At 46.9% G+C, this 71,806-nt stretch overlaps 2 long non-coding RNA genes across 2 annotated transcripts; one reads left to right on the plus strand and one right to left on the minus strand.

The window, feature by feature from the left end:
* Positions 1-28,002: 28,002 nt before the first annotated feature.
* LOC135322312 (uncharacterized) lies at positions 28,003-30,763 on the minus strand. The gene is made up of 2 exons (XR_010382810.1): positions 30,450-30,763; positions 28,003-29,059 (listed from the first exon to the last, which is right to left on the minus strand). It is a non-coding gene; the product is annotated as an uncharacterized LOC135322312 (long non-coding RNA).
* A 5,115-nt stretch (positions 30,764-35,878) lies between these two features.
* On the plus strand, positions 35,879-44,595 carry LOC135322313 (uncharacterized). The gene is made up of 8 exons (XR_010382811.1): positions 35,879-36,072; positions 36,695-36,828; positions 39,370-39,456; positions 39,804-39,865; positions 41,025-41,129; positions 42,850-42,967; positions 43,238-43,452; positions 43,854-44,595. It is a non-coding gene; the product is annotated as an uncharacterized LOC135322313 (long non-coding RNA).
* Positions 44,596-71,806: the final 27,211 nt, after the last annotated feature.

Genomic DNA, 71,806 nt, shown 5'->3' on the forward strand with positions numbered 1-71,806 from the left:
TACCTCCCCATATATATGTATGGAATGGGGTTTGCAACTGAAAAGAATCTTGGTGTTCCCAACAAGCTAGGTGAAGGACGGCTTTCACACACAATTATCTCTCAGAAATGAGCAAGTGGAGAGACGTTCGTTCATCTAGCACCAAGGGAACGGGTTGCAGGAGACACTTTTTCTCTGCTCTCTCAGTATGTTTCCTAGTGCCGGTTTGAATTTCTTGCAGTTTTCACTCTCAAACCGAGTTGGAGCTAGTACCTCCCCATATATATGTATGGAATGGAGTTTGCAACTGAAAAGAAACTTTGTGTTCCCAACAAGCTAGGTGAAAGACGGCATTCACACACACTTATCTCTCAGAACCGAGCAAGTGGAGAGACGTTCGTTCATCTAGCACCAAGGGAACGGGTTGCAGGAGACACTTTTTCTCTGCTTTCTCAGTCTGTTTCCTAGTGCCGGTTTGAAGTTCCTGCAGTTTTCACTGTAAAACCGAGTTGGAGCTAGTAACTCCCCATATAAATGTATGGAATGGAGTTTGCAACTGAAAAGAAACTATGTGTTCCCAACAAGCTAGGTGAAGGACGGCTTTCACACACACTTATCTCTCAGATCTGAGCAAGTGGAGAGACGTTCGTTCATCTAGCACCAAGGGAACGGGTTGCAGGAGACACTTTTTCTCTGCTTTCTCAGTCTGTTTCCTAGTGCCGGTTTGAAGTTCCTGCAGTTTTCACTGTCAAACCGATTTGGAGCTAGTACCTCCCCATATATATGTATGGAATGGAGTTTGCAACTGAAAAGAAACTTTGTGTTCCCAACAAGCTAGGTGAAGGACGGCTTTCACACACACTTATCTCTCAGAACTGAGCAAGTGGAGAGACGTTCGTTCATCTAGCACCAAGGGAACGGGTTGCAGGAGACACAATTTCTCTGCTTTCTCAGTCTGTTTCCTAGTGCCGGTTTGAAGTTCCTGCAGTTTTAATTGTCAAAAAGAGTTGGAAATAGTACCTCCTCATATATATGTATGGAATGGAGTTTGCAACTGAAAAGAAACTTTGTGTTCCCAACAAGCTAGGTGAAGGACGGCTTTCACACACACTTATCTCTCAGAACTGAGCAAGTGGAGAGACGTTCGTTCATCTAGCACCAAGGGAACGGGTTGCAGGAGACACTTTTTCTCTGCTTTCTCAGTCTGTTTCCTAGTGCTGGTTTGAAGTTCCTGCAGTTTTCACTGTCAAACCGAGTTTGAGCTAGTACCTCCCAATATATATGTATGGAATGGAGTTTGCAACTGAAAAGAAACTTTGTGTTCCCAACAAGCTATGTGAAGGACGGCTTTCACACACACTTATCTCTCAGAACTGAGGAAGTGGAGAGACGTTCGTTCATCTAGCACCAAGGGAACGGGTTGCAGGAGACACTTTTTCTCTGCTTTCTCAGTCTGTTTCCTAGTGCCGGTATGAAGTTCCTGCAGTTTTCACTGTCAAACAGATTTGGAAATAGTACCTCCCCATATATATGTATGGAATGGAGTTTGCAACTGAAAAGAAACTTTGTGTTCCCAACAAGATAGGTAAAGGACGGCTTTCACACACACTTATCTCTCAGAACTGAGCAAGTGGAGAGACGTTCATTCATCTAGCACCAAGGGAACGGGTTGCAGGAGACACTTTTTCTCTGCTTTCTCCGTCTGTTTCCTAGTGCCGGTTTGAAGTTCCTGCAGTTTTCAATGTCAAACCGAGTTAGAGCTTGTACCTATCCATATATATGTATGGAATGGAGTTTGCAACTGAAAAGAAACTTTGTGTTCCCAACAAGCTAGGTGAAGGACGGCTTTCACACACACTTATCTCTCAGAACTGAGCAAGTGGAGAGAGGTTCGTTCATCTAGCACCAAGGGAACGGGTTGCAGGAGACACTTTTTCTCTGCTTTCTCAGTCTGTTTCCTAGTGCCGGTTTGAAGTTCCTGCAGTTTTCACTGTCAAACCTAGTTGGAGCTAGTACCTCCCCATATATATGTATGGAATGGAGTTTGCAACTGAAAAGAAACTTGGTGTTCCCAACATGCTAGGTGAAGGACGGTTTTCACACACACTTATCTCTCAGAACTGAGCAAGTGGAGAGACGTTCGTTCATCTAGCACCAAGGGAACGGGTTGCAGGAGACACTTTTTCTCTGCTTTCTCAGTCTGTTTCCTAGTGCCGGTTTGAAGTTCCTGCAGTTTTCACTGTCAAACCGAGTTGGAGCTAGTACCTCCCCATATATATGTATGGAATGGAGTTTGCAACTGAAAAGAAACTTTGTGTTCCCAACAAGCTAGGTGAAGGACGGCTTTCACACACACTTATCTCTCAGAACTGAGCAAGTGGAGAGACGTTCGTTCATCTAGCACCAAGGGAACGGGTTGCAGGAGACACTTTTTCTCTGCTTTCTCAGTCTGTTTCCTAGTGCCGGTTTGAAGTTCCTGCAGTTTTCACTGTAAAACCGAGTTAGAGCTTCTACCTCCCCATATATATGTATGGAATGGAGTTTGCAACTGAAAAGAAACTTTGTGTTCCCAACAAGCTAGGTGAAGGACGGCTTTCACACACACTTATCTCTCAGAACTGAGCAAGTGGAGAGACGTTCGTTCATCTAGCACCAAGGGAACGGGTTGCAGGAGACACATTTTCTCTGCTTTCTCAGTCTGTTTCCTAGTGCTGGTTTGAAGATCCTGCAGTTTTCACTGTCAAACCGAGTTGGAGCTAGTACCTCCTTATATATATGTATGGAATGGAGTTTGCAACTGAAAAGAAACTTTGTGTTCCCAACAAGCTAGGTGAAGGACGGCTTTCACACACACTTATCTCTCAGAACTGAGCAAGTGGAGAGACGTTCGTTCATCTAGCACAAAGGGAACGGGTTGCAGGAGACACTTTTTCTCTGCTTTCTCAGTCTGTTTCCTAGTGCCGGTTTGAAGTTCCTGCAGTTTTCACTGTCAAACCGAGTTGGAGCTAGTACCTCCCCATATATATGTATGGAATGGAGTTTGCAACTGAAAAGAAACTTGGTGTTCCCAACAAGCTAGGTGAAGGACGGCTTTCACACACACTTATCTCTCAGAACTGAGCAAGTGGAGAGACGTTCGTTCATCTAGCACCAAGGGAACGGGTTGCAGGAGACACTTTTTCTCTGCTTCTCAGTCTGTTTCCTAGTGCCGGTTTGAAGTTCCTGCAGTTTTCACTGTCAAACCGAGTTGGAGCTAGTACCTCCCCATATATATGTATGGAATGGAGTTTGCAACTGAAAAGAAACTTTGTGTTCCCAACAAGCTAGGTGAAGGACGGCTTTCACACACACTTATCTCTCAGAACTGAGCAAGTGGAGAGACGTTCGTTCATCTAGCACCAAGGGAACGGGTTGCAGGAGACACTTTTTCTCTGCTTTCTCAGTCTGTTTCCTAGTGCCGGTTTGAAGTTCCTGCAGTTTTCACTGTCAAACCGAGTTGGAGATAGTACCTCCCCATATATATGTATGGAATGGAGTTTGCAACTGAAAAGAAACTTTGTGTTCCCAACAAGCTAGGTGAAGTACGGCTTTCACACACACTTATCTCTCAGAACTGAGCAAGTGGAGAGACTTTCGTTCATCTAGCACCAAGGGAACGGGTTGCAGGAGACACATTTTCTCTGTTTTCTCAGTCTGTTTCCTAGTGCTGGTTTGAAGTTCCTGCAGTTTTCACTGTCAAACCGAGTTGGAGCTAGTACCTCCTTATATATATGTATGGAATGGAGTTTGCAACTGAAAAGAAACTTTGTGTTCCCAACAAGCTAGGTGAAGGACGGCTTTCACACACACTTATCTCTCAGAACTGAGCAAGTGGAGAGACGTTCGTTCATCTAGCACCAAGGGAACGGGTTGCAGGAGACACTTTTTCTCTGCTTTCTCAGTCTGTTTCCTAGTGCCGGTTTGAAGTTCCTGCAGTTTTCACTGTCAAACCGAGTTGGAGCTAGTACCTCCCCATATATATGTATGGAATGGGGTTTGCAACTGAAAAGAATCTTGGTGTTCCCAACAAGCTAGGTGAAGGACGGCTTTCACACACAATTATCTCTCAGAAATGAGCAAGTGGAGAGACGTTCGTTCATCTAGCACCAAGGGAACGGGTTGCAGGAGACACTTTTTCTCTGCTCTCTCAGTATGTTTCCTAGTGCCGGTTTGAATTTCTTGCAGTTTTCACTGTCAAACCGAGTTGGAGCTAGTACCTCCCCATATATATGTATGGAATGGAGTTTGCAACTGAAAAGAAACTTTGTGTTCCCAACAAGCTAGGTGAAAGACGGCATTCACACACACTTATCTCTCAGAACCGAGCAAGTGGAGAGACGTTCGTTCATCTAGCACCAAGGGAACGGTTTGCAGGAGACACTTTTTCTCTGCTTTCTCAGTCTGTTTCCTAGTGCCGGTTTGAAGTTCCTGCAGTTTTCACTGTAAAACCGAGTTGGAGCTAGTAACTCCCCATATAAATGTATGGAATGGAGTTTGCAACTGAAAAGAAACTATGTGTTCCCAACAAGCTAGGTGAAGGACGGCTTTCACACACACTTATCTCTCAGATCTGAGCAAGTGGAGAGACGTTCGTTCATCTAGCACCAAGGGAACGGGTTGCAGGAGACACTTTTTCTCTGCTTTCTCAGTCTGTTTCCTAGTGCCGGTTTGAAGTTCCTGCAGTTTTCACTATCAAACCGAGTTGGAGCTAGTACCTCCCCATATATATGTATGGAATGGAGTTTGCAACTGAAAAGAAACTTGGTGTTCCCAACAAGCTAGGTGAAGGACGGCTTTCACACACACTTATCTCTCAGAACAGAGCAAGTGGAGAGACGTTCGTTCATCTAGCACCAAGGGAATGGGTTGCAGGAGACACATTTTCTCTGCTTTCTGAGTCTGTTTCCTAGTGCTGGTTTGAAGTTCCTGCAGTTTTCACTGTCAAACCGAGTTGGAGCTAGTACCTCCTTATATATATGTATGGAATGGAGTTTGCAACTGAAAAGAAACTTTGTGTTCCCAACAAGCTAGGTGAAGGACGGCTTTCACACACACTTATCTCTCAGAACTGAGCAAGTGGAGAGACGTTCGTTCATCTAGCACCAAGGGAACGGGTTGCAGGAGACAGTTTTTCTCTGCTTTCTCAGTCTGTTTCCTAGTGCCGGTTTGAAGTTCCTGCAGTTTTCACTGTCAAAACGAGTTGGAGCTAGTACCTCCCCATATATATGTATGGAATGGGGTTTGCAACTGAAAAGAATCTTGGTGTTCCCAACAAGCTAGGTGAAGAACGGCTTTCACACACAATTATCTCTCAGAACTGAGCAAGTGTAGAGACGTTCGTTCATCTAGCACCAAGGGAACGGGTTGCAGGAGACACTTTTTCTCTGCTTTCTCAGTCTGTTTCCTAGTGCCGGTTTGAAGTTCCTGCAGTTTTCACTGTCAAACCGAGTTGGAGCTTGTACCTCCCCATATAAATGTATGGAATGGAGTTTGCAACTGAAAAGAAACTTTGTGTTCCCAACAAGCTAGGTGAAGGACGGCTTTCACACACACTTATCTCTCAGAACTGAGCAAGTGGAGAGAGGTTCGTTCATCTAGCACCAAGGGAACGGGTTGCAGGAGACACTTTTTCTCTGCTTTCTCAGTCTGTTTCCTAGTGCCGGTTTGAAGTTCCTGCAGTTTTCACTGTCAAACCGAGTTGGAGCTAGTACCTCCCCATATATATGTATGGAATGGAGTTTGCAACTGAAAAGAAACTTTGTGTTCCCAACAAGCTAGTTGAAGGACGGCTTTCACACACACTTATCTCTCAGAACTGAGCAAGTGCAGAGACGTTCGTTCATCTAGCACCAAGGGAACGGGTTGCAGGAGACACTTTTTCTCTCATTCTCAGTCTGTTTCCTAGTGCCGGTTTGAAGTTCCTGCAGTTTTCACTGTCAAACCGAGTTGGAGCTAGTACCTCCCCATATATATGTATGGAATGGAATTTGCAACTGAAAAGAAACTTGGTGTTCCCAACAAGCTAGGTGAAGGACGGCTTTCACACACACTTATCTCTCAGAACAGAGCAAGTGGAGAGACGTTCGTTCATCTAGCACCAAGGGAACGGGTTGCAGGAGACACTTTTTCTCTGCATTCTCAGTCTGTTTCCTAGTGCCGGTTTGAAGTTCCTGCAGTTTTCACTGTAAAACCGAGTTAGAGCTTCTACCTCCCCATATATATGTATGGAATGGAGTTTGCAACTGAAAAGAAACTTTGTGTTCCCAAAAAGCTAGGTGAAGGACGGCTTTCACACACACTTATCTCTCAGAACTGAGCAAGTGGAGAGACGTTCGTTCATCTAGCACCAAGGGAACGGGTTGCAGGAGACACATTTTCTCTGCTTTCTCAGTCTGTTTCCTAGTGCTGGTTTGAAGTTCCTGCAGTTTTCACTGTCAAACCGAGTTGGAGCTAGTACCTCCTTATATATATGTATGGAATGGAGTTTGCAACTGAAAAGAAACTTTGTGTTCCCAACAAGCTAGGTGAAGGACGGCTTTCACACACACTTATCTCTCAGAACTGAGCAAGTGGAGAGACGTTCGTTCATCTAGCACCAAGGGAACGGGTTGCAGGAGACACTTTTTCTCTGCTCTCTCAGTATATTTCCTAGTGCCGGTTTGAATTTCTTGCAGTTTTCACTGTCAAACCGAGTTGGAGCTAGTACCTCCCCATATATATGTATGGAATGGAGTTTGCAACTGAAAAGAAACTTTGTGTTCCCAACAAGCTAGGTGAAAGACGGCATTCACACACACTTATCTCTCAGAACTGAGCAAGTGGAGAGACGTTCGTTCATCTAGCACCAAGGGAACGGGTTGCAGGAGACACTTTTTCTCTGCTTTCTCAGTCTCTTTCCTAGTGCCGGTTTGATGTTCCTGCAGTTTTCACTGTAAAACCGAGTTGGAGCTAGTAACTCCCCATATAAATGTATGGAATGGAGTTTGCAACTGAAAAGTAACTTTGTGTTCCCAACAAGCTAGGTGAAGGACGGCTTTCACACACACTTATCTCTCAGAACTGAGCAAGTGGAGAGACGTTCGTTCATCTAGCACCAAGGGAACGGGTTGCAGGAGACACTTTTTCTCTGCTTTCTCAGTCTGTTTCCTAGTGCCGGTTTGAAGTTCCTGCAGTTTTCACTGTCAAACCGAGTTGGAGCTAGTACCTCCCCATATATATGAATGGAATGGAGTTTGCAACTGAAAAGAAACTTTGTGTTCCCAACAAGCTAGGTGAAGGACGGCTTTCACACACACTTATCTCTCAGAACTGAGTAAGTGGAGAGACGTTCGTTCATCTAGCACCAAGGGAACGGTTTGCAGGAGACACTTTTTCTCTGCTTTCTCAGTCTGTTTCCTAGTGCCGGTTTGAAGTTCCTGCAGTTTTCACTGTCAAACAGAGTTGGAAATAGTACCTCCTCATATATATGTATGGAATGTAGTTTGCAACAGAAAAGAAACTTTGTGTTCCCAACAAGCTAGGTGAAGGACGGCTTTCACACACACTTATCTCTCAGAACTGAGCAAGTGGAGAGACGTTCGTTCATCTAGCACCAAGGGAACGGGTTGCAGGAGACACTTTTTCTCTGCTTTCTCAGTCTGTTTCCTAGTGCCGGTTTGAAGTTCCTGCAGTTTTCACTGTCAAACCGAGTTGGAGCTAGTACCTCCCCATATATATGTATGGAATGGAGTTTGCAACTGAAAAGAAACTTTGTGTTCCCAACAAGCTAGGTGAAGGGCGGCTTTCACACACACTTATCTCTCAGAACTGAGCAAGTGGAGAGACGTTCGTTCATCTAGCACCAAGGGAACGGGTTGCAGGAGACACATTTTCTCTGCTTTCTCAGTCTGTTTCCTAGTGCCGGTTTGAAGTTCCTGCAGTTTTCACTGTCAAACAGAGTTGGAAATAGTACCTCCCCATATATATGTATGGAATGGAGTTTGCAACTGAAAAGAAACTTTGTGTTCCCAACAAGTAAGGTGAAGGACAGCTTTCACACAAACTTATCTCTCAGAACTGAGCAAGTGGAGAGACGTTCGTTCATCTAGCACCAAGGGAACGGGTTGCAGGAGACACTTTTTCTCTGCTTTCTCAGTCTGTTTCCTAGTGCCGGTTTGAAGTTCCTGCAGTTTTCACTGTCAAACCGAGTTGGAGCTAGTACCTCCCCATATATATGTATGGAATGGAGTTTGCAACTGAAAAGAAACTTTGTGTTCCCAACAAGCTATGTGAAGGACGGCTTTCACACACACTTATCTCTCAGAACAGAGCAAGTGGAGAGACGTTCGTTCATCTAGCACCAAGGGAACGGGTTGCAGGAGACACTTTTTCTCTGCTTCTCAGTCTGTTTCCTAGTGCCGGTTTGAAGTTCCTGCAGTTTTCACTGTCAAACCGAGTTGGAGCTAGTACCTCCCCATATATATGTATGGAATGGAGTTTGCAACTGAATAGAAACTTTGTGTTCCCAACAAGCTAGGTGAAGGACGGCTTTCACACACACTTATCTCTCAGAACTGAGCAAGTGGAGAGACGTTCGTTCATCTAGCACAAAGGGAACGGGTTGCAGGAGACACTTTTTCTCTGTTTCTCAGTCTGTTTCCTAGTGCCGGTTTGAAGTTCCTGCAGTTTTCACTGTAAAACCGAGTTAGAGCTTCTACCTCCCCATATATATGTATGGAATGGAGTTTGCAACTGAAAAGAAACTTTGTGTTCCCAACAAGCTAGGTGAAGGACGGCTTTCACACACACTTATCTCTCAGAACTGAGCAAGTGGAGAGACGTTCGTTCATCTAGCACCAAGGGAACGGGTTGCAGGAGACACATTTTCTCTGCTTTCTCAGTCTGTTTCCTAGTGCTGGTTTGAAGTTCCTGCAGTTTTCACTGTCAAACCGAGTTGGAGCTAGTACCTCCTTATATATATGTATGGAATGGAGTTTGCAACTGAAAAGAAACTTTGTGTTCCCAACAAGCTAGGTGAAGGACGGCTTTCACACACACTTATCTCTCAGAACTGAGCAAGTGGAGAGACGTTCGTTCATCTAGCACCAAGGGAACGGGTTGCAGGAGACACTTTTTCTCTGCTTTCTCAGTCTGTTTCCTAGTGCCGGTTTGAAGTTCCTGCAGTTTTCACTGTCAAAACGAGTTGGAGCTAGTACCTACCCATATATATGTATGGAATGGGGTTTGCAACTGAAAAGAATCTTGGTGTTCCCAACAAGCTAGGTGAAGAACGGCTTTCACACACAATTATCTCTCAGAACTGAGCAAGTGTAGAGACGTTCGTTCATCTAGCACCAAGGGAACGGGTTGCAGGAGACACTTTTTCTCTGCTCTCTCAGTATGTTTCCTAGTGCCGGTTTGAATTTCTTGCAGTTTTCATTGTCAAACCGAGTTGGAGCTAGTACCTCCCCATATATATGTATGGAATGGAGTTTGCAACTGAAAAGAAACTTTGTGTTCCCAACAAGCTAGGTGAAGGACGGCTTTCACACACACTTATCTCTCAGAACCGAGCAAGTGGAGAGACGTTCGTTCATCTAGCACCAAGGGAACGGGTTGCAGGAGACACTTTTTCTCTGCTTTCTCAGTCTGTTTCCTAGTGCCGGTTTGAAGTTCCTGCAGTTTTCACTGTCAAACCGAGTTGGAGCTAGTACCCCCCCATATAAATGTATGGAATGGAGTTTGCAACTGAAAAGAAACTTTGTGTTCCCAACAACCTAGGTGAAGTACGGCATTCACACACAATTATCTCTCAGAATCGAGCAAGTGGAGAGACGTTCGTTCATCTAGCACCAAGGGAACGGGTTGCAGGAGACACTTTTTCTCTGCTTTCTCAGTCTGTTTCCTAGTGCCGGTTTGAAGTTCCTGCAGTTTTCACTGTCAAACCGAGTTGGAGCTAGTACCTCCCCATATATATGTATGGAATGGAGTTTGCAACTGAAAAGAAACTTTGTGTTCCCAACAAGCTAGTTGAAGGACGGCTTTCACACACACTTTTCTCTCAGAACTGAGCAAGTGCAGAGACGTTCGTTCATCTAGCACCAAGGGAACGGGTTGCAGGAGACACTTTTTCTCTGCTTCTCAGTCTGTTTCCTAGTGCCGGTTTGAAGTTCCTGAAGTTTTCACTGTCAAACCGAGTTGGAGCTAGCACCTCCCCATATATATGTATGGAATGGAGTTTGCAACTGAAAAGAAACTTTGTGTTCCCAACAAGCTAGGTGAAGGACGGCTTTCACACACACTTATCTCTCAGAACTGAGCAAGTGGAGAGACGTTCGTTCATCTAGCACAAAGGGAACGGGTTGCAGGAGACACTTTTTCTCTGCATTCTCAGTCTGTTTCCTAGTGCCGGTTTGAAGTTCCTGCAGTTTTCACTGTAAAATCGAGTTAGAGCTTCTACCTCCCCATATATATGTATGGAATGGAGTTTGCAACTGAAAAGAAACTTTGTGTTCCCAACAAGCTAGGTGAAGGACGGCTTTCACACACACTTATCTCTCAGAACTGAGCAAGTGGAGAGACGTTCGTTCATCTAGCACCAAGGGAACGGGTTGCAGGAGACACATTTTCTCTGCTTTCTCAGTCTGTTTCCTAGTGCTGGTTTGAAGTTCCTGCAGTTTTCACTGTCAAACCGAGTTGGAGCTAGTACCTCCTTATATATATGTATGGAATGGAGTTTGCAACTGAAAAGAAACTTTGTGTTCCCAACAAGCTAGGTGAAGGACGGCTTTCACACACACTTATCTCTCAGAACTGAGCAAGTGGAGAGACGTTCGTTCATCTAGCACCAAGGAACGGGTTGCAGGAGACACTTTTTCTCTGCTCTCTCAGTATGTTTCCTAGTGCCGGTTTGAATTTCTTGCAGTTTTCACTGTCAAACCGAGTTGGAGCTAGTACCTCCCCATATATATGTATGGAATGGAGTTTGCAACTGAAAAGAAACTTTGTGTTCCCAACAAGCTAGGTGAAGGACGGCATTCACACACACTTATTTCTCAGAACCGAGCAAGTGGAGAAACGTTCGTTCATCTAGCACCAAGGGAACGGGTTGCAGGATACACTTTTTCTCTGCTTTCTCAGTCTGTTTATTAGTACCGGTTTGAAGTTCCTGCAGTTTTCACTGTCAAACCGAGTTGGAGCTAGTACCTCCCCATATAAATATATGGAATGGAGTTTGCAACTGAAAAGAAACTTTGTGTTCCCAACAAGCTAGGTGAAGGACGGCTTTCACACACACTTATCTCTCAGAACTGAGCAAGTGGAGAGACGTTCGTTCATCTAGCACCAAGGGAACGGGTTGCAGGAGACACTTTTTCTCTGCTTTCTCAGTCTGTTTCCTAGTGCCGGTTTGAAGTTCCTGCAGTTTTCACTGTCAAACCGAGTTGGAGCTAGTACCTCCCCATATATATGTATGGAATGGAGTTTGCAACTGAAAAGAAACTTGGTGTTCCCAACAAGCTAGGTGAAGGGCGGCTTTCACACACACTTATCTCTCAGAACCGAGCAAGTGGAGAGACGTTCGTTCATCTAGCACCAATGGGACGGGTTGCAGGAGACAATTTTTCTCTGCTTCTCAGTCTGTTTCCTAGTTCCGGTTTGAATTTCCTGCAGTTTTCACTGTCAAACCGAGTTGGAGCTAGTACCGCCCCATATATATGTATGGAATGGAGTTTGCAACTGAAAAGAAACTTTGTGTTCACAACAAGCTATGTGAAGGACGGCTGTGCAGTTGGAAAAGTGGGTGTCTGGTCTCAACCCAATGTCAAGGGAGGCCTCAGGGTGGAAGTATTCAGACCCACTGTCTGCACCCAAGGTCCCATCTGCATGACCACATATGTGTGAAATCAGTATAGATGTAAACTTATCTGATTGTGAGTGTGCGAGAGACAGAGATGGAGAAAGACATACTGAGAGACACAGAGACTGAGACATAAGAACCAAATCATTCATGATAGTCACCTCTGTGGGTGGGAATTACAAATCTCTTCTCTTTTAGGCAATATTTCAATTTTTTGTACTGTGTCTATATTACTCTACTAATTCTAAAAGGATTAAAATCCTATCTTAATGTGACCCATTCATTACTCATCCTGTAATTAAAGTACATTAATCCTATTTTTAAAAGAATTTAAAGTCTTCTCAGGACGCAGTTCCATGTCAGCTCCATGGCAGCAGAGGTTCTCCAGGAGGTCGTGTCTCTTCTGAATCAGCATCCAAAGAGGTGAGGAAGAAGTACCAGACTTGGACACTTAAGACTACAATAGATTAGAGATTCTGTTGAGAGAAACTAAGACCTACATTCACAGAGAATAATCCCATATTCATGGAGCAGAAGGCTTCATTCTACTTAGATGACAATAGTCCACGAATAGATCTAAGGATTCAAAGAATGCCTACCCAAATCCCAGGTGGTGTTTTGCAGGAATTGACAATCAATCTAAAAGTCATGTGGTAAATCCAGGGGCTCAGAATACATGAGTGAATGTTGAAAAAGAAAACAAAGTTCGAGGAATGGAAAGTCAGATGGAACCCATGGTTAATACAAAAGCACTTTAAGCTGAAGACACCTGAGATTCAATAGATGTAGAAGAAAACCTGTCATGGAAGCCAATTCTCTCCTCTCCCTTTGCCCTATTAAGTTAGGTTGATAAAAAAGGCTTTAACTTTCACCATTTAACATGGTACTTACTTTTCTGGTTGGCTCCTGCTTGTGTATAAATAAACCGTTTCTCTCGTTCATCTCCTCCTTACTTCTGTGTGCCCTTTGGGAGGGACTCTGGATGATGGGGACCTGCTCTTTTCTCACCTTCTTTAGTGACATCTTTTGTCCATGGTGAAGTGCTTAAAACAAAAAGGCTCATTGGTTTTGGGTCAGATTTGGAACATGTAAACCTTTGGAGAACCCCTGGAGGTACAAGGGGGTTCAATACTGCTGGGAGAATTTACTTGTCCAAATACCTAACAAGATACAATTTGCATAGTTGTTTGTTTTTTTTTTTTTTTAAAGATTCTTACCCTAAAACAAATACCCTATCTAAACCTCTTGGATGATCAAATAGAAAGAAAAAAGAGAATCATGTCTGGCCTAAGAACTCTTCCTTAATAAAATGGAAGGACAGAATCAGATTCAGAGCAAAAAGTAAAATCCATTTATACCATCAACCCTCCCACTCTTTTGTACACTGTCTTCATGTAATCTGCCAGATGGCGCCCTGGAGAAGGCCCTTTGCCCGGAACTCGTGCTCATTTTCAGAGCTCTGCCAAGAATGAGGTTGGTCCCCAGGGCCTGAGAGGGGCTACTTGTGAAATCTTCTCTGCTGAGACCCACCGGACTGAAGGGAACTGTGTGCTCTGAGGGAGAGAGAGCACACCAAGCCTCTGTGGAGGCATCTCTGACATCATTCCAAAGGCACACAGCTCTAACTGTGGGCATGGGAATTTTTGAGTGGCATCTTAGATGGAAATCTCCTCCTGGATAGAAAGAAGCAGATTCAAGATGTTGCAATTGGATGGGCAGGTCGGCCTCTCGAATTTGTCGATGAGAAGGACACGCAATTCACTGCAGAATTAGGAACACCCATCCCTGCTCTGCTGACTTCATCTACAGAGAAACAGAGACGCGGCTCTAGGGGGAATTAAACACCCACCAACCCTTCTTACCGATGTCAACGTCCCCACTTTATTCTCCTTTCAGGTCTCTGCACAAAAACTGTGGCTCAGCCCCAAATATCACATAACCATCACCCTGAACCACTCTGTGTCTGTGTCCAACTCGAGCATTAAGGCCTGTTACCATTACTGTCAAATCGTGTCCCCCTTTCAGCCCGTCTCCCGCCATCATCCCAGCCCAACCTCGGTGTCTCTCTCCAGGTCAGCAGCACTCTTCCCATTGGCTTCCCATCAGCTTACCTTGCCCTGCTTCCATTGCTTATTCCACATATATTACCCACAACGGTCTTATTAAATTATGAATCGGAACAAGCTGTTCCGCTTTGCAAAATAATCTCGTAATTTTCCATTGTATTCAGAAGGATATCCAGAGTCCCTACCAAGGCCCTGTGTGATCCGGTCCCTCACCCGTCTCTGCAGCCTCAGTTCTCACCGTTCTGCTCCAGCCCATCTTCAACGCCCAGATGGTCCCCACCAGGAGAGCTGTGTTTGTAACTCCAAGTCTCGTACCTACACTTCTCCCGGCCTGGGAGGCTTTTCTTGTCTGTTACCTATGTGGCTTATTCTTTTGCTTCATTCAGGACTTTGTTCAAATTATTTTACCCTCAGAGAGGACTTACCTGACCACATTATTTAAAATAGCACGCACATATTTCCTATTCAATCATTTTCTCTCCTAATATGCTTTATGTTTCTTTCTGGCAATTATTAGAACCTGGCAGTACGTCATATATTTATTTGCTTACTGGTTTATTGTCTGTCATTCTTACTAGACCTATATTCATGGAACCACAAAGAACTTTTAACCAGTAACTTTCAAAACGCCTTTAAATGAATTCTTTTATAGGATGAGAATTTCAGATGCTTCCACGGGTTGCTTAGGGGAAAAAAGAGAAAGGATTCAGGTTGAACTAGGTTATTAAGGACCTGGGAGTTGGTTATTTATTTTATACATAGTAGTGTGTATCTGTTAATCCCAAACTCCTAATCTAGCAAAAGACTGAGCTGACTACTATTTTTAAAAGACATTTTTTTCTTTTTAAACTTGGGTTCTTTGAGATCTCTTTTCTTATTTGTTATTTTTCTTTTATTGTAAAGACTTTTTCTTATTATATTTTTACACTGAGGTACTGCGAATTGAACCCAGCATGTACTCTACCCCTTCAACTATACCATCCCCTCCAAAGACAATTATTTTTATACTTTGACAATACCATATTGAATTAAGATTTTTTGTTCCATTTTCCCTTCATAGAGTTTATAACTGAGGGAGAGAGTCAGAGGAAGCCCTGGGCCATCCTTTCCTTCCAGCGGGTCACTACACAGCAGAGGAGCTTGGCTGTTTCCAGGCCCAGCTCACCTTTCTGCTCTGAGGGCCTACTCAGGCCACTTCTCTAAACAGCGGCATGTTAGAAGCAGCAGAAAGCCAACTAGCGAGCAACAATGACAAAACTGACCCACCTGCAGTTGGACATCATCTGATCTGAAATGACCCTCTTAAAGCTCTTCTTCCTATTAGTGGATGGTTTTCAAAAATATTCCCAAGGAAATGAATCTCACTCTATTTTTCTGGATTTCTTGGGACTTCTATTACTTTAACTGCAGGCTTGATTTTCTGCAGAACATCTGTAGGGAAGCCAGGCAGAACATGTGAACAGACCCTGAAGGTCACGGCTGAGGCCTCCGGTCAAAACATCCTTGTTGTGCAGAGCGTACGTTCATGGGACCATTTTCATGACTGCTGTAATTAGTTCTCATCCAAGTGTCCCACCTAAAATGTTTCTAGATAGAAGGTGGTCTGACGCAGGTGAGCAGTGGGGATGTGGGATGCAGATGGCAGACAGACTGGAAGGAGAGAAGTGAAATGTTTCTTCAGGCTTCAGTTTGGAAGATTTCTGATTTTTATATGGACATTAAAGTTGGTCAGGCTGAAGCACCGTTTGTTCTAAGACGGGGTGATGTACACGTATCCCTACAACTTCTAAAAAATATGTTGAAGCTGGACGTGACAGCCTAGGGGACAGACAGCTTAGAGTGACACCTCCGTTCCAGGCTGCCTATGATCTCGGGCTCACAAAGAGGAAAAGTATACACATATTTTTCCTGTGTAGTTCTATGTGAAATTATTTTGACCCTTGCCGGATGGTGTAAGATCAGACATCATGTAGTCTTTCTTACATCGCAAAGACGACAATTCTTGATGAGTCAGCAGACTATTTCCGATGGCCCGGGGTCTGTGCCAGACATTAGCTGTCTAGACAAATACCACACAGCCCCCATCCCTCAAGGAGATCACAGTGTGTCATGGAAGAGACAAATTTAAATAGGTTTTCAAAACAATGTGTTAAGATTCACTTGGCATCATGTTTACTGTATGTTCAGAGGGGCTTTTGCACTGCCTGGGGCAGGGTTCTAGAAGGTAGGGAAGGTGTCAGAGAGGAAATGCTTTCTGCACTGACATCTGAAGGATTCCAGCAAATCTGTAGACCAGGAGAGTGCGTGGTGGGGACGGGATTCTCAGCAGCTTGCGTGTCTCGTGCAGAGGTCTGGTCATGTCTAACAGCACTTTGCAATTAGGGAAGGAAGGTCAGTGAGGCTAGAGGCTGTGAGGAACTAACGGAAGCTGAGGCTGTAAAAAAGCAGCAACTAGGTTATGAGAAGGTGTGACGTTAAATCAGAGAGCGGGGACTTCCTCACATACGCAGCGGGGAATTCTTTGGGGTTTTAAGGAGGAGAGTGACACAAATTTGTCATTAAAAGTGAGCAAAGTGGATTGTTCACTCTAAAGAACAGCACTGGGCAGACTAGCAAGGGGTGGGAATTAATGCAGTGGGGAGCGAGGAGCAGGGACTTAGTTGGGGGACATTAAGGAATAGAATTGTAGTACTGACGGGGGTGAGGGAGTGGAAAAGTAAAGGAAAACTCCCAGATGTTTGGCACGGAAAACAGAAGGGATAGTGATGCCGTTGTTTGAAAATGTAAACCTAGGTCTGAGCGAGTGTAAATCAAAACATACAGAGCTTGAGATTTTTATGGGCTAATAAAATGGGAATGTCTAGTTGTCAATTATACGTATATTTCTGGGACTGAACTGAGATGCCCATGCTGGAAAAGATTTGACAGTTAATCAGTGGACAGAGAGCAGTTGAAGCCACGGGAATAAATGCCACCCACTGACAGTTTAACAAAGGAAGGGGAAGCAGGGCACTTCTGGTTCAGAAAATATGGCAGACCAGAAACTTGAAGACCCACTCACTAAAGACACATAAAAAAGTAGGACAAAATGCCGCCAATCTTTTCTTGTTTTTTTACAGGCACGTTTATTGTCGTATGATTCCTGTACAGTAAAATACACATATTTCACATGTTCAATTTGATGAATTTGATAAATGTCTACACCTAGAAAACCATCACCACTATCAAGATAGCTAACATTTCCATCACTCCCCAAGACGGGCACTTTTTGAATCCCCATATTTATCCCTTCCCATCCCCTTCTCTCCCTGGGAACCGTAAGTTTGTTTCTCTATGTCTGTGGGTCTGTTTCTCTTTTGTAGTTAAATTCATTTGTGTCTTTTTTTAGATTCCACATATAAGTGAAATCATATGGCATTTTTCTCTTTTTCTGGCTTACTTCACTTAGAATGACTATCTCTACGTCCATCTATGTTACTGCAAATGACATTGTTTTGTTTTTTTTTCATGGCTGAGTAGTATTCCATTGTATAAGTATACTACTACTGCTTTATCCAGTCAGCTGCTGATGGACATTTGTGTTGTTGCCATGTCCTGGCTATAATAAATAGTGCTGCTGTGAGCATTGAGGTGCATGTGACTTTTTGAATTAGAGTTTTCTTCTGACATATGTCCAGGAGTGGGAAGGCTGGATCATGAGTTAAGTCCATTTTCAGTTTTTAAAGGAACATCCACACTGTCTTCTCTAGTAACAATGCAGCCCATTTTGTGAAAGCAGAGCCATTCTCAGAAAGTAACGGGTATTTCTAGGGGCCAGATATGAAACACAGTGAGTGTGGCCTGTTCAAAAATCAGAGGGCAGTCTGCCAGGGCTGGAGGAGAGTGACAAGGGAAGTGTGGTACAGGTAGGATTCAGACCACATGGGGACCTGACAGGCTGGGATAAGGAGCCTGGGCCTCCAGTCATTCCTTGGTAACCATGGGGCACTTGTTCCAGGACTCCCCCCAGACGTCAACATCCATGGATGTTGACACCTCTTGTATAAAATGACATAGGACTTGCATGGGACTCATGTACATCCTCCCATCTACTTTTTCAATATATATACAAACTTTTTTTATTGAGATATAGTCATTTTACAACATTGTATCAAATTCCAGCATACAACAGAAGTTTTCAGTTATACATGAATATACACGTATATTTGTTGTCACTTTCTCTTTTGCTGTGTCCTCCTGTGTACTTTAAATTATCTCTAGGTTACTTCTGGTATCTAATAAAACATGAATGCTATGTAAGTAGTTGCCAGTGTATGGCAAATTCAAGTGTTGCTTTTTGAAACTTTGTGTTTTTTCCCGAGTATTTTCAATCCACAGTTAGTTGAATCTGCTGGATAGGGAGCCCCTAGATCCGGAGAACCCCCAAGCTCCTCCTTCCCACCTCCTAAATTTCCACTGCAAGCACTGAAGGGGTCCAAACATAGAAGAGCGCCATCTACCTGCTGGAAACCCTGAGGAATTCCGTCAGCGTATGTAGCACAGGAGAGAAGGCTTAGGGCCAACTAGTGGGAAAGGAGGGCCTGCCTGGAGTGGAAGGAGGAAGGACCGCAGCGGAAGCCATCTCGTACTCTTACTGGAACTAGCTGATAGCAGTGAGGGACGCCGAGGAACTGGGGACACGGTGCATGGGGGGCGATCCTGGCCGCCAGGTGCAGGGTTCACATAGCTGGGACCCAGTTTGCAAGATCAAAATAACAAGGAGGGAGAGGGGCTGCCTCAGCCCCGGGATCCTGACAACGGCCACAGCGCCTTGACCCCAGCTAATGCGGCTCCCCTAGTAAGCCAGAAAAAGGAAACTCTGTGCCAAGATATTGCAGATTCCACCGCAGCCACACGGATAACTAGATCTCTAAGCTGACAAAATGTAACCACCAGAAACAGGAATCTTTCCTTTTCTCTTCCTTTGGACCTTTGGACAGGGAGTCACACATCTTTAACTGGAACCACCTTTAAACCGATAGAGAGCTCACTTTTTCAGGAATAAGCATGGAGAAAAAGAGTGGGGTGATGGTTTAAGGCGGAAGTCAAAGTGGAAGCCCATGTGATAAATGGTAAAAACATGCTTCTCAATGAATTCGAGTTATGGCAAAAAGAAGGAGGAAGGTTAAGGAAATCTCTATTAATATCCATTCAGCATACAAGACTAGCCAGCCATAAAAAGACAGCACCTTAAATTAAGAATTTTTTTTTTTTTTTTTTGGTGATGAAAGACAATGCCTTAATTTAAAATAAGGTTTGGGCTATGAACAACACACTGAGAGTTGTTGATGAGGAGAACATAAATCTGCATATAGATATGAAAGTTTTCCAAGTCAACCGCTTGAAAAAAATTAGTCAATCTTGTGTCCAGTTGATTGGGAAATCCCGATAAGTAAATAACTCAAAAGTGGGAAACACATGGAATTAAATAGTGTTAGTGAGCAATGAAATCCAAGATGTTTATACCTATATTTTCTTTGTTAATGTAACAAACTTAAAGCAACTGTCTAAAAAGTAACTGGAGCACACAAACACACACACGCACACACACACACACACACACACAGTTTGGAAGAGCAGAGAGGTAAAATATGCTAAATTTTTCATTATTGAGGAACAGGATCTAATAGATTATTTCATTTTTGAGACTCTTATAGGAATACTGGTCCAATTGCATATAAAGTTACGAACTTAGAGATGATTTTTAAAAATTTAGAGAGAATTTTCATTAAGAGGTAATATAGCTTCCAAATCACTGAAGAGAAAATTAACAATAAAAAAATTAATTAATCCAGGTAATATGGAGTAACACTGACCATAATTACCACCCTACAATAAACCACAAAATGGATAAAATATATGAAGCAATGATTTTTAAGACACTTGAAAACGATCATCCACTAGGACCTTGTCCTGCCACCTCTATGCCAAGGCTGCTAGGCCTCCTACTGCCATCACCAATAATGTCCACCAAGAGGCGGCATTTCCTTCCTCTGCTCCTACTGCAGAGCCAGTCCTGAGCAGTCCTTTTCCAGGTTTTGGCAGGCAGCTCCCAGAAGTGCTCTCATAGGCCTTGGTCCCTTTTAGCCACCAGCAAAGGGATCAAGGATTATCAGTGAGCATCCTTCCTCATCCAAGACCTAGGAACCTATCTGACTTCTGAGCAGCCCTTCACTCTTGTCTGCTGTCTGGTACTCTCCGCCCAGCTTCCCGAATCCCCGGCTTGGGCAGCCTGCACGCTGGCCACAGCCCATCAGAATCTGTTCCCCCGCCAAGAGGCCACGCATGATCGTGAGCAGGGCTCCAGGCCTCTGGAACAGCGTGGCTTGGACTGCGTCCTGGTCCTGGGCTCGCTAGCTCCATGTCCTTGGTTGAGTCAGTTAACATCTCTAAGCTACAGTTTCCTCATCAGTGAAATGAAGACATAATCAATATGGAAAAAAATCAGAATCTGAGGGGGAATAAATTTCTGGTGATTGAAGATTATTTTAATTTTGAATTATACAGCAAAGGACATCATACAATTTTTATTACTTCATAATTCTAAAGGACAGCTTCTACTATTAAAACTAATACATGCACGTACACACAAACACACGTGCAGACACACTGGCTCTGCTCCACATACATCCCCACGGGCACACACACATGGAGTCATGTAACACACACACACTCATAACATACACACAACCACACACGTTCTCAGGCGCACACACATACATAACATACAGAACCATATACATCCCCAGGCATGCGCATGCAAACACACACACACACAGTCATGTACCACACACGTCCCCAGGTGCGTGCATGCGTACACACACGTCTTACACACTTTGGCGTTATTCTAAATCAATTTACAATTGAGGGTCACAGTGTCCATTGTTTTATCCACTCAGAAGATCCTGACTTTGGAGCGTGAAGCAGGAACCCCTCCTCTCTGGAGATGGTCTTTACCACTTACAGTCTCAGTAGAGCTAACATAACTGCTCTGGACCTTTGGAAGTGCAGGGCCAGAGCATACCTGGGAGCTCACATCCTATATATGTAAACATGTTAAGTGCAGTAGGGTCTAATCTCCTGCCTTTACAAATATACATTCATTATAAGGGGGAAGTCCAGGTTCAAATTTAGAATTCCCAGACACAGGGGAGTCCGGCAAAGAAAGTGAGCGTGTGGGGAGAGCTGATTCCCAGTCTCTGATCACTAGCCTGACCGTTTTCTTCCCAATGCTGGGTCCATCCCTTGCCACAAGGGGCCTTGGATGTGCACAGGGGGACACACAGACCTCATGTCCGGGCTCTGCTCATACCCTCCATGCAAACAGCTATGCTTTGGCCTCTCTGTGAGTCCTAGGAATCTGAACTCCGGGGAGAGCTGATGCAGGCACTAGAAATGGGTCAGGGGCTGCTGAGACAGGGCATTTGGGGTCCTGGGTTTCTAGAGCACAGGGCGGAGCCAATGACCATGTCCCCTTGGCCCTGCTGACTCCACCCCATGGAGGGCATGGCCAGAGGAAGTGTCAGGGCCAGAGGGACCCTCCGTAGTGCAGGACCCAGGTCAGAGGGCCCCCTTGCCGGGGTCTAAGGGCAGAAGCCCCAAGGAAAGGTCTGAGGAGGCTGTAAGGTATTTTCATTCCCATTAATTAAAAAAAATAAAAGCATACCACAATCGTGGGTGGAAAGGTTTTGTTACAAGGGAAGGCACTTGACAATGTCTGGCCATAGAGGGCTGGTAGGTTTGCCAGGTTGAGGAACCAAGATGCCGTTAGTCTCCACTGGGTCTAAACACCTCCTGAATTCCTCCGGGTGACACTGAAATGCAGTGAGACACGGAAACCTCTTAAGTTGTTAAAATCTTCATGGTGAGCCATTCAACTCTCTCCTCATTCTTGGCTATGAAAGCACGATAAACACAGGCCAGAAACACATCAGCCTGTTGGTTGGTTCACTATCCGCCTGGTGCTCCCTCTTGTAGGAGCTTTTATCACATCACCCAGGGCTGACCCGGCTCAGGATTATAGCTGATTTTCAGCACGTGGCATCACTTGCTGGTGACACGAATCAGGCAAGTTAGCCACCTCCAAAACTCTGAGGCTCCTCCTGGGAGGAGCCTGCAGACCCCCAGTCTAGCCTCTGCACCACAATGCTCCTTATTGCCACTCCCATCTTGCTGCCCTGGCCTCTAGCTCTGACCAGAACCTCGCTGGATTGTCGATAAATGTCACCCATATACCACGTCTAAGCTTGGGGTCCAGATGTGACCATGGTTCTTATTTACTTCCCATCGATTGATTGATCTTTGTGTAATCGTGTTGGCAGGAAGGCCATTACCACCCTCTTGAGGCCTCCTCGAGCCGCCTCTGTGTATAAATATCCTAGCACCCCAGGGGATCGGGTCTGAATCCTGGAACTCAGACAAGATGGCACCTGGAGAGACAGGAATCCACTCTTGCCATGGCTTCTGCTGAGGCTCGGTGTGGCCATAAAAACGGATCCCACAAGCCCTGACGTCACTTGACTCGCTGCAGGGATGCTCCCACACTGCCCCGTTCCCCCCAGAGACTGAGGGCTTTCTGCTTGTTCCCGAAGGCCCCAGCCCCGTGGGGGCACCGGGTCCAGTGGAGCATCCAGCCTGGTTCCCCGCCAGCCCTTAGGGCCTTGGTGGGGACTGGAACATCAACTACCCTCCCCTTAGGGACCCGTTTGTCTTTTCCAGCCAACAGACCTAGGTCTTAAGCACTTTAACTCACCTGAGGGTGTTTTCCTCACTTCAGGGGCAGTGAGGACTGGGCTTCTTCACACTCCAAGAGCCCCCGGTCTGGATGCAGACAGTCTGGCTCTCCCCCCAGTCCTGCAGTTCCCGGCCACACCTGCTGCTGGTCACAGTCTGTGCTGTGTTCTCTTCCAGGACAAGAGGTGCATTCTGACCCCAACCCCGCCCCCACCAGCGGTGGCAGAGGCAGCGGACAGGCAGGTGAGCAGGGGCCTGAGACCATCTCCGAAAATCAGTGCCCCAGAGGCCGCTGGTGACTAGAGGGGCCACGGGGCAGAAGGCAGCATGGGATGGGAGGAAGAGGAAGGCTCAGGACAAGGAGATGAAAGGGGGAACAGATAGCACTGTGAGGACCTCGGCCATGAAAGGGAAGAAAAAAGATAGTGACAGCTGAAGCGGTGTTGGCGTTAAAAGCTGCGGGCTTTTTCATTTAATTTTATTAATTACCATTACATATAGTGGCATATTTTTATTTGATTAAAGATTAGGTGCCATGCCATATAACAGGATACAGTATGTTATTATTTATTAAATAATACATAATAGTAGATATACTACCATAATATGTTCTGTTTATTTATTATCAGATAGTATATAATACGTATGTAGGTATTTATAAACATAATATATAATTCATGCATCTATATAATATATAATACATAAAAATGTAGGATTATGATTAATATATTTTATAACAAGATTACATAACAATAATGATGTAATATTACACATTGTATGCCTTGGTTCATGACACAATCTCACCTTAGGTGCCTTTGAGAAGTATTTATGTATTAAAATTAATATTATAAGAAACAGTTGTGAACCTATCACCCAGCATCAGAACAGGACTATTGACAGTGACATACTGTGTCCTAACCTGCACTTGGCCTCTTCTCACAGGAAGTAACCAGCATCCTGAATCCTGGCTTACCCTTGCCTTGTGTTACTTTCACACACACAACACTTAAGATCAGTTAAAACAAATGAACTGCAGGTACATGCAGCGAAGTGGATGAATCACCCACTCTATGTTAAATTGAAACATAAGCCCTAGAAGGTAGGCGATAGTGTGCTATGCTTTTAACTGTGTATATATATGTCAACTAATCTCACTGAATTAAGAACTACAGCTAGAGTCCAGGTGGGAGAGGGACAGATAAAAGATGAGGTGAGAAGATTTGCTGCAGGTGAGCGAGTTCCTTTCCAGTGACATGTCATTCTCTCTGAAGCAGGAGGGAAGACCATCTGATGGGAGTCAGGGAAGAGACAGAGGGAAGCTTAGAGGTGTGCAGAGAGCAGAGAATGTTGACACCACTGAGTGATAAGTGGGGAAATGTGCTCACTAGAGAAATCCTGGAGGATTGCCTGGCAGTGGCAACACGGTGGGCATTGATTTGTAGTCTTAGAAACCTGTGCTGGGAGAGCCTGCTGCCTGCAGGCTCAGAACAAATAGAGCTGGGTGAACCGAGATGGAAGTCGGCCTGGTGAGGAACTGAAAAGGTCAAGGCTCAAGGGGGTTTTGTTTGTCATAAAGAGAGTGCTGACTGTGGATGCAGAGCTGGAAGGTGGGGTAGTGGAAGTAAGAGGAATGTGGACAGGCAGGAAAGCAGAGGAGTCAGTGCATGATGCCTTAGTGAGGGTGAATGAGGGTCAACGAGGCTGGTGGAGAAGCAGCTGGATGGCTAGAGGTGGGCACTTAAAAGAGAGAGGCTAGACCTGGGGTGGAGACACACCCGGGTATGAGCCCGTGGGTAGGGTGAATGGGGGGTGGCTGGCTCAGGCTGACGGTGAAGAAGACCCTAAAATGAACATACTGGGTGGTGGAGGGAGAATGAACTTTGACGTCTTGATGGTAGGAGGCGAGGCAATACAGAGCTGGTGGTCCAGGTGCTCCTGACTGAGGCAGATGAGCAGGGAGGCCAGGGTGGCAGGCACTGCTAGGAAAGGATCTGGGTTTTCCAGGTGCTCCCAGGAGAGTAGGAGCAATCATCTGAAAGGGGAAAGTGAGCACAAGGAGGCAAACCCAGGCTCCTTATCAAACGGGGGGTGTGAGGGGGCAAAGTGTCAACTCCAGAGATGGTGGGCCAGGAAGCAGGGACCACGGGTGAAGTGAGGGGACACTCAGAAAAGAGAGGGAGAAGAGTCTTCTGGGTGTAGGGGAAAGAGAGGCCCCAGGACAAAGTAGCAAAGGGGCACATTGATGAGGATGGACTGGCTCTATGGTGACACTGCAGGGCTGGCTGGATCTTTGTCCTGAGGGCTTAATTTGGGGGGGGCTGCTGGCCTCACGAGGACACCCCTCTCAGCAGCCTGGACAGACGCTCCCGTTCTTGAGAGCTGTGTGGCCAACACTGTTCTCGGAGGGGCTCTGCCTCCATCTTCTATCAGACTTTCCTGCCCAGCCCCCGTCCGCCAGCGAGGGAACCTGGGCCTTGCAGCTGTTTCCCGTGGAGGGAGACAGGCTCCTTGGAGAAGCAGGCTGATCTTACTTTTCTCCGTAACCCAGGTCCTAGCAAAGCTCCAGTGTGGCCCATTCAGAGGATCAGATACTTAATAAATTAACTTAAAGCAGTAGAATAGCAGAGCTGGAGGAATTGACCACTGAGCTCACAGAATTCACTGCCCATACCCCCATTCTACAGATGAGGAAACAGAGACCAAGCGGTGAAACAGCCTTGGCCAAGGTCACGCTGCTCCTTAATGCTGGCCTGTGTCGGGCATGCCAAGTGATGAGCTGCAGTGAAAGGCCTGAGAGGGGGCTCTGGGGCCAGACAGTTTGGGTTCAAGTCCCAGGTCTGCCATTTACTAGCTGTGTGATTAATGACTGTCCTTCCTGTAAAGTGCCACCTCATTGGGTTGTCGTGAACACAGAGTTCCTGGAACAGCAGGACAGAGTTCTGTAAGGGTTTGCTGTTGCTTTGTTTACTATTATTATCACCAAGTGAACCCTGAAATGAAGAACAAAGACAGCAAGAATTTTTATTTTAAAGGATTTTAAAATCCGATGATGAATGTTTGATTTAGTCTATTGAAGTCTGCATTTGACCCTTATTAACAACTACACAATGGATGACTTTTGAGGAAATGTTGCTTCATGTCTTTAATTCTCACTAACGACACAGGCTATTCAACAGGAAGCAGCTTTTTTCCAGGAAGAGGGACAAAAATTTAACAAAATCTCGGTACCTCTCGGTCCCCAGTGAATTGGTTGTGACCTGTCAACCCAACTCTGGGGAACTGCCCGCTCCTCCTGGGCTTGCTGCACTGCCCCGCGGCATCCAGGGGGCGCTGTACGCCCACACGAATCCAGTCTCTTGGTTCATATCTTTGCTTCAGATCCCTCAAGGACTGCCCATGCCCCAGGGCCCCATCTGCCCCGCCAGCCTCGCCTGCTGGACTCCAGGACACCATCCTGGGTCTCAACCATCCTCTCCTCCTATGCCCGCCCCACTACTCTTCACTTTGTCCTTCAAATGTGGGCTCCTGTGGCTCTCCACCCAGCAGGGGTCTCCCTGTCCTCCACCTCGGGTAACTGCATCGTCCTGCACGGTGCGGTGCGTAGCAAATCCTTGTGGAGTCAGGAAGAATACAGAACAACAGGTGCTCAGAGGGGCTGCCTTTCCCACTGCAGGGGCCCTTGAGAGCTTTCTCCCGGCTGGTTATTCACAGGCGCTGAAGCTGTAGAATCTCGATCTCACCAATTTAAAGTGCATCATCACTAATTACAAAAGCAATCATTTTTTCAGTAGCAAAAGGACAAAAGACTTTGTGCCCCGCACCTCCAACTTTCTTCCTCCGCCTTCAGAGGTGATTCTCACTCTCTGGGCAAGGGTAGAAAGCAACACACAGAATATTATTTTTCAATGTTTTCTTTCCCACTATGAAGATTGCTTTCCCAGAACCTATGAAGGCAAGGATGGTTTGGCTTCCCTGCACTGAGGATTCAGAGACGCAGGGGGGGAGGGGAGTGGGGAGATAATTCAGCATTATTGAACCAAACCGAGACATTAAAAGTTTCTATTCTAAACAGAAAGAAAGCAGGATGCTATACAAACGGGAAACCATAGTTGGAAATGCAATAACGAGTTACAAGACAATAAACATGAAGATGGAAAAAAGAAAAATTACATCAAAATACAAAAAGGTGGTAATGGGAGACGGTAGCATGAAAAGATAGATTTTTTTCTCTTTCTTTCTTTTTTTTTTCTCATTATTCTTAGGATGTGTTGGAGCCTACGTGATTATCAGTCTAAAGGAAATAGATATAGTAATGAGTTGATATACTTGAAAAAATAGATAACCACAAATCGAAAGCATACAATAGAGTCGCAAAAAAAAAAAAAAAAAGAAACAAGCTCAAAATTGCTTAAAGACTTAAACATTAGACAAGACGCTATAAATCTCTCAGAAGAAAACATAGGCAAAATATTATTTGATATATATCTCACCAATGTTTTCCTAGGGCAATACACCCAAGCAACAGAAATAAAATACAAAATAAACAAATGGGACCTAATTACACTTATCAGCTTTTTCACAGCAACAGAAACCATAAGCAAAACAAAAAGACAACCTATGGAATGGGAGAAAATTTTTGCAAAAGATGAGACTGAACATGGCTTAAATTCTAGACTATATAAATAGTTCATACAACTTAATAAGAAAAAAAAATAAACAACCCAATCCAAAAATGGGCAGAACAACTAAACAAGCAATTCTCCAATGAAGATATACAAATGGCCAATAGGAATATGAAAAAAAGGTTCAATATTGCTAATTATCAGAGAAATGCAAATCAAAACTACAATAAGTTATCATCTCACACTAGTCAGAATGGCCACCATTCAAACATCCACAAACCACAAATGCTGGAGAGGCTGTGGAGAAAAGGGAACCCTCCTACATTGTTGGTGGGAATGTAGTTTGGTGCAGCCACTGTGGAAAAGAGTATGGTGAGTCCTCAAAAGACTAAAAAAAGACTTATCATTTGATCCAGCAATCCCATTCCTGGGCATATATCCAGAGGGAGCCTTAATTCCAAAATATACCTGCACCCCAATGTTCACAGCAGCATTGCTTACAATGGCCAAGACATAGAAACAAACTAAACACCCACAGACAGATGATTGGATAAAGATGTAGAATTTAGATATAGAAGAATATTACTCAGTCATAACAAAGAAGGAAATAATGCCATTTACATCAACATGGATGGACCTGGAGATTATCACACTAAAGTGAAATAACTCAGACAGAGAAAGACAAGTATCATATGATATCACTTGTATGTGGAATTTTTAAAAATGATACAAATGAACTTATTTACAAAACAAAAACACACTCACAGACTTAGAAAACTAACAGGAGTTTGGGATTAACAATTACAAACTACTATATGTAAAATAGACAAACAACAAAGATTCACTGCAGAACACAGGGGAAAATATTCAGTATCTTGCAACCTTTAATGGAAAAGAACCTGAAAAAGAATAGACTATGTATATGTACAACTGAATCACTATGCTGTATACCTGAAACTAACAAAACAGCTGTATATCTGAAACTAACAAAACATTGTAAATCAACCACATTTCAATTAAAGAAAAAGATAAGTTCTAAATACCTTTATTCAAAGAAAATCTTCAACTCTTACCTCTTACGGAAAGTAAAATGGGAAGCTTGAGCAGGACCAAATTATACTGAATGAGAGGTTACATACCGTCTCCAGCACGTGGCCCATGCTACACACACATCGTGTTTTCCTTCAGGTAAGAATGGCCCTTACTGCCCAGGGAGCGAGTCCTCCTTAGACAAGGCCTGTGTGGCAGTGGCCTTCTTGTCACCGCTCCATCTCACCAGGAGGCCAGGATTTTCAGAGCGGAGGGAACACATATCTCATACACTTCAGATCTATTTCCTGAGAAAAACTATGGAAAGACCAAATTCACCTGCAGTGCGGGAAACATGAGCAGGACCCCTTAGCAGACCGACAAGCCCGAAGCAAGATGGCCTGATGTTCACATCAGAACCAGAACAACAACCGTCTGGCCCCAGTTAAACGATCACCATCTCCCCTGCAATGAACGGTTGGTACTCAGTGTCAGGGATGTTTCTGTTGAGACTTGAGAGATCAAAAAAGTCAGACCAGGGAATCCGGACTTGGTGGATGTCCAGGCTCTGCCAATGGTAGAGGCGGCCCCAAGGGGGTATCACCAGCACCGATTCCTCCATTTTCAGCAGGGTCTTCAGGAGGAAGGCGATGTGGATACAGACGCTCCTATGGAGGCTGAAGCCCTCTGGAGGGTTGACGTCACACAGAAGGTACCTGGCAGGGAGCAAAGGAGAGCGGGTCTTCAGGGCCAAGCCTCTGCACAGGAATCCCGGCTTAGATAGAACAGATACAACGGGAATCCCTGCACAGCCCATGGCCTACAATCCAGACACATTCAGCAGCTTCTGGTTTGTATAGTGGAGGCACTGCCCACCCGTCTCCATGTGGCCAATTACTTCGAGTCCGGGAGCACATGCAGAAGACATCTTGGCATCTGTCTAACAACGCTAAGTACCTGACTAGTACCTGAGCACACGTTCTCCAGGGGCTCTCAAGCTTCTTGGCCTACAGACCCCTGTACACTCTTAATTACTGAGGATTCCAAAAGGCTGCTGTTTATGTGGGTTAAATCTATCAATAGTTCCTGTGTTAGAACTTAAATAAGAACTTTAAAAAATGCTTATGATTTCACTTAAAAATAATAACAACCTACTACATGTTACCATTAATACTCTTAAGCAAAAAATAAGTATATTTTTCTAAACAAAAATCATTAATGAGAAGAAGAGCAGTGATTTTAATTTCTGCAAAACTCTTTTGGACTGGTGAGTTCTGAATTCTATCTGCCTCTAAATTCCCTGTTTTGTGATATCACAGACCAGGTTTTCCCTGGAAATCCCCACAGGAAACTCGGGAGTGCAAGAGTGTGCAAAAGGCAGGTGACATACCGGCGTTTCTATCAAAATAGTCTTGCATCTCAGGGGCCTCAGACACACTTTGATAACTGCTGCCCTACCCTAGGCGAGACTCTCCTACACAAGAGCCAGGCAAGGGTCCTGGCTTCTTTAATGAGTTATCGCAGCCACACTCCTCCCTTCTCTGTGTTAATGTTCCCACAACCTCCATTACTGCAGATGAAGATGTAATCCTCAACTGGGGCCTCTAATCCCAGAAGACTGCCAACTTTGAGAGGGAAGGCCCATCTACCATCCCTACACCCCGCACAGTCTATTTTGAGTCAAGCCCTAGATAACTGCTAATCGGCAATGACCCTTGTCTTATTCCTGAGTTTTACCGAAGGAGCCAACATCTGGATGGAACTGAAATTTCCCTGCAGATAAACAAGGCTGATAAACCACCCCATTCCAACATCTGATTCTGGGGCTCTTCAAAACCCGGATAAGGCCCCGCTTCATAAAAGTCAGGTCCTCCGCCTGCCCTTCCCGGGGGTTCTGGGAGGCCGCGGCCAAGCAGGGCTACCCGGACTCGCGGTCCCAGCCCCAGTGCCCGAGGGGGAGGAAAGCCCGAGGCTGTGCCCCAGCCCTGTCCTCCCCGCCCCAACCCGCTCCCTGGCACCACAGCGCCTCCCCGGCAGCCACACCAACCCGGATCCCACCCCGGTCCATGTCCACTGGCCCCGCCAACGGCGCGGCCGTACGTTTACCGTCTGTGGGATGCCGCCCCAGACAGGATGTCGGCCTCCGACTGACCAGGCAAGAACTAGTCGCCCAGGCGAGCAAGCCGCCAGCCCCAGCAGCAAGCACCGCCATGGTCCCGGGTAGCTGCACACTTCCGGAGCCCGCTGCCCGCCCCAGAAGCTCACACCGGCCCGCGCAGAGCGCGGCGCATGTAGCCATGGCAACGCCGCGGGGCCCTCCTCTAGCGCTTGCGTCTGTGTCCTCCCGAGGCTAGACGTGAGAGGGCAGAAATTGCGGAGCCAATGGGAGCCAGGGCTCGGCCAGGACGGGGGCTGGGGGGAGGCTTATGGGGCAGCTGGGCGGGGCCGGGGCGGGCGGTGCCGAGCAGACGTCCTCACCTGCAGCTGGCGCCGGCCGGATGCTGGGGCGGTGCTGCCACCAGTGGGCGGGGCTGCGGGGCGGTGGGGCAGCGGGGCGGGGGCACCCTCACCTGTCCGTGTGTGTGGCTCAGCCTGGGCTCCGCGGCCTCCCCTTGCACCGGACGTGGACCCAGGCTGCCGTTGGGCAAGATAGAGGACTGATCCAAGGCACAAACGGCTGGCCAGGTAGGGCACCTGAAGTGCAGATCCTCCAGGCCCGCTGCCGGCCTTGAATTCACGCTGCTGGGCAGTTTCCAAGGAGACGGGATCTGTCCTAAGAGGGGAGATAGGGCAGGGGTGCCAGATGCCGGGTTAGGTGCAGTCTTACAGGCTAGCCACGGTGAGAGTGTTCAGAAAAGCCCCTGTGTTGGCGGGGCTAGGAATTTGGGGTATGGGGTGGGGATTGTGTGTGCCATGCTCTGTGGTCTCCCCAAGAACTCTCACCCCCAAGCAAGGGACCCTGCTCCCTCCACCATTCACTGCACCCCCTGCCTTCCCCAGCACCACTACCCCTGCCCCCGGAGTGTCCCATGACCTCTCCCCACACCGGGCACCGTCCCTGTTACAGGTACTGAGGTCCTGGTGGTTCCAGCCCGAGGGTGGGGGCTGTATCTGACCAGTTAGGATGCCTGGAGCTTTGTATGAAACCTCAGAGCATAATGCAGACGTGCACAGAGGCCCCTCAAACAGGATTCCCTGCATGGCCCTCCCACCACGGACCCACAGCGCAGCTGCCACATCAGGCCAAGCCTGCTGGAAGACCGCTGGTCCCTCTCATCCTGTTCCTGATCAAGAGTGCACCGGCCACACTGCTGGGTATTTAGGGGGCCTTAGAAGAGCAGCTGGTATTTTCATGGGCAAATATTTGCTCTTTTGGGAAGATTTCAGTGCAAAGGGATGTAGGATATGCTTTTTCTGTTGCCCTGAAACTGGTGACTAGGATGCAAACTTAAGTCAAAACAGGTTTTAGAGAGAGCTGCAAAATATCTAACCCAAAGATCACTGTTCCCCAGCAAAGGCAACACCACCTGGCCGGTGGGGTCCTGGTCCCTCATTCTGGAGGTTGGGGTTTGCACCCTCCAGCTGGGACAGAGCCCGAAACAGCTCTGAACACGCTCCAACAGGCTTTCCCAGCAAAAACGGCCTTTATTTTGAATCTGGGTGAAGGAACCAGCTGAGACATCTGAGTAAATCTTCCTGGGTGTAACCAGGCCTTTTATGCTGAATGAAAGAACGGCTCTCCACATGCTAACTTCTTAGAACTGAATGTGTGTCAAAACCTTCATGCATGTAGCATGTTGGGAACAGCGTTTCATGGTGAGGGGAACTATAAAACTTACATGTGTATGGGGAAGCCCTCACTCCAACCGGCTTTTCCTGTGCACACTGCCTTTATTTCGAAATTGGCTGTTGCTGAGAAATCTTGGTAAGCTTTCCTAGGTGTAACCATGCCCATTATGCTGGACGAAAGAGCGGCTCTACACTTGTTCACATCTCAGAAATGAATGTGTGTTGAAGCCGTCATTCATGTAGCGTGTTGGGAACAGTTTCGTGGTGAGAAGAACTATGTAAATTACATGTCTATGATGAAGCAATTGCTCGAAATGGGTATTCCAGCGCATACTGCCTTTATTTCAAAACTGGCTTCTCAGAAGACCTGTGGTCTCCACTGCAGGTCTGTCTCCAAGCTCTGGGCCAGCATGGTGACTCTGCTCCCCCTGTCTATTCTGGGAGGTCTAGGGGTCCTCCATGGCCCTTCCACCATTGTTTCTTTTGGAAACACCCCACAGATGAAATGGGCCTGAGAACAGGAGAGCTGGATGCCAGCAGCCACTGCCCAGTTTGTGGCTCCTAGGAGGGGCATCTCCTCTCTGTGGGCTCTGATCTCCCCTACCCTCTCCCCTACCCCCACCCCTCTCCTCCTGCATTTCCCAATTGATCCCTGGATAATGGTCCATACCAGGAATGACCTGGGAGAGGTTTTATGAGTCCTTAAGGGAAAAAAAAAGAAATCTTTAAACAAATTACTGAAAGTAACTTCCAGCTTTCCCGGGAAAGCCCTCTTTCCAATGTTTAAGGCTAGTTGACAGGGTGTCAAATTGCCTAACCACTCACATCTGAGCAACTGCTAACTCTTTCCAGTTCCCCGCAGCATCCACCTCTGGCAGCTTGGCCACAAGAGGGCAAGAAAGCTCTTTCCCCATGCCAGCTCCAGCGTGGCTTTGGAGGCAGTGGAGGCTGAGAGAAAGGGCCCCGCCCTGAAGTTTGGGGGGCCTCCAGCCACAGCCAGAGGAGCAGGAGTTTTCAGAGTGCCCCAGGAGGGAAACCAGGCAAGGCTGCCTGGCCCAAGTCTTCCCTGCCCAGAGAGCCCCATGAACTGCTTTGGGCCCCACTCCCCATTTGGGCCCCCTGCAAAAAGTTACCACGGGATCCACACCTGAGAAGGCAGAAGGATGGCCCTTTGGCCTGGGGTCCCAGCAGGTGTGTCCTGTGATACCTGTGGCCACATATCTTCCTTGTCTCTCCAGGTCAGTGAAGGGTCTGTGCTGGGCACCTTGGTGCTCAGGAACATGGGAACAACTCTAAACTCAGAAGGACAGAGAGACTCTGCCTGGAAGCAAGGATTCCAGGGAGACGCCTTGCCCAGAACTGGGGGACTGTGTGCTGAGTAGACTCCTGGAGGCAATGTGGGGCTGTGGGGTCCTCATCAGAGAAGGGAGCAGGTGTGCTTTCCGGGGGTGGAGCCCTGCTTTGTCCAGTCATGTCCTTGTGTAAGACTCATTTACAAACACCTTCCAGTCCACCTAGGGGTGGCCTCAGAGTTGGGGGTAGAGGAGGAGAGTGAAGGGTGCAGACTTAGGGCCCCCTGACCCACCCAGGGAGCCAAGGGTCAGTGGGAACATCGTGGGAGTCTAGTGCAGGGGTGGAGGACGAGAACTAAGAACATGCCAAGTCATGCAATAAAGTGACCTGTGATCACGAGACACAGGTGGCTGTACACCAAAGGAGGGAGATAGAAATTTAGACCCAAGCTCTGAGAACCTTGAGAGGGGCTGGAGGGTCCCAGGAGCCCTGAGGAACAGCTCTTCTAGGGGCACAGATATCCCAATAAACACATTTCTCATGGATGCTTTTTGGGGTGCAGAGTGAGTTACCAGGATCCTAAAACTAGTATGGAATCCCACCCCCTTGTTCATCACGATTCCTGGCAATAAATTGCTGTCATTTGTTCCTGGACATGCACAGGGGAGGTGACTGCTGTGGTGGTCACTGCAGGACTAGAATCTTCTGGTGTGGGCTCTGTGACCACAGAAACCCAGGGGGATTTCTTAACGGGAGCACCTGGAGTCCATGCCTTCAAGGACCACCCTCATGGGATGGCCAATGATCCCGTGGTACCCAGGTCACCAAGTGACGAATTTGTGAGGTTGCCTGGGGTAACCTGGGGACATGTAGGTTTCTGTGGTCAGCACGTGGGCCCAGCACTGCGGGATGGTCTGCACAAAGAGGGGCCTGCCCTCCTGATGATGGCTTCTAACACCTGCAGGGAAACTGCTCCCTGGGCGCCTGGAGGTCCATATTGAGAGCGTCCTGCCAGCCATGAGAGATCACCTTCCCCTGATGCAGAGGCAGACCTCTCCCCCTTGAGGCCCAGTGGACACCTGGCTCAGGTCCCAACTGTGTGCCCTGGACACACAGAGCCCCAGATCTCTGGCACAGACTGGGGTGTGGTTGTGTCGGGGCAGAAAAGGCCCAGGTAAGGGGCTCATTCAGGGACAGAGGCCACTCTGCAGGGATACTGGACCTGGCAGCAATACACTGCTTCAGAACTTACCTGGGCTGGGTTTCCAAGCTGTGGGATGGAAGGGCCTCTCCTTCCTGCGGTGCAGTGGGGGGAACTAGATCCATCGTCAATATCAGCCCTGAAAATGGAGGCTGCACTACATCCATTCCTGGAAAGAAAAATCAGGCCCCTCCAGTCCAGGTGACTCAGAAAGTCATTCAGCAATGTTCGGGGCCCCCAGTTTAGGCTTTGAATTAGAGCTGAGCGGCTCAGGAGGCCAGATCCCTGTCCGTGGCTCCAGGAGTAGGCTTTCTGCTTGGGGACAGGATCCTCACAAACACCTGTGTCTTTGTGGGACTTTCCCCTCTGACCAGCTGGGAGGCAGGGTGCAGTTGTGGGAAATGGTGTTTCCATGAGCAGAGGGCCACCAAGTGGTGGGGGCACAGGAGACTGTGAGAATGAGTCCCGCAAAATTTCTGGAATCAAAAAACTGGCAAATGTGAAAAAGTGCATAATTTGTTTTATCGAACAGGCTGCTTATGTACGTTTGGAGGGCCAGGTTCAAAGACTCTGCATCCATCCAGGACAATAGCATCAAGAGAAGAACAGACAGAGCAGAAGGAGATCTGGGGTTTCCCCCAGGAATGAGGTGGAACAGGGATTTCTGCAGATTTGCAAGGCGTCCCCTACCACTGAGCATGGGGTTACAACCCCACGTGACTACCGTCGTGTTTGGCTTGGGCTCTGGATCTGGCCTGCTCATTTATTCTTCCAGCTGAGTTCCAGAAACTCAGAGGGTGGACTTTGAGGGGCTGCGTTTGGAACCTAGTGAGGAGCTGGATGGTCCTTTATATTGAGTCCCTTCAGCCTAATCACCGTAGCTGAATCCCAACACCCCCCAGGCACCCAGGGTGGCTGTGGAGGGAGAGAAAGCCTGGCAGGCGACCTAGGGGTCCCACTGCTCTGTCCCTCCCTTGTCTTCATTCCCTTTCACCCCAGAAGGTGTGATTGTCTCGTGTCATGGTGGCCGCCGTAGTGTCCCTCCCAGCAATCTCTCTTCTCCATCAGGTGGGGTTCCCAACCCCACTCAGCCTTCTCTCTGCATGGATGCTGAAGGACCAGGACCACCTGAATTTCTGAGCTTGAGCAGTAAGGTGGAAAAAAAGAAACCAATGGAAACAAAGAAACAAGTTATTGTGGCAAAACTGCCCACCACAGAGAAGCTCCCCTGAGTGGAAGGGAGGGTGTGGGCATGCCCATTTGTTTCCTGTCTCCCAGTGCTCTTAGCTTTCTTATTGCAGACCTGCATGGTTACAACAAAATGATCTGCAAAACTGAAAATATTTACTCTCTCGCTTTTACAGAAAAGGCTGGTCAGCCTCTGGTCCGGTACCAGGCAAGTGATTGGAGTCCCTTTCCAGTTTGGAAACATCTGGGCAGGCCCAGGTTTGCAAAAGTCTTTAAGAGTAGTTACGGAGTTTTGCTTCTAAAATTCTTTACGGCTGTATATACTTCTGAGATGCGGTTGTGCTGTGTAATTCTGAGCCGGGATTTTCTCAAACTGTTTCTCACTTCTTATACCAGACATTCCTAAATTCCAAGGGGAACTGTATATTAAGGAAGCCATGGAATTTAGGAAAAGGATACAGATCTCATTTCCTTTTAAGCATCAGTGTACCTCCATCATGGCAGTATTGGTTATGAGTTATTGATAGGGGAATTAAATAGTAACCAGATTAATAGAAAATAGGGGATTTTAGGTACACAGGTTCATCTTTTCAACATTTTTTGTAATATTTGCAGTTTAAGATGGCCATTCCTGAGAAACAGGTAGCCTCTTAGAATGAAATAGCATTTCCTCTGAACCATACTTAATTTTTATTTCGTAGACAGCAGGAAGGGTAATCACACATCACACATTTGGGGACGTCAAAGAGAAAATGTAACTTTCTGGGAGCGCACTCCCCCATCTCCCCCTGCTCTTTTCACTGTCCCATTCTCCCTGGAAGGCTCTTTCTTATCTTCTTCTCATGGCTCCAGTAACTCTTTCTTCCTCCTCATCCCTCAGCTGATAAGGTTACTTTTCTACTTTGAACAAGCAAACAAGCCAACAGAAGAGAAGTTTCACAAGCAACTCCCAGCACATCCGCTCACCTAGTGTTGTCTGTGACCTCACTCTCGGTGCCCCACCTCTTATTACAGGTAACATCGAAAGCCAATTCCTCGAAAAGTCCCCAGGGCCCCATCCCTCCCATCTTCTCTGGGTTGTCACTCCCAAAACCATCCTCTCTTTCACTACCTCATCTATTTTGTTCTCCTGCTAGTTGGCTCCCATCAGTATATAAACGTCCATCTTCTTAAAAGAAACAAACAGCACTCCTTGACCCTAATTCACCCCCACCAATTGCCACCCTGTGTCTTTGCAGCAAATATTTAAGGAGTTGTTTAAACTCACTGTCTGCATCTTCTCTTGAGCCATCCCCTTTTACACCCACTCTGGCTCTTCCCCTGATCCCTCGCTCTATGGAAACTGCTCTGTCAAGGCCATCAGTGACCACACGTTGCTAAATATAGTGGTCAATTTTCAGTCCTCATCATGAGTAGACCCTCGGCAGCATTTGACCCAGCTCTTCCATCCCTCCTCCCCCGTGTTCCTGCTTCACTTAAACTCCAGCCCATCGCTCAGTCTGTTTTCTGCTTTTGGTCTACTGGCTGGTCCTTTGCCAATGTCTCCTCTTTTTCCCAAACATACACTGTGGGTGTGCCCCAGGGTTGGCTCCTGGGCCTCTCATCTCTCTCTCTGCTATTCCTTTGGTGGAAGCAACCCAGCCTTGGAAAGTGGCATGCCATCAATTTCTCGATTTCTCCAAAACTCCCTGATTTGCCCTTTCCATCTGGACCTTTATCCCTGAGACTCACATTCTTTTTCTTTCATTAATCTTGCTTTCACATTCATACATATGTTCTACTATGTAATTACTTTTCCAAATTTTGTATCAGTAAATATATATATCATGTAAAATGCTCAAATCTGTATTATTTCCACTAAGATGCTTATTCTAACTTAGAACCTTTCTGCATTTCTGTATTTATGTGGAAAAAGCGAATAGCATTTCTACAAGCCTCATAGTTAAACAGTGTGTTTGTTTGGGGCTATTATGTAACATGAAATAATGATACATTAACATAGTCCTTTTTCATTTATTTTTATGTAACACCAAGATGAGGTTTTTTCACTGAACACTGGTTTTATTGAAATTTTACCTACGTTATGGACAGTCAGTTTATGTGAAAGCCCTCATTTCTCCCCTTTCTGATATATTTTCCATTTGGCTATATATAACATATACCTTGGCATGAAACAAACTTCCCAAATCATTCACATAATACAATTAATACATTTAAATTATATTTTTTAAATGTTAAAAAGAAAAAGAAAACAGACTCCTCTACCTATTAGGCATTTCTGTGGCAATATGTAATACACACCTTAACCATGACATTGAAGAACTGAGCTGATACCAGCCCCTTTCCACCTGCTCAGCCCCACCTTGTCCCATCCCTTGTGGATGGAGAGGACATCCCTCCCATTGTCCAGGTCCAGATGTTGGAACAATGTTCTTTCTGTCTTTCTCTTACACACACAGACAGCAAATCCAGCTTGTTAGAAAATTCTGGGTATTCTGTCTTCATTAACCACCTGCTCCCTGCTCCCCGCCCTCCTAAGAGCCACCTTCAGCCCTTCCTGGACACCAATAGCCTCCTGTTTCCATCTTTGCTTTCCTACAATCTCTCATCCACACAGAGTCAGAGGGAGCCTGCAAAACATACATTGATGGGGTGGGTTTAGTTCAGTGGTAGGGCGCATGCTTAGCATGCAAGAGATCCTGGGTTCAAAAATGATTATAAATCAATAAAAAATGTTAAAAAAAAAAAAAGAGATCCTGGGTTCAATCCCCAGCACCTTCATTAAAATAAATAAATTACCTCCCACAAAAAAACACAAACACAAAAGCTTAAGTTGGACTATATCACCCCTCCCCTCAAAACTCACTAAACGGGTCATCATTTCATTAGGAGCCAAAGTCATCACAAAGGCCTCAGGACCCGGCGTGCTCTGCCTCTCTGCCCACACTCTCCCCCTCACTCAGGGGGCCTCTGACTCCGGCTCTTCCTTCTTCCTCCGGATCTATTCTGCTTCAAGTTCATTACTCCGTGAGATCTGCCAGGATTGCCTTATTCCCTCCTGCCTGCCTCCCACCCCACCGCCATCACCGGAGTTTGCTCATATCACTCTTTTTTTTTTTTTAATTTTTCCAAGCTCTTACTACCCCCAACATGCTGCCTGTTTCCTCTACTAAAACTCTGAGCCCCCAGTGATGGGGAGTCATGTCTATTTTGTTGACTGATAAAGCCCGAGAACCTTGTGAATTGGTCTAGTTAGGAGATTCCCGTACGTAGTAGGAGCTTATACACATTTGCTGAATGACTGTAGATGCCCTGGTCCAATCCGATGGAGCACTTCTGTGTCCTGCTCAAAGAATAACTGTCCTTTCCACCTGAGAGGGGGTGACAACTTCCTTGGTGATCAAAGGCAACATCTTTTTGCTTTATGCTGTTAACCTTAGGCGGGGAGACTGGGGGATCTTCATATATATTTTTAAATTTGGTTCACTCTGCAGTTTGTCTTTGGTCTCTGTATAATTTTGAAAAACTCTTTATGAGTGATCATTCTTCCATCAGATTGAACAGGGTCCAGGGGGAAGGACCAAGCCTGTCCCATCGGCCATCCTATGTGTCATGTCCTGGGACCCAGTGGATGCTCAGCACGTAAGTGAACAGACTGGAGTGAGTGAAGAAATGGGAGCATCTCCTTATTGTGGTGGCTGCTCTCTGTCAGATGCCTTGAGATTTGAGGAAGGGTTTACAAGTGCGGAGAGGGGAGATCAGGTCCTCTGTGCTCTTCCTGAGTGCCCTGGCTTTACCCATTCCCCCAGCCCACTCTGGGCAGCCAAGTTGAGGAGCTGGGCCACCGGAGGTTGTGCTGATCAATAATCCACCTTCACCCCAAGTCCGGGGGGTAGGGACCCCTGGTTGTAGTCTCTGGAGTCAGGTCCTTGGAGGAATTCCTCACTGAACTATGTTTTGGACCTTTTATTTTTCTCTATAACCTCCAGCTGAAGAAGATTGTCTTAGACACATGGAAGCTGAGGACGCCTACTGTCCCCTCGGAACCCAGGTGGGGCTGGGAGTCTGCTGTTTGTATAGCCGGTGGGCTCATGTTGCTTTGGGCATCCCTGTGTCTGAATTCCTGCAGTACACTCGGTGGTAAGGAAGGGGTGCCTGGCAGGGAGGGAAGTGGGTCGGGAGACTGCACAGCTGGGGAGATGTTAACCTGGGGTGTGCAGGAGCCTGCTGATGCATGGCATCTCGGTTCAGGGAACTCTTCACGCTCAGAGGGGTTCCCACTCCCGCAGGGGCCATTTGATCAGGGTGCTGGGCTGTCAGGGGACCGCAGGGGTCCCAGTGAGGATTACAGTGCCTTCAGGCAATGGGAAATGAGGGGTCCAGCGGCACTTGAATTAACTGTGCACCCAAACCCAGCCCCCACCTCTTTCAGCCTTTATCCTTATCTGCAAAACTGGAATTTTATTAACCATTCCGCGGGGTCGTTGATGGGCTAGGACAGACTAGACAGTCAAGAGCTGGAATTCCTCTGTCCCCTGATTGTTTTCCTTCTTTCTGACTATTTGCTCTCACAAGCTCAGTCTCTCTGTCTCTCTCTCTTTCACTTCTAACTTTCTCTCATGCTCTGGTTTCATTTGACTTCCAACCACCGCCCCTCGCCAATCCCCAGATGAGTGAACTTGATTTCTGTGTGTCAGTTCCAAATTCCGAGGAAAGATGCTCTGTCTCCCTCTGGATCTGTTGTCCAACCCATCAGTTGTGGCCAGATGAGGGAGTCCCTCTGGGACCAGTGGAGGGTCTCCGCCCAGCCCCCCAGCCACCACTTTGGGAGCACATATCTCTCCAAGGAGGAGGTACTGGCTGTGACCTTGTGTCAGTCAGTATGAATTTATGTCTCCTCTTGCCCCTCCTTCATCCTCCTAAACAAAGATGAAAATTAAACACTCCCGGGATTTGTGTCATGGAACACGCAGGGTGGGGGCTAAGGGGGCTGGAATCTCTGCTGCATTTAAGGGACTACAGTGAATCCCCAATGAGAGCCTGCAAAGGGAACACCACCACCCCCACCTGGCACTTATGGTGCTGAGTCTGAGTGATGTTGAGCTAGGCTTCTGACCACAGCTCAGGGGTCTGGTCTGACCAGTTAGCCTTTGAAACCAACCAGCTTTGGATTCCTCAATCCCTCCCTGAGGTTTTACCTGAACCACCAGCTTCTGCATCTCTGAAGACAGATGATGAGGACCCTTCACGTAAGCCGTTCGCACAGCCCTGTGCAGGCCTTTGTGCTGCACGTTCTGCCCGGCGAGATAACTGAGGTTGGTATTTTACTGATGTTAGAAATAGTCTGGTTTCCCTATGTACTGTTTCACTGAACAAGCAACAGAAGCCACCTCTCGCTGATAAAAGCAAAAAGGGACTTAATGAGAAGATGCTGGGAGGGTGTATGGATTGGCCAGGACCGGAGCCAACCCAGGAGCTGTAGGAGGTGTTAGGGAGCCCCAGGCACCAGGCCGGGCTGGGTGCTACCGGGCCCCCTGCCACCCCAGAAGGGACCCCTCTCCACCCGACCCTCCACCTCACTCACTGCAGGTTCATATCCCGGCAGGGCCAGGTCACACTGAAGCCACCAGCACACACCTCAATGGGGGAGTTGACACCGTCTCAGCTGAGGGCGTGCCCGGTGTGGGGAGAGGCCCAGTCAGAAGAAGGCGGTTCCCCTACTATTCCGAGTTAAGGTGCAAGTCAGTGCCCATCACTCAGGAGAGCCAGGCTGGACGGACCTCATTGCGGTGACTAGGCCGTCTGAGTTCACTTAATACTTTCTATGTTTGAAGGCCCTGGAGGGAGAAAAAGTGAAGTTTCTAGAACTTATTTTGTGTTTCCCATGTACCAGGTGCGGTAAGCAAGCCACTTCAGACAAGACCCAGAGCAACCACGTTAATAGGCCACGGAGCAAGTAGTGCAGTCAGGCCTCTGTGGACCCGAAACCCGTGTCCCCATCAGCTCAGTAGTTACCAGTGGAAACTGGGGGGATTTATGGGACTGTGTGCTCCTGTAGGGGCTGGGATGTGTGTGTTTAAATCCACATCTTCAGAAACTCGGCTAGAACCACAGAAACTTATTGCACGGAGGCAGAGGAGGGGAGGATTCCAGCCTTTGTTCCAGCTCGTGTGGAGCTCAGAAATTTCTCCTTCTGTCCTGAAAACAACACCAGAGCTGAGGGAGCTGCAATCCCACTGTACTTCTTAGATCCCAGAAAAATGAGGGGAAAATCTGCTCCCAACACAGAGAGGCAGCCAGGCAGGCTTGGCGAGTCACAGCTCCCAGGGCAGAACCCGCTTTTGTAACAACCCCCAGGGCAGGCAGATTTAACAGGTCCCTGAGGCCAGTGGAAATCTCAGCGTGGGGAAGTCCGAGTGTGACAACAGGGGGCCAGTCAGAGGGGCCCCCTGCTCTTTTTCATGCATTTTACCTCCAGGACCGTGTCCTGTTCTCAGAATGAAGGCCTCAGAGGATAACTCCTCATGCTTCCTGCCTGGAAAGGAGAAAATAACTCTATTGAAATATACCCAAAACATTCTGTTTCATTTGGGGAAGTTGTTTTTTGTTTGTTTGTTTTTTTAATGAGAAATTATTTTACCAGAGCCTAACCAACCTGGGAGAAGGGAAATCCCTTCTGTCTCACCCAAATTGGGGTGGGGGGAAAGAGACACACTTGTGGAGGTCACAGCTCAGGGCATAGGCTCAATGAGAACTAATCACAGGACTACAGATGCCCTGCTCTGTCCTGCTCCCCCAACACCTTACCTCCATGTCAGTAGGGCCCCTGTGTAATAACAGGAATAAAACTAAAAGAAGTAAATGTCTCAGGAGTGTCAAGGGAAAACCCAAAGACAGTGGGGAGATGAAAACAAGGACACACAGGCTGTTTTAGCCTCTCATACCAATAGCTGTAGCAAACTACACACAGCCCATCCCAGTAGATAAACAGAAAACCTCACAGAAGAAATTATTTATTTTGGTTCTCTTACCCAGTGCATTCCATGGTGCATCCTCGCCTAGAATTGAGTGGAAGCAAGTCCATCTCAGAAGGGACATAACTGAAGAGGGATGGCTTTCCAGACTCTGATGGGCAGCGAGAGCTGCAGCCTGGGTGAGAGCATGGTGAGGGGTGGGGTAGGGGGTGGGCTGCCTTCTTCCCCAAATAAGGAAACTTCCTGAGGCCAGCACAGGAGGGAGGGCCATGGGGTGGAAGCAGCCAGACTTCTTCCTGAGAACTGATGGGATGCCTCAAAGGGACCATTCAGGTACCAAAACTGGGCCGTGAGTGTGGGAGCCAGTCGGTCTGACTCAGAGCCCAGGACTGAGGTGGGCGTACAGCAGGCCGGTCTTACTTGGCTGGATCCATTTCACTTCTCCGAAGCCCTGTGTAAAACATGAAGCGTGGACGGCCTGTTGAGCACAGCTCTGCCCTCAAGACCTGTTTCAACTCCTCTCTTCCCGGAAAACAGCATCTCTGAGCCCGCCCTTGGTGACCTCAGAGAGATCACCCTAGTGGCCCAGGCTAGTGACCGGGAACATGTACCTTCCTGCAGCCAACCCCAGACGTCCACTGATGCATCATATACTGGCAAAGATGTGAGTTCCTGTGCATTGGTCTAACAGCAGAGACTCTGCCACAGGCCCAAGAGGTGGTGTGTGGGACATGCAGAGGTGCAGGAGTGTAGGCAGTGCAAAAGTGTAACTGGTGACAGGGGTGCAGGGGCTGTGGAGGGCGCAGGCAGTTCAGGGGATGCGGGGGTGCAGGGGTGCAGAAGTGCAGGCAGTGCAGAAGTGCAGATAGTGGCAGGGGTGCAGAGGTGCGGGGAGTGTAGGGATGCAGGGAGGTGCTCAGGCACGTGGCCAGGATTAGAAGGCAAGTGCACATCCTCGCAGTCAGCCTGACCCCGGGAGGCTAGTCCAATCGTTTGGGGCGGCGGAGGCGGCGGTGCGTGGGAGGCTGCCCGGGCAAGCCGGTCGATTTCTTCTCTTCCCTGCAGCCTGGCCTAGGGGGGCCTTGGCCGCTGGAGATTCGCCAGATGTTGGACTCCAGGTAAGCTTGCTCCTGGGAGGTGGGGCGGTTAGGTCAGGGGGCAGCGGCAGCGACAGGGGGGCGGAGCGCGGCTGCCTCTGGCGAACTGTTGGAATAGCTGCCTTCTCCCGGCTGCCGGGCCTGGGAGCGGCCTCTGCTGCCCCTGGTCACCGTACACGCCTGTCCCGCTCAGCTTGCTGAGTGGGGACGGTGCCATTAATGTGCGGGGCCCACGGGGTTAGGGGGGCTGCCGCGCGGAAGCCGGTCAGTTCGCTCAGCTCTCCCCCGCGGCGGAGCCAGTGGCAGCTTCTGCTGCCGTAGAGGCGGGACGCCGGTCTCCAGGTGAGCTTGCCCCTGGGAGGCGGCGGCGGCGGCTGCAGGGGGAGGGGGTCCGTTCCAGGGAGCTGCTCCATTTCTTCTGTCCCGCGCGGCCTGGCCTGAGGGCGACCTCTGCCGCCGGAGATTTGCCTGCGGTCCGACTCCAGGTGAGGTTGCACCTGGGAGATGGGTGCGGTGCAGTCAGGGGGCTGGTAAGGTGGTGGCTGCGGGGATAGGGAGGCTGCCCCGGGGGAGCTTGTGTATTAGCTCCCATGTCTGTGCCGCGTGGCCTGCAGGCGGCCTCTGCTGCGCCAGGTCCCCGGACACCCCTGTCCCACTTTGCCTGCTGGGGGCGGGAGGCAGGGTAGTCAGGGTACACGGGTGGCGGGGGTCGGGGGCCTGCATCGGGGGAGCGGGCCCATTTGCTCCCATCTTCCCCGCGGCTTGTCCTAGGGGCGGTCTCTGTTGCCCTGGGTTACGGGACACGTGTATCCTAGTCGGCCTGACCCCGGGAGGCGGGCGTGGTACGTTGGGGGTGGTGGCAGCAGCGGCAGGTTTTCCCATGGAGCCGGTCCATTTGCTCCCATTTCCCCCCATGGTTTGCCCTGAGGGCTGTCTCTGTTGTCCCAAGTTCGCCGGACGTCCATCTCCAGGTCAGCCTGCTCCCTAGAGGAGGCCACCGTGAGGTCAGGGGGCAAGAGAGGTGGCTGCTTCAGGGGTAGGTGGCTGCCTTGGGGAGCTGGTGGATTGGCTCCCGTCTCCCCGATTGCCTGGTGTGGGAGTGGCCTCTCCTTCCCCAGATCACCAGACACACCTGTCCCATTCAACCTGCTGGGGGAGGGGTGCCCTGGGCGGTGCCTTTAAGGTGCGGGGGTGGCGACGGCGGGGGTAGAAGACCTGCAGCGCTGAGCCTGTCAATTTGCTCTCCTCTTCCCCGCTGCCAATCCTGGGGGCGTCCTCTGCTGCCCAAGAAGCCGGATGCCCGTCTCCAAGTCAGCTTGCCCCTGGGAGAAGGGCGCGATGCGGTCGAAGGGCAGAGGCAGCTGCGAGGTCCGGCTGCCCGTCCTAATGGGGCCACTTCTTCTCCTCTCCACTGACCTGGCCTGGGAATGGCCTCTCCCGCGCAAGATTCGCCTGACACCCCACACCCGGTCAGGTTGCTCCTGGGAGGTTGGCGCGGTGAGATCAGGTGTTGGAGAGGAGAGAGTGGCTGCCCCTGGCGAGGTGAAGGATAAGCTCCCATCTCTCTGGAGGCATGACGTGGCCGACCCTCGTTCCCAGGTCACGTTTCTCCGGGTCATATTGCCCCGGGGTTGCAGTAGGGTGAGGGGGCGGCGGGGTGTTGGCTGGGGTATGGAGCCTGCCGCTTGGGAGCTGGTGGTTTAGCTCCCATCTCTTCCGCAGCTTGGCCTGGGGGCAGCCTCTTTTGCCCCAGGTCCCAAAGCACAGTTTCCCTGACAGCTTAGCCACTGGAGGTGGGCAGGATGTGCTGAGGGGGCGGAGGCAGCTGCCAAGGCAGCGACGAAGGGGGCTGTCCCTGGCCAGCTGGTCAATTTGTTCCCATCTCAAACTTTGCTGCCCCAGTTTCGCAGAACGCCCTTCTCCAGTTAATTCTTCTCCTGGGAGGTGGGCGCAGTGCATGCAGCCCAAGGTCTGGGCTCTCCCCTGGGGAGGGGCAGAAACCTCTTGTTCTCCTTTGTCTTTATTCTTCAGCAAAGGGGTTACTTGGCCCAATTCTTAATTCTGAGGAAGTGTAGCCTGTGTTACGGAAGAGTTGCTGGACAGTGAGGTTTCTGGGTGGGTTTTCACATCAGCTGATGCCCCAGGCAGGCAGGAAATCTATTACTTAGAGCTTCTTAGTCTGGAGTTGGGGGATGGCCCCGCCATCCTCACCATGCTTTTTAAAAATGTGTTACTCCTCTCTTTTTCCTAGGTGACATTTTAGGTTATTGGGTCACAGATTGCTGGCACACTCATCCCTGTTCTCAAATATCTTTTAAACTTGGGTGAAGTGATAAGTAGGGGAAGATGATTTACTGAAAGGTAAGAATACTTAAATTTGCATTAAAGCTAAATTCTGTCAATCTTTCTCAAATGATTTTTCTCTGATTCTAAATCCACGACCTAGTGAATGTTGTACTCCTGTGTAAATCATTGATCTTCACATCACATTGGTTGAGTGGTCAACGAGATTTGTTATTTAGATTATTCCTGAAAGGAAAAGCTCAGGCTTTTGAGAATTCCTTGTCGGATGTCACCCAGGCAGTCACAGTAGAAGACAGAGCTGATATAAAAATCCCTCACCTGCCTGAACTGCAAAGCTTCTGGAATTACTGATCCCTGAAATGCAGGTGACATTTGATGATAATCTGGGGGATGGTTTATATGATCAGATTCTTCCAGTCCTGTAAATGGTTTCCGTGGCCCCAGCCCTGAAAGAACTAGTCTTAGGGGCCATATCATGAGGGGTGGGATGGGAAGGCAAGGTCTAAGAGCTGAAATCACTGAGATTCCACACTCGCTAAACACAGACTCCAGAGCCTAATTTTTGTCAGGTTCTGTTCTGGATTTGAGAGTGTGTTCAGACATGATTCTTGCCCTTCAGGAGACACTGCCTGCGTGGTAGTAACCTTTACATAGATCTGGGGAGGATGGCAATTAAGTAGATGGGCTGTTACGGTTCTCAGTGTGCCCAGGCTCGCTCTTCCAGGCATTCGTGGGACTAACGAGTCATCTTATTCACTCATTCACTAATTTATTACCATTGAATTGATCATTTGTCCCACAGTAAGTGAAAGAAGGTATCAGGAAGCTGAGTTTTGTCCCCTCTCCTATCACTGATTGTATCTGTCAGTCGGGCTCCTTGAGTATGCATTGTGAAATGGTGGTATTTCTTGCCCAATGGGGCTGCACTGTGAGTTTTGAGAATCAGGGGAGTCACGTGGGTAGGACAGCACCCTGACACACATGGCCACCCCACCACATGAGACAGCATTGTCGATGCTCAGGTGACCCGATGTAGACCGCTGTGCTAAACCTGAGCATGTTTAGTGATCTTGGTGGCTATGAAAATACAGACTACCCGTCCTTACCTCTGAGACTCTGAGGGTGTGCACACCAGAATTCTGCATTTTAAGAAGCACTTTAACTAAATCTGATGAAGATGATCTGATTGTCCCACTGAGAAACACTGGTGTGCGAGACACCAATATTGTGGATTCTCAGGGAGCGATGTCTTTTCAGGATTGTCCAAGGGTCCTCACTTGAGACTTTTGCCTTGGGTGTAATTGTATGTGTTCAGAAGTGATGTCTTTCACTTCCAGTGCTTGTCAGCATGCTCTCTGCAGGGGTTTGCTCTCAGTAGATGGCAAAAACTATGATTCTTCAGGTCACCGAGCTAGAGTGTGAGCGATATTTTATTTTGGTTTTCTTTATAGCAATGCAGAGTCTCCCGAGAACAGATTCAGACTGAACAGATTTGTGTCAGACTTTGGGAGACCGCTGGTGCCCCAGATGTTCTCTGGCAGGTCAATGACGAATCTAGGTCCATCTTTCACTGCTACGTCAATGAAGTGGGCCACTTCGACAAGGCCAAAGCTAGTATCCCCACCATAGCCCTTGACAGTGATGTTCGGCTCCAGGAAGCCATCAGATGCAGCGGACGGCCAGAGGAGGAGCCGAACTTGCCCATGAAATGTGACATCCCCAACTTCATCAACACGGACCAGAACTCTTCCTTTGGGGAAGATGATCTGATTTTCGAACCACCGAATGTTCTAGAAAATAAGCCAGTTGCCCAGACCCCACACAAAGACTTGAGTTGAGAAACGTGCTTTGTCAGGTGTCTTTTTGAAGATATGAATTTTGTCTTTGTATGGCAGGAAGTCCCGTTTCACAAAATTGTATGTGTTTTTCTCTGAGAGAGAGAAATGGAGACAGACAGAAAGACGAAGAAGCAGAAGAGAGCGCCCTCAGAAGAGAGCTAGTTAAGGTGAGTTTTGTGCCATTAAAAAATATTTGGGGTTTTGGGGGGAACAAAGTATTTACACTGTCTCATTCTCCTCGTTGGAAACCTTGGCCCCACACTCAGTGTCAGCATCCTTGAACAGGGGTTGGCACGGTGCATTTTATCTCGCGCTGCCTCTTCCACGTTCTGCCTTTAGCACGTTGTTTTGCCTCCCAGGGCTGCCACCCTTTAAACTGTAATGTGAGGAGTCTGGAGTAGATGATCCATCCCAGCTCTGCTGTTTTGCAAATTTCTGATTTCGTATTCGGATGAGGCTGGGATACACCCAGAGCAGTATAAACCAGGCCCTACCTCCTGTCTCTTGCTGGGGCATCCCTCAGGTCTGTGCCTTCTACTCAAGACTTTACTGAGCCCAGCTTTTGTCAGGAGCCCAAGTGCCTACCGGGATGGCAGGAGACCTGTCTCTCGTGGTCACGGTGGCCGAAAATTCTATTTGTTGTGCTGAAACAGCTCTTCTGAGATCCTCCGGCCACCCTTGCTCCAACCTGAGGACAGACCTACCGTTCCTTTCCTAGGAGGAGGATCAATCCATGGTGCATTTTATGACAATCCTGTCCCCAGGAATGCACGGAAGGTTATCAGCTGAGTGAGGGGAAGTGCCTCTGTGTCTCTGTGTCCCTGTATCTCTGTCTGCTCACAGTGCCCTGCCACCGGCTACTGAACAAGAAAAGTGCTATTCACCATGCTGTGTCTTTTGCAGATGTGTAGGTGATGGTCTTGTGGCTCATGTGTGGGCTTTGTGCTGGGATGGTGAAGGGCTTATAAATACCTCATCAACATGTATTCGAGATGGCCTGGTGCCACACAGACTTGATTCATGAAGGCATCAAGCCTGCACACTGGTTTGGAAACAACTTGGTTTTGATCAGTCACACTGCATGCATGACTCACTGCTGATCTCTGGGTGTTTTTTTCATTTTAGATTTATTCACCCAGTGTCTTGCTTAAGCTGAAAAATACATTTATTTCACTAGAATATTCTCGGATTCTTTGTTTCACACATCCAGTTGTTTAATTCTTTAAAAATCATTTTGTGTTTATAATGCCTCCTAATTTCTATCAACTCTAGGTTCCCAGTGGCCTGAGCCATGCACCAGATTTGATGTAGGAACTGTTCCACCAAAAGAAATCCCTTTGCCATAATATCTTTTGAGGAAAATATTATTCTTTAAGGCTCTAACAGTAAATCGTAGAACAAAGCATGGAACATTTATTGTAGTTAATACATGTTCATGCAAAAAGAAATGATATTTTCATTAAACAATGTTGATTTTAATAACTTTTACTAATGTGAATATTATTATTCATAATTTAAATAACCAAATAAAACCACAGTTATTTATTATGAAGATTGAAAACTATTTACACTGTCCCTCAATTAGAGGTAGCTTTATTAGAAGACTGAAGGGTATTTAAAAGATGGAAAAATACCCATGATGACACCATCATTTTTATTAACTAAATATCAAGAACTGTGCAGGGTTAAGATTTAACCATCTGCAAGCTGTCAAGTTAGCATGAGGTAGTTTGTGGATGCTGCCAGAAGACAGGAGTCTCCCTCAGGATCAGAGACAAAGAACTTCCTGCCAGCACAGCAGGCAGCTTGGGGTTCATGTTCATGTTGGTTCCTGAGTTTCTTTCCTTTTGCTGTTGTAACAAAGGACCACAGACTCAGTGGCTTAAAGCAATACACATTCATCGTCTCACTGTTCTATTGTGCAGAAGTGCAAAGTCATTGTCAGTGGGCTAAAACCAACGTGTGGCCAAGGCTATGTTCCACACCGAGGCTCTAGGGAGGGATTCGTCCTCCTACCTTTCCCAGCTTGCAGAGGTGTTCACACTCCTTGGCCCAGGGCCCTGTGTCACTGTGACCTCTGCTGCCACTTTACATCTCTGTATCTGCCTATATAGATATAAAGGAAGAGTCTTCTACATCTGGTATGGACCGTTTTTCCTAAATGGACATTGTATCTCTATGTGCAGATTAAAACCCCTTCCCTCCAGGGTGTGGTGGCATCAGCTCACAAGATTACCACTCTGGGCTTTAAGTGTCCTCTTTGTATTGTCACCTGGGAACTTCTCTTTCCATAGTTAGCTCTGTGTTACATTTGTTGTTGTATTTTACCCGGTATTACTGAAAGTTTTACTTAAAAGGGATCCTAATTAGCTCTGTTTACCTGTTTCCAGAGCTGAAAGCTTCAGTTCTAGAATATCTGTTTGATTTCTCTTAAAAATACATTCCAGTATATTTCTCTGGTGAAAGTCTTTACCCTGTTATCTATTCTCCCATAATTTCCTTATTTTCTTGAATATATTAAAAGTATTTCATAGCCTTTATTGGTAACTCTGATGCCTACATCACCTGGGGGTTTGCATCCTTTGTCTAATGTTTCTTATTCTCATATTATCCGTTATATAGTCTTGACATGTTGCATGTCTTGAAATTCTTTATTACAAGGCAGACATTGCAAATGAAAAATCCATATGTTATTTTCCGTGAGAGGTTTTCTACCTTCCTGTTAGGCAAACAGGGTGAGGGACTGATCATGTCACTCCAATCAGGCGCTGAAGTGGATCAGGACTGAAGTGCCTTTTTTCTTAAAACAGCTTTGAGGTATACTTGGCAAAGTAATTTTCACACGTATAAAGTGTACAGCTAATAAGTTTTGACATAAGTATATCCCCAAGAAACCATGACCACATTCAAGAGAGTGAACATACCCATCACCCACAAAGCTTCTCTCCTGCCATTTGTTGTCCCTCCCTCCCTCCCAATCTCTTCCCCTGGAAACCATTGATCTGCTTTCCATCACAACATATTGGTCTGCATTTTCAACATTGTTGTATGAATGGATTCATGCAGTATCTACTCTATGTTGTCTGACTTCTTTCATTCAGTGTAATTATTTTGAGAGTCATCTGTGTTGCTGTATTAATAGCTTTTTTGTCTTATAGCAGAGTATTGTTTTGTGCTGAGTTTTTACTGAATAGTTTGTTGTGAGCAGTGTTTGGATAGACCATCATTTGTTTCTCCATTTACTTCTTGATGGATGCATGGGTTATTTACAACTTGAGCTATTATAAATAAAATTGCAGTGAATATTTGGTTACAAGTCTTTATAAGGACATATGCTTTTCTTTTCTAAAGCACCAGATGAGGAATATCTGGGTTATATGGTAGATAGGTATTTACCTTTTTTAAAGAAACTGTAAAAGACTGTTTCAAAATGGTTGTACTATTGTAAATTCCTTGTGGTGTGTATCAGCTCTGCTTGCTCTACTTCCTTACCAGCACTTTGTAAGGTCGGTCTTTCTAATCGTATTCATTCTTGTATGTATGTGTACTAGTATCTCACTGTGGTTTTTGAAAGCATTTCTCTAATGACTAATGGCATCTTTAATCAGCATCTTTTCATATGCTTATTATCCATCTGGATATCTTTACTGAAGTGTGTTTTCTGGTCTCATTCATTCATTCAGGTGTTTGCATTATTATTGAGTTTTGAGACCTCTTTATTCTGGATCAGATACAAAGAGAGACCTTTATCAGATATATGATCTGCAAATAGCTTCTGTCTATGGCTTGTCTTTTCATTTGCTTAGCAGTGTTTAGAACAAATTTTAAGAGTCTTCATTTTGATAAAGTTCACTCTATCAGTTTCTTTTTAAAATAGATTATACTTTTGGTGTCATAGCAAAGAAATATTTGCCAAACCCAAGGTTATAAAGATTAAGCCTATGCTTTTTCTCCTAGCTGTTTTGTAGTTTTAGATTTCCTATTAAGATCTATGATCCATTGTGAGTTAATTTTTGTATATTTTGTGAGGTGTGGATCAAAGTTCATTTTTTTTTTTGCATATCACTCTCTAATTCTTCCAGCACCACTTGTTGAAAAGATCCTTTCTCCACTGCATCCTTTTTGAGAATCAATTGTCTATATAAGTGTTGGTTTAGTTCTGAACATTCTATTCTGCTCCATTATTCTATTTTCCTGTTTTACACCAACACCATACTTTCTGATTACTGTAGTTTAAAAAAAAAAAAAAGCTGAAAATCAGATAGTGCAAGTCTTCCAACTTTGTTTTTCTTGTTCAAAATTGTTTTGGATATTTGGGATCCTTTGAATTTTTATATGAAATTTAGAATCAGTTTTAAAATTCCTTACATCCTGTTCTGCCAAAATTCCACCCATGTCTTTGGCCATCTCCAAAGCCACATTTTTTGAAGAAGTCTCTCTAGATCCCAGGTGAAAGGAATTTCTGTTTCATCTGTGCTCCAATCACATTTGATAATATTTGATTACATTTATTCATATTTGGCTGGATGTACTTGTGATCTTTCCTGCCATATAGTAAATCTCTGAAGATTTGGAATCTTGACTTGGTTCCCTCTGTCTGCTGAGAAAACTAGTTCTATGCTTTGCAGGACAGCGCCCTGCAGTAAGAGCTATCTGCAAGACACATCTAGCTCATTGCTTGCATATCGTCAAGGAATCCTGCAGATTTAGAATTGTTTATTGATTGTTGTCTCCAAGACGGCTCAGCCTTTTTTATTTCTATTGCTACTGCTGCAGTTTCAAAGGACAATGGGCTAATTATTTTCCAAATATCAAAACATACTGTAATTGAGTTGTGACGCAAATTATGTGCTGCTGTTTCTTAACAACCTGCTTAGTGTTCACAGGTACCTTCACTCATGGAACTTTTGGGAGAATGTCATATCCTCAGAGATAGCAATGCTGTCTTTGGCGACCTGAGCGGTAGTATCTGAACTCACTCCTGCTGTTTTTCCAGTGCCCCCTCTAGCCCTCCTCCAGCCCTCCATGGGGGGCCTGAAGTTCTGCCCTCGAAAATCCTGTTGCTTCTCAGGAAGAATTCCCTATGAAGCATATTCATGTCCTTCTTGTGGGGACATTCAGTCCAGAGACCTGACAGCAGGGGAAAATGTTTAGACTGCTTTTGGTAGAACGTAAATTCTTCCATACTTGTTAGAAGCAAATCCAATGAGGAAACTGTGTTGTCATCTAACAAATCAGCATAAATGTCTGATGAGGAAGATCAGCTTCCCCATCCCACTCAGGCGTCATGTTGATGTGACACTCACCTTGGCTAACATTTTCTCCTGTGAGCAACGTGAAGTTCAAGACGTTATGAATGGCTTTTTGTTTTTCTTCCTTAGTCTTTCCACATTCACTGTGTCTGGTGAGATTATATGAATCCTGCTTATTTTCAGCCCAGCACTAAGTTTTTAAAAGGATCACGTGTTTAAAAGGCTAGTGGACAATTTGTTAGAAGATCAAAATCCTTAGACTTTGGTCCTAGAGTTGAATCTTGGTTACTGGTGAATGAGAATTCCCGTTAAAATTTTAAATTCAGTGATATAAAGTTTTAAAAATAGTTATATATTAGTCAATTTCATTAAACACTATAGCAGTTATTTACATTTAAGCCTGTCTCTGGGGCAATTTTGCAATGATTCCCTCCCTTTATTGATTCCCTCTTTATCAGAATCCTTGAGAGGTCCCTGTCATCATTGTCAGTATCATCATCATCATCACCATCATCATGGAACTGATTCCTCTGGGAGATTCTAGGAAAATAAAGAGCCGGACGGGGTTATGTGAAGGTCAGTGTGTGCATATACAGTAAGAAGAGTTGTCAGACATTAGATTCAAGATACCCTTTCCATTTAGAGAAGAATGTGGTCATGAAATCCTGATGTGCTGAATGAAGGAAGTGATGGGAACAGGGTAGTCAATGGAAAGGAGGAGGAAGTGAGTGAAGCGGGGAGCATAGAGCCTTGGATAGGTGATCAGCACATCAGCACATTGAAAATGAGGGGAGTGTGATGGCAGAATCATGTCCCTCCCCGGCCACAGGGTAGCCACCTGTGACATGTTACTGTACATGGCAAAATGCATGACAGATATTTTAGGACAAAAATCTTAGAAGATTTCTGTCTTCTAAATTGTCTATCAGTTAGCGTTTTAAACCCATGATACATTATTAAAGATTAGTGCAGGGGAACAAATAAAAAGGATTCATATAATCCACCAGACATACTGAATGCAGAAAGGCTAAGGAAGAAAAACAAAAAGTCATTCATAAGTGCCTTGAACCATAAAATGCTCATGAGAGGAAATGTTACACAGGTGAGTGTCGCAGCCACATCCATAATGCCTGAATTGGATGGGACAAGGGGATCCTGAGATGAGACAATAGGGTGAGTAGCCTGGATTGTCCATGTGGGCCGAATGTATTCACAGGGGTCCTTAAAATGGAGGACATTTCCCAGCTGAGTTTAAAATCAGAGGGAGGTGTAGCCATAGAGCAATGTTCAGAAAGGCTGCTGACCATGAAAATGGAGGAAGTCGTTGGGCACAAGCTAAGGAAGGTGGGTGACCTCTGGAAACTGAAAAAAAAAAAAAAACAACAACAAGGGAACATTCTCTTCTAGACCCTCTAGAAGGAAGGAAACCTGCTGCTACCTTGAATTTAGCACAGTGAGAACTGTGTTGGATCTCTGACCTCCACAGCCATAAGCTGATAAATCTGTGCTGGTTTAAGCTCTTAAGCTTATGGAAATTTCTTACATTGGTAAAAGGAAAATAACATAGTGAGCCGTAGTGTAACGGATTAAAGGTATACGATGGGGTGTGGAGAGGATTCTGACATTTACACCTAAAAAACAACCAGGTGAAATGGGAAGGTGTTTTAAGGAAGACTTACCTGGCAGGGCTGTTAAGCAGACTGGAGCGAGGGGAGCATTGGAGTTAGAGGAATCAATTAAATCTCCACAAGAAAAATAAGGAATAAAATGTAAAAGGGCTTCAGTGATAGTGGATGTAGGAATGGAAATGGGCAGAGAGATATAAATATTACTTTGAAATTAGCTACAGGTTTGATGACTGCATGTTGGGGAGACTTAGCCGATGTGTGGACTGAATGTTTGCATCCCCTCAATATCCGTATGTCGAAACCCCATCTCCCAGGGTGATGGTATTGCGAGGCGGGGCCTTTGGGAGGTGATTTGTAGGATAAAATGAGGTCATGAGAGTAGAGCCCTCATGAATGGGATTAGTGTTCTTATACAAGCCCCCAGAGTGCTTGCTTCTCTCTGCTCTCTGGGATATAAACATATTGGGAAGACAGCCATCTTCGAGCTGGCAATCCTCTCAAGGATACATTGACCTTGAAAGTCTCAGCCTCCAAACCATAAGGAATATGCTGTTTGTTTAAGCCACCCGACACGCGGTAATTTGTTACAGCATCCCAGACTGACGAAGACAGTGGAGAATGCCTCTGAGTTTGGCACTGATTGCCTGGAGAATGCTGAAACCCAGGGAAGTGGGCAGCACAGACGTTTACTCATTTAATCCTGCCAACACAGTAGGAGATAGAGTCCACATATTCCTCGCTACTTAAAAGGTAAGGAAAAAGAGGCACAAATAATAACAACGACAACAAAAACAACAATAATTTGTCCAAGATTCACACAGAACCCCCTGGAGGCAGAGTGAGAATTTATACTCAGGCAGGCTGGCCCAAGAGCCCCTGCTCATAACTAATAAGTCAGATCACCTTGCTTATGTGGATCAGTTTTTTCAACTGTGATATAAGGATACTGTGTCTAGTAACTTATAATTTCAAAATACATCACTGTAACGGAATCATTAGTCACAGGCCTTACAAACCACAGAAACCTACACATACAAAAATAACTCGTTAGGTCAAGATAACCAATAACGTTTTTAAGTATTTTACCTGCTGGGCCTTTGCAATAAAATGTCTTTTTATAATTCTGTCTGGCTACAGAATAACTTCATAATCCTGCATGTTGCTGGTGGCTCCCATGTTGGACAGCACGGGCCTAGAGATTTTAAATTACTTGCCCAGACTCACCCAGGAAGCTCGTGGTGGGATCCTAGCTATAGTCTGGGACTTTTCCTTCCTATCCAACAAGTCCCTCATGGAAGTTTAGAAGCTTCTCCTTTGGTGCCCAGCTGTCTATCCGTACTTATAACATCTTGTCAGGTGTTCCAGCCTGCTCCTGAACATCAGCCAGAACCCACTTCTGCTCTATTTTGTCCAGGTAATACCTTCTAGCAACTTCCATTGCCTTCTTGGCATCAGTTCTTACCTGGAAGGGTAGTGGCTAGAGGTGGAAATGTGTCCACATGACAGGTTTTTCATAAACATAGCAGGAGTGTTCAAGAGAATAAAACGTCAGGAAGATGAGTAGAAGCAGGTCATTTAATATACCAAATGGGTACTTTCAATGTCTGTGTTTCCGAGTCCAGGCTTGTTCTGCTCGTGCATTACAGGCCAATAAATCAGGAGACCAGGTTTTGGGGCAAGAAATAGCGACTTTAATTTGGAAAGCCAGCTGAGAAATGGTAGAATAATGTCCTGAGGAACCATCACCCCAAGTCAGATTTCAGGCTCTTCTTTTATTAAAAATGGGAAGTGGGAATGCTTGGTTGTTGCAAACTTGGTGTATGAATTCTTTGTTGTTAGAATCCTTTGTTCTTGCAGCTCTTCACCTGGGTCACATCCGTGTAAACCTCCAACAAACAAATGTTATTTTCTATTCTGTAACTTGTTATCTTTATGTGAATAGAAAAGTGTTAATATCCTTCAAAGTCAGAGCCTTGAGAACAGGTTCTCCTGTATATTTCAGGCTCTAGGCAACATTGTTTTACAAAAGGTGCAGAACCAACAAGACTAAGCCTAGGAAACAGGGCACAGGGTTAAAGTCAAAGGAACAGATCTAGTATGGAGTCAGATTTTTTCTTTCCTATTTCAGTAGTGCCATGGAGAAGGCAGTTTGGGCAGCTTTTCGTAGGGTCCTGGAGGCTTTCTCTCTCAGCCTCTGTGTGCCTCTGTTGAAAACCCTTCATAGCTATCTAGCCTGCTGGAAAACCACTCCGCCTGTTTTGCCCTGAAGATGTGTTCTGTTTATAACTGATCTCTACTTCTTGGAAAACAACTCAATAAAAACTCAGTAGGTTTTCCACCAGCCATGGGCAGGGGTGAGGAATAGCACTTTATTATTTTATAAAAAAAAAATAAAAGAAGTCTTAAAACAGCACTGGGCACATAGGAGAGAGTCAATAAATGCTTCCTGGCTAAAATCAAAATTGATGGCTCAGTGATTCCATGGCTGCTGTATTTGCTGAGCTTGCTACTCCTTTGCTCCATTACACATTTTTTTTAACTGAAAAAGAAATACATGCATGTGGTTAAAAAATTTCAAACAGAGCACAAAAATACACAAGTGAAAGAAGTTTTCCCTCATCCTCTCTTCTTTCAGCCCTCCCTGGAGATGCCACTGTTTACAATCCTTTGTGTGTTTTGCAGATATGCTATGCACATTCCGACCTATGTATGTAAATTCCTTTAAAGTATTACTTATTTTTAACTTAAAGGGATTTAAAACCTCGTGTCTTCTGCCCTGGTAATAGAAAAGAACAAATCTGACTCCATATTAGATCTTTTCCTTTGACTGTAACCCTGTGCTCTGTCTCCTAGGCTTCATTTTGCTTGTAAAACAATGTTGCCTAGAGCCTAAAATATACAGGAGAGCCTATTTTGAATGCTCTGACCTTTAAGGATATTTAACACTTTTCCATTCATATAAAGATAACAAGTTACATAATAGAAAATAACGTTTGTTTTGTTTGAGGTTTACAGGGATCTGACCCAGGCAGATAGCTGCAAGAACAAAGGATTCTAACAACAAAGAATTCCTACACCAAGAAGATTGCAACAACCAAGCACGTAGGAAAGGAGCCTGAATTCTGACTTGGGGAGATGGTTTTCCAGGACATTAGTTTGCCATCTAGGTCTACAGAAAGTTGCTACTCCATGCCCCAACACCTGGTCTCCCAACTTACTGGCCTGTCCTGCACTAAGGAGAATGAATTTGGACTCAGTAACACTCCTATCTTCCTAGCAAGCTGGGCACTGGAATTGAGGGCAGCTATCCCACACCCAGGGACATACTGTGTGCCCTTGATGGTTCCCCGAGGGTGGGGAGTGGTTTACCCAGGAAGGATGGGGACTAAGCACCAAAACTCAGGCAGTATGCTCCTTTTGGGATCTGACCTTGTACCTCCCGCTCCCCGCCAACACAACACCTGGGACAGTGGAGGTAAGGCAGACATCTTGCCTGCCTGTGTCCCAGCATGTAAAAGGGGAATATGTACTCTTTCCAAGGTAGTTCTGAGCGACAACACCTGTGGGTGCTTGGTTCCCAGAGCAAGAGAAACCCAGCTCCACTTGGGAGCAACGGGTGTGATCCCCATAGGGGTTCTGCAGAGGCCTTGGGTGGAGGGCTGGACCAGGGAGGTAAAATATGAGCTGCGGGCCTTAAAGGGTTAGAGAAGTGTGCAGAGGCAGGACTGTTGCCTCCTTCAGGATGCCCCCAGAGTTAAAACTATTTCTCTCCATCTCTGCTACTGTCCTCCACCCTCCAGATCCCTGCCTTCTCTCTGTTCCTCCTGTCCATGTCTCTTCCTCCACTTTTCCCCTTCTCCCGTCCTCCTCCCATCTTCTCCGTCCCTTGCTTCCCCACCTTCTCTCACAGAACTCGGAGAGGATCGCTGGCCCTCCTGCGCATGCGCAGTCTTTGCCAGCTGGAATGAGGGTTGGAAGCTCCAGCTCCGAGCCGGGGATCGGCCCCAAAGGCTGCTCAGCTCTTTCGCCCGGTAGGACATTTGCTCCTGCCCCGGCGCCCCGGCCACAGCTGTCCAGGGTCAGGTGTGCACCTGCCGTCTCTCGCCCCAGCCGGGCTCCCCTGTGTCCGTGGCTGGCGTCCCTTTCCCTTCTCCCACCCGCGAGTCCTCTCCTCCCGGGCTGCCTCTCCTCGGCCGCCGGCCCGTCCCCGCCCCTGGGCGGGCTGTGTCCCGGGCGGGCGGGGTCTGAGGACCCGGACGGGGGCGGGCGGCTGGGGCTGGGGCTGGCCTCCGAGCGGGGCTACAGCCCGCGTACCCACCCCCGCTTTCCCTGCCCCGCGACCCCGGGGCTGCCCTCCTCTCCCTTTCCCGCCCCCTGGGGACCAGCTCAGTGGCGTCTGCGCTGCTCCCCCGGCTGAGTGCCTCCGGCTGTAAACCCCAGCTTCTCCTGGTGGAGTCGGGAAAAGGGAGCGTCAGTGCTGAGCGAGCTTCCGTCTCCTCCCTCAGTGTTTCTGCCCCAGGTAAGTACCTTGAACCCTTTCACGTGTTATGATGGCGGTGCTTGATGATGTCACTGTTTTTATAGTGAGAGGGATTACAGTGTTGAAAGCAAGGCTTGGTTCAGTTAAAAATCAGCTGAAGGCATGAGGCTGTGACATCCTCCATCCTTCCCTCTCCCAGGGTGAAACGTGTGACCGTCGATGTTAAAAAAATAGTTACAGTCCCTAACTAGCCCAATCCAGCTAGGGTTTGTTAACAGGAACAGCACCACCAGAGGCTTTGTAGACTCAGGGACATTGCAGTCCTAAAGAGCTCCTGGCAAAATTTGGTTTGTTTTGGTTTTTTTGTTCTTCTTAAATTGTGGGGCAGACTAGTTGTATAGAGGGAAAAATAATTGTCAAGAAATATTTTTTCATTTAACAACTTTATTGTGATATTGTTCACACACCATGAAGTCCACCCACATAAATGCTACAATTCAGCAGCTTTAGCATATTCACAGTGGTGCAACCATTAATATTCCAGAACGTTTTCATCACTTCAGAAAGACCAGTGGAAATGAATGACCTATCCACACCTTCCCAGTGCTGGTTCTAAAGAAGTTTCTTGGCTGTTCCTGACCATAAATTATCTTGTTACCCATAAAAAATCTGGTAGGAAATCTAAACAGAATTGTATTGAATCTGTCTATCAAAGCAAGAAGAATTAATGTCTTTATGGCATAAATTTCTTCTAGCCATGAATATATCTCGGACCCTATAATTTCATATTTCCAGAGCCTGGCCCATGGGAAGTCCTCATTAATTGTTGGGTTTGTGAATGATGAGATACATCGTTAGTTGCAACTGAAGCCTTTCACAGAAGAGAAAATAAACTCACTGAAGCCAAGTGACTCTCTGATGGTCAGAAATAGTGACAGCCAGTGCTGGAGTGATCCAGTGGACTTGGTGTTTGTAACCAGAATTCTCCAGCACCTACAGCTAAGGGGATCAGAGTATTCTTTTATTTTTTCTAAATGGCGTTGCTTTTATTTTTACTTATTTTTTAAAATTATTTTTTATTGAAGTGTAGTCAATTTAGAATGTCAGTTTCAGATGTACAGCAGAGATTCAGTTATAAACATATGCATATGTATCTACATATGTTTTAGATTGTTTTTAGTACAACTCATTACAAGAAATTGAATATAGTTCCCTGTGCTATATAGTAGGTCCTTGTCATTTATTTTATATTTATTAATGTGTATCTGTTAACCCCCTTTTCCTGCCTGCTAACCACAGTTTGCTTTCTATGTCCATGAGTTTATTTATAGCAGCATCGATTTTCCTAGTAATATATGCTGGTAGGCTGCTTTCAGTTTCAGTAATTCCAACTTATCTGTGGGCATTTTCCTTCTGGTGCGCCTGTTTGTGTTTTGCACACGTGATATAAGAGTTGTGTATTTGGGAGAACTCCAGGCCTCGTGTAGTGCCTGGTACAGAGCACCCACTGAGCTGATGCTTGAACTGGGAAAAAAAACATAGTAAATGTTGGAATTTCCACTATGGTTGAGACTTCCAGGTTTCTATAACCGGTTTAGCCCACCTTAATATTGGCTGCACCCATACTGTGTAATTTGGTGGAACTTCATGGTATGGTGGTGTAGAGACAGGGCCTTGTATGCTTCTTCTCTTTCCGTTTTCTAAGACTCATTCTCCTGGGCCTTCCAGATCCTCCCCCAGCAGAGCACAAGGCTGGCTTGGTGCTGCGCTGAGGCAATATTTGTTAATAAGGCCCTTTCCTCATCTCTTCTGAGCCTCCGTTTCCTTCTCTGCACAATGAAGACTTAGACTAGAAAAGTGCTTTTCAGTTTCTTTTAAGCCATGTTTCCTTTGAGAAACAGAAAATACAAATCTCTCCTCCCATTCAACATATACATTTTGACACATCCTCCAAGGAGTGACATAGCTCTTTGTGGAAAATTGAAGTGATTGTGATTCCAGGTGGCACAGAAAAGACTCTTCAGACATTTACTGCACGGAGAGGGCAGGAAAGGGGCAGTATATCCCACTTTCTAGTGTGAGCACTGGAACAGGGGCTTGGGCTTATATACAGTGTCCGACGTGGCCTCTCTCTAATCTTTTTTTTTTTTTGCCTCTCTCTAATCTTGCACAATGTGATAAACTTCTCTCCCTCAGTTTCTTAATGCGTCAAGTTGGGGTGATAACAATTTAACTCTTTTGTGAAACATTATACACATAAGATATTTGTTTCTCGGTAGAAACAAAACCTGCGGGAGAATCAGGGATTTTTTTTAAAAAAATAAAATCTTGTCCACAGCTCTCAGTCTGTGTCTATTTTGAAGTTCCTTGAGGGTGAGGGTTGGGTCTAAAGTCCATCGTGGGACAGGTGGCCCATGGGTCTGTGTGCCGCAGATGGCCCCCTCCTCCCCAGGCCTCTTCCTCTCAGTCCAGGATGAGGTTCCCTAGTAGATTTACACAGAGATCTTGTGGAAATGGCTTTTCATTTTATTGTTTCATGAAGAAGGGCTGCCATCATGATCTCTGTGGTCAGGTTTTGGTGACCTGAAGGCTATGCAATTACGTTTTTCTATTTAATAAAAAGAAAAAATTTACAAGTACAAAATTAGGCCTACGGTGGTGGCAGGGGCTCTTGAAAGTGGGGACCATTAGCTTTGTTAGCTTCAGGTGCAGGGGCCTCTGGCCATGAGGACACATCATCGTGCTCTGAAGTTGGAGGGACCAGTGGGCTCAGTGGGAATGTTTACTGAGTGTATCTCATGGGCTGGGCATTGACCGATTTGTACTGTGTGTTCCTTATTTGAGACAATGAGCTCATTTAACCTCAATAGCCTCTTTAATAAATTAGACTTTTTAATTTTGAGATATAATGTAGATTCCCATGTAGTTGTAAGAGATAATATGGAGAGGGCCTACGGACTTTTTGCCCAAATTTCTTTAAAGGTTCCATCTTGCAAAGTTGGTATACAATTCAGTAATGACTCACTAACCCTTTGAGGTTTGTGTTATTGCCCTCATTTCTATTCATGATTAAACTGGGGTTTAGAGGAGCACACAGGCCTGCCCAGGTCACCCATGGTTAGTGTAGAGTATGGTGAAACTTGGGCTTGGGATTTCCTGGCAGTATCATCATGATTCTCTGTGGCAGGGAGCAGCATTCACATTGCTTGATTATTCATTCATTCAACAAGCATTTATTGAGTAAACCCTGTGGGTCAGATGCTATCATAGATTTATCTGATTCTTCAGCAGTATGGAGAATCCGGTAATGTTTCCTTCTTTTTTTTAATCTGAGAAAATTAGCTCTGAGAGGTTATAAACCCCCCAAAGGAAATATAGCTCATAAATGAGGGATAGTAAATTTGTACAGTTCCTTCTTCTTATGCAGGTGGGACCCTAGGCATTTTACATTTGTAAACTTCCATAATCCAGATATATTCTTGTAAGGCAAGGATTTTTTTTTAATTGAAGTATACTCATGTTTACAATGTTGTGTCAATTGCAAGGTGTTTTTTTTTTCTTGAATTTGGAATTCAAAAAATATTTTTTGAGGGGGGTAAATAGGTTTATTTATTTGTTTCATTTTTTTTAAAATGAGGTACTGAGGATTCAACCCAGGACCTCATACATGCTAAGCATGTGCTCTACCACTGAACTGAACCCTCCTCCCCAAAGCAAGTTTTCTTATCAAGTATTCTGCAGCTTAGGAGTTCAAATAAATTGGAGTTGAAATCCAGGTCTTTTGATCCTACTGTGTTTCTTTGCATTATATCCTGCTGAGGGGTGTGGAAGCAGTTCCTTTATTCATTCCTTTATTCAGCAGTTTTGAGCACTGACTTTGCATCAGGGCCTGGCTAGGTGCTTGGAAACAGAAAACAAGAAATGACCCTTTCTGCAGAGGTCGGAAGCCTAGACCAAAAGCTGCGTAATGTGATCCGACCTGCGGTAGCCATGTGCAGATGCTGAGGACAAACTGTACCCCCGGCTTTGTTTGGGCTCCCCCTGCCTTCTGACTGGTACACACCAGGTCACCGCAACCCAGTGAGGCCCGCAGCCTGCAGCACAGTATGTACCTCGGTCTCCTCTTCCCTCTCGTCAGGGCCTGCAACATGAACATCCCTGACTACGTGCAGTGTGCTTAGGACCACCAGACTCTCCCCGTGGTGGTCCAACCCGTGGGGATCATCTCAGAGGAGAATTTCTTTTGCATCTATAAGCGAATCTCCTTGGTGAGGCAGATCATCCCTTGCGGCTCGCAGTGGGCACTCTGTATCCACTACAGTCACCACTATGCGCCCGAGAATGGGTGGAGAGACTTCGAGACCCACCGCAAGGTCGTGGGCCTTTTCACCATTACCGACTGCCTCTTGGCCAAGACCTTCGAGAAGCTCCACGTGCAGAGGAGCTGTATGGCACCACGCTCTATGACTCTCGGCTCTTTGTCTTTGTGCTGCATGGGGAGGTTGCCGAGCAGCAGCGCACCAACGTGGCCTTCAATTTACGAGGACTGCAGGGTGGTGGAGAAGAGGATCGAGGACTTCACTGAGTCTCACTTCATCATGCTCAAGTCCAAGTGGCTGGACTGTGCATCCGACAAGACTGGGGACAAGATCCTCCTGCTCTACATCCTGTTTGAGAAGGAGGACTTTGTGGGATTGGACACAGAGAGCAGGAAAGTCTACCTGGATGCACGGACACCCTGGCTGTGTGAAGGGTTGCTTCCCTACATCCAGAAAGGGATCAGCAAGGAGGAGGGCTGTCTTGTAGCCAAGGCGTGAGGGAGGTGAAACCCGCCGGTTTTCAGACGTTTAAAAGTGAATCCACCTTTGTTTCAGAGAGATACTTTTAGGGTTATTATGGACACTTACTCCCGCTTTTCAGCCAATTCCCCTGGTGTGACCCCTGGAGTTGCTGTCCAATAGAGTAGCCAAAGCCACTGATGCTAGGAGAGCTGGGGAGGAGGCTGCTCTGAGCTGAGATGTGCTCTAGGTCAAATGCACATCAGACGCTGAGACTTGTCTAGTAAAAAGAATGTAAACTATCTTGTTTCTTTCTTTATTGATTACATGTCAAAATGATAGTATTTTACATACTGTACAATAAGTAAGATATGTTCTTAAAATCAGTTTCTAGGGTTTTTTTGGGGGGGGTTACATTTTTAAATGTGGCAACTGGGAAACTTTCTTTACATGGCTGTCATTTCATTCCTGTTGGACAGCATGTCCTGGGACAGTCTCATCCCTTTGCTTATAGATGTCATGCTGAATCCTGAGACGCAGAATGAGGCGCTGGTTGAGCTGGGGGTGGAGCCAGTGTCTCCTGCCTCCCAGGTCCAGCACCTGCACGGCTTAGGAGCTCTCTCCCTGCCTGACAACCACCATGCCAATTTAGGACAACAGAAACACTGCCAGGGGCTTCCAAATGAGCTCCTTACGCAGGGAAAGGCGTGTCACGGAGCATGGGGCACAGCAGGGAAAGATTCGTCCTCACTTTGTCCCTGTGATTAGGTCAACGGACCCACTTTGCCTTGGAAGTGCAGACGAGCTCTTCTGGGCTGCCTACCCCCCCACATTCTGCTCTGTTTCCCTGTGTATCTATCGAGATGTCCCTCGGGAAGAAGAAGGTGAGATGCCTTTGCCGAGAGGTGGTCCCCCTTTGCTGGGGAGAGTGTGGGAATCCGTGCCACCCCGACCTACGGCCTCAGGCCTTGAGTATTGAGAGGGCTCATGGCGGTCCCACAGGTGACGGTCGGAGGGCCTGGCACGAGCTGCCGGGCCTGATGTGGAGGAGGGTTTCTGCGATTCTCTGTGAGTCTAAAATCAGATTCTACTTTCTGGTTGTTGGTAAGTTGGAGGAGAAGATGCCAGAGAATTGATAAAAAGATAGTCCAGACCAGTCCTGTGAGTGACAGGCACAGGGGACCCGAGTCCCACCTGCTTGTGGTGCCTGGCGGGCTCTGGATGAATTTTCACTTCCTCCCCGGACATACATCTATATCTTAAGGAAGGGGCGAGGCTTGTCGTCTCCATGACCTGTACTTGTCCTCACAGGGCCCCGTGATCTACACGGCTTTCTCCCCTTCTGCTTCTTGTAGATGAGCTGGCAGATGTAGTGGCCTGGGCAAAGCTGAGGACACAGATGCCAGCACCGTGCCACTCCCAGGCTGGCTCCATTCCCGTCACCTGTCACCTCCTGCTGAGTCCCCAGGCGTCAGTCAATGTCGGTACATCGGTGCAACGTAAGTAGGGACCAACATCTTCCCCTGGACATAATGGTGGGTGAGCAGTGGAAGCCTGGAGCCCTGCCCCAGCCCCCTGACCAGTGCCTCCTCTTTTGTCACAGGAGGCACTGGTGACATGTTTGCTCAGCAACTGCTTGGCTCTGAGTCTGCAGACCCACCAGAGAATACCAGCTTGTTTTTGCCTTTTGAAGTCTGTCCTTGGGATTTGGCGGAGTAGCTGGATGTGTGCTTAGCCCATAGTGGTTGACACTGTCACCATTGTTTACCCAGAACCTCGTGTACCAGGCATGGCTCCCGGCATCAAAATACAGCAGGGCATTAAACCTCCCTCCTGGTGGGTCTGTCTGTTTTGGTACCGTAAGGGCTCAGCCAGCCTCTGAACGTCAGTGAGATAACGCGGCCAGTGAGCTCGGGTCAAGTAAGTTCTCCTCCAGTCACTTTTACTCCATTGTTTCTTTTACTATTACACAGTCATTAATTTTTTAAACAATGCTTTGGTGCAGGAACAGAGCCTAATTCTCTCCTGTTACTCTTGGTGGGAGTGAGTAAAATTGTCCAGCTTGAAATGCGACCACATTTTGTAGCTCAAAAGCTGTTTACACGCATCTAGGTGAAGTTTAGGTTTGGGGCGCTGACCTCGTTGTGGTCCCCCGGCAGCGCTGCTCGCCTCAGGCCCCTGCCTTCCCTGGAACAATAGGTGAGGGTGGGTCTCACCGTCCCCTCGTCCCTGTCCTCACCAAACTCACCTAAATTCTTGTAATTGCTCTCAGTTATTTTTGTTCTCATGTGTTTCTAATTTTCGCTGTTCCTCTTTTCCTTTTTCTATTTCCCTTTCTATCTTGTACCGCCCTGTGAGCATGTTGTTGAGTCTGAAAAGTGGACTGTGCACACCCTGCATTGGAAATAGCGAGATTGTCCTCCGTGCTGTCCCCATCGCTTTAAAAAGCAAAAACCTTAACAGTTGCCTTGATCCATATATTATCCTAGTCATCTTTTTATTTTCTAGATTTTTGGAATTTTTGCTTTGTTAGCACATCACCCACTGGTGTTTGATACCTGTTAAAATCCTTGCTTTGGGGAACAGTTTGGTCCTCCTTATGTTTGGTGACAAATGCGCCCTTATTAAATTTGTTTGATTGTTTTGAAGAAGTGAGATGTGAATTGATTTAGGCGGCTGCTGAGGGATTTTTTTTCAAGGAGTATTTAAACTTGGAATGTCAAAATCTGCAGCATCTTCCTTGATTCTGGCTTTTAGACAAACGTGCTTGGCACGCGGTTCAGGGCTGTCGTTGTGTGACGTGCGTGACGGAGCTTCCTGGCCGGCGGTCACTGGTGAGAAAGTGGCAGTCTCGGGGGTGAGCAGCTGCAGGGGATGCTGTTGGAAGAAGCAGTCACCGGTTTTTTGTTTTTTGTTTTTTCATTCACCTTCCCGGTGCCATTTAATTTACTTTGCCTTCATAGAGAGGCAGGAGCGGGTCTAAACTCCATGCCACTCTTATTTTCCCTTTATGAGGCTGGTTTTTCTGAGTATCAGAACAACATGGCCTTCTCCTAAGTAGCTGGCTCACTTGGATCTGGTGGACACAGGGACCGCTAAAGGGGACTGTAGCTTCCTCTCTGCTCCAGCCGGTGGGCATTCAGAGCCGGGTCTGTGGTTTGCCTCAGCAGCCATGCAGTCCTCCCTGCACCAGCCTTTACTATTAACCCATTATGGCAGTAAATAGCTGACTCCGTGTCTGTTGCAGCTGACGTCCACCACTGACGGCCGTGTCGTTAGTTTGCGGTAGTGAGTCTCCAACACCCTAGTCAGCTGTGAAGTGACCTTGCATTCTCACCCACACCCTGGTTCATCTCACCCGGGGGAAGGGTTTGGCCACCACTGTCATGCTGGCCATGAGACCTTGTTTTACCTTTCATGCCCTGGTCCAATTGTGGACACTTCATCCTTCACTGACTTGGTCTCGCTTGAGACAGACCAGACATTCTGAAAGAGCCCATCACATTCTGGGGGGGAACAGAACACAAGAATCGCAAGTAGGAGTCTAGGCTCTCTGGGTTGGCAAATGCAGGCTGGGATCTGTGAAGGCTGGGCTGTGCCCTTCACAGGCCTTTCCCGTGGCTCCCGAGAGCCCAGGGGTCGGAGTGAGAACAGCCTTGCCTGGGTTCCCCCATCCTCATCTGCTCACTGGCAGGTGTGTCTGCTAACTAGGAACTCCCCCAAACCTCGGGCCCTTCAAAGTTCAGACCACAGGAGAACCTTGAGTCCCTTCTCCTGGGCCTCCTTTGTGAGAATCCAGTGCCTTCTGAGGTGACCAGAGGCAGGAGATGCCTCCCACTCCAGGGAGCTCTCTTCGGAGGACTGTGACGCACTGCACCTTGCTGTCAGCTTGTGGGGTTCCATCCGTGGTCCTTGCAGAACCAGACTTGAGATTGGCTTAGCAATAGAAATGACAAGACTGATTCCAGGGCAGGGCCGGGGGGAGGAACAGGGGAAATTGAATGTGACCTCAAACACCTAGGTGGGTTCTGGGTCTGTTACTAAAATCGGGAGCCTGGGAGGTACCTGCCAGGAATCGAAATCTAGAGTAAATGGTGGACATGAGGCATTTTTAAGATTCCATTTGTCATCCAAGTTAGGACTTCAAAGAGGCACTTGGGTCTATGGCCCCGGGGCTCAGGTGAAGGAGCCGGACTAGAGATACACGTTGGGAGTCGTCATTCTTAGCTGGTGTTCACAGCCGTGCAGGTGGATGAGTTCATCTCGAGAGGTGCAGACTGAGGCTGAGGCGGGTCAGGGCTGTGCCTGGGTTGGAGGAAAGCCCAGACCATGCAGCTTTGGCGTGTCACTCAGTGGCGTTTGGGATTTTCAGAGCAATGGCATTTATCCTTAAGGGTCTTGGGGGTGGGCAGGGCCACCCAGGAAGAAATCTGAATGGAGGGTTGTGGCCACGCGTGCGCATCTGGGGATGAAGCAGAGGCTGCATGTTCCAGGAGGGGAACCTCCTCGGAAGATGGAGTCGGAGTGGGGAGTGTTGAGAATGTAGTCACACTCACCTGTGAGGGAGGGACAGAGGCCTAATGAGTCTCCACCCTAGCGGACTCTCTTTCCCATGAACAAAAGGCCAGCAGACAGAAGATTTGAGGTGAGAAAGAGCCAAAGTGGAGAATGGTGGTTGGACAGTTCTGGAATTGTCTCCCTGCAAAATAGAGTTAAAAAAACCCAGACTCTTAAGAACATTGATAGTGACGTTGGAGGAGATAGTTCTTTTTCTGGCCTCCTAAGGGTAAGACATGTATCCGGGGATACACAGAAGAATCGGGCAGTCTGGTCCGGGGCTTGACCCTTACCAGGGGGAACAGGGCAAGTTTAAAGGGGGAGAAGGGCAGCGGAGGGAAACTAGCCAGGTCTCGTGTCAGGTAGCAGTCGGCCTCACTACTTGCGTGTTGCATTCACATCCGTGCCTCCCAGGTGGGCGGTGGCAGCCCCCTTTTGCAGATTGGGAAGCCTTCTCAGAGGGGTTAAGGAATTGGTCCATTTCGCGGCTAGTAAATGCTGTAGCAGGATTCAAGCAGGGCCTTGTCAGACTTCAAGGGCATGTTCTCTCTACTAATTCCGGTACCTCCATGTTGTACCTGGATTGGTGAATTGGGTCAGTATTGGAGCCTTTCACAAAAAGTACGATTTAAGTGCCTCAGGACTCTTTCCCAAATCTCAGTGTTCTTTAATTGTTCAGAAGCACCGCAGTGCTTTTCGCCCCACAGAGGTAAGGTCTTACTCTTTTGACGATGACGTGGTTGCAAATGACGTACAGGTGCAAAACCAGACTTAGCAGCTTCTGAAGGGAAACTCTCCAGTTCTCCCTTGATAGGCTTTCTTCCACGGGATGTAACCTGCTGCACCGTAGGTCTGAGCTTTCTGTATGGAGTGAGGGTTTGATATCCAAAGTTAGCAAATAAGGGTCAGATGGAGAAAATCGACGTTAACTATTTATTTTGGGGTTTCATTAGACAAGATGCACTATCGCTTAATGGCCCATATAACGTAAGTAATTGAGTACAGAACATTGCATTCCTTACTTTCTAATGAGAGGTGTCTTGCATCGTAATGTTGTCTGCTTTGGAACTTCAGCTCAGCCAGTAGGGCACCTGTCAGTGTGTTGGTGTGATTGCATTTACACAGTGCATGTAATCTGGGCTTCCTCTGCCCCAAACACTCCAGTGCAGAATCATAGGCTGTAGCCATCACTTAATTATACAAATACTTCTACAACTATATGATACAAAAAAAAAAAAAACAAAGAGAGAGAGAGCGAGAGAGATTGCCTTATCAAATTTCCTTTGATTTTAACTGCAAACTGTTGTTGAGCAGCTCTGGTTTCCTTTGGATATGAATATGTACATTTCTTTGCATGTAACTTGGATCTTAGACTAGAACACCAACCTCTTGCTTTCCATGAGCCACAAAAATCATAACCAAATGACATACGTATTAAACATTTTATTCTTTTCTTCTGAGACAGAATCCTTGAATCTGGGACTTGGGCTGTGATTTTGCTTTTTGCTCTTCCCACCCCTCTTATCGTCTCACTCCTTTTTCCCACGTGGCCTCCAAGAGTTCATGGTCTCAGAGGAGCAGGTGGACAAACACCAGTTGGTCGCCAAGCAGTCCTGCTGTAGAGGGAGCCCAGCCAAGAGCTAAAGGACTTCATCAGAGAGGGCTTCCTTGAAGAAATGGGCTCTACATTCAGTTATGAGGACAGAGTAAGAGTCAGCCAGGAGAAGGAATCAAGAGGGTGACTCAGGTTGCAGGAGCAGCCCGGGTAGAGGCCTGGAGGCTTGTGGGGTGGGGACTCGGGGAGAGTGCACTGTGTGGTCCAGGGTGGAGGGTGCCCCTGCTTGGGAGGACACTGGAGTGGGCCTAGGGATGGAGGGCTTAGGAGGAGCTTGGTTTTTTACTAGAATTGACACAGAAGAGGCAGTGAAGGGTGTCAGCAGAAAGTGACCCTCAGGAGAGGTACTCCTGGTTTTGCTTCTGATGTTCTACAGAAAGAAGGGGTCGGGGTGGGCGAGAGCAGCTCTGCCCGTCCCTTTGAGACCCACCCCTTCATTCATTTATTCATAACACATGCAATTCTGAGTGTCCAGGGGAGAGAGGGTGGACTCACAGTAGTAAGCAAAATGTATTGCTTCTTGAGAGTTTAGCATTGTCAGAAGTTGTCTTAGCGTAGAATGTTCTGGGAACACAGCAGGGGCACCTAACCCAAAGTGTAGAGGTTCGAGGGAAGGAAGGCTCCCTTGACAAACCGTCAAAATGCGCCTGGAGGCAAGTGGGGAGTAGCAGCAGTTCAGGGGGCGCCTGAGGTCATTGTGGACCTGGGTACTGTGGTGAAGGTGGGCGAGCAGCGTCGGGGGTGGGGCTAGAACTCTACCAGGGAGCCTCTGAAGGGTTTGAAGTGGGGGTGATGTAATCAAATTTGTGCTTTGGGAAGGCTGTCCTGGCTCCGTGTGTGTGTGTGTGTGTGTGTGTGTGTGTGTGTGTGTGTGTGTGTGTGTGTTTGTGTGTGTGTGTGTGAAGCAGGGAAGAGGGGGAGAGTGCCACCAACTGGGAGGGTCATTAGAAGACCATTGACAGGCTGGGCGGCCACCAGTGGGAGAGGGGCGTCGGGGCTGCTTGGGGACGGCAGGGGCAGTGTGAATGCCGGATTTCCTCATGAGGAGAGCTTATTAACGGGGACCCCCTAGCGGCACCTTGTGGCTGGAAGAAAACGGATGCAACCAGGTGGACTTTTCTCTTCTTCCCTGCATTGTGTGATGATCTTAGCTCAGCCAACATTTGGAAGAGAATAGCTAAGTTTCAGGGTAGCACAGGATATTTTTGAGCTCGTTCGAGAGAGATCTGATAGGATTTAGTCTTGTGTTGAGATCTGCATGTTCACTTAGCTAGAAACGTCCCGTCTTTTGGATTTCCATAGGGGTATTTTTTCTTGATAAAGATTGCTTTCTTGGTGAGAGGAAATTTAATACAGCTGCTGTGTTTCTCAAAAAAAATCTTATCTTTTAAGAAATTTAATATTCAAAAGAATAGCAAAATTTTAAATTGATAAAGTAAGGCTTTGGTGTAGTTTCTTTGGTTTCTGAG

Source organism: Camelus dromedarius, chromosome 2 (assembly GCF_036321535.1).
Source record: "Camelus dromedarius isolate mCamDro1 chromosome 2, mCamDro1.pat, whole genome shotgun sequence".
NCBI lineage: Eukaryota > Metazoa > Chordata > Mammalia > Artiodactyla > Camelidae > Camelus > Camelus dromedarius.